The sequence below is a fragment of the Podarcis gaigeae genome, assembly GCF_964106915.1.
Source record: "Podarcis gaigeae genome assembly, chromosome: 5".
Classification (NCBI taxonomy): Eukaryota; Metazoa; Chordata; class Lepidosauria; order Squamata; family Lacertidae; genus Podarcis; species Podarcis gaigeae.
Window position 1 is genome coordinate 3,191,095 of NC_139681.1, and position 71,572 is coordinate 3,262,666.

Consider the following 71,572-nt stretch of genomic DNA (forward strand, 5'->3'; position numbering starts at 1 on the left):
GGCCTAGGAGCTAGCGGCATTCATACAACACAGAGGCGGGGGGGGGGGGCGGACGCTTTCCCTGTGAAAACCTGTTCTTACGACGTGCCAGACCACGAGGTCGGGGCGTGTGGAGAAGCCCCTTGGGTCGGGGTGTGGCGAGTGCAGAGGGAAGAGTCAAGGACCCTCAGTATACTATTCTGGGCATGATCCAGGTTCTCACGTAGCTGCATTGCTTTATACTTTCCGGATATCTCATGATCATCTTAAAAAGTGCGGTGTTCTATTTTACAAATCAAGCAGGAACAGGACGGGTTTCTTTTTGTTCTCTAAGGTATCTCTTGTCGATAAAAGGAAAAATCGCACGAGCCAAGGGGGGAGGGAGCTGGGGGGCCAGGCCGGGGCCCCCCCGCCTCCTCGGGGCGCCATGACTTCAGCCGCTCGACCCCCCCCCCCCGCCGCCTCGTGGGCGCGCCCATTGGCTGCCAGCCCCGGCGGCGGCGTCTCCTCCTCCTCCTCCTCCTCCTCCTGGCCGCGTGTTGCAGGAAGTGCTGGTCGGGCGCCGCAGCCTCTCAGCTGATCGGGGAGCGGAAGCGCCTCCCCGCTTGGACGGCGCCGGACTTCATCCTGGGAACATCTGGCTGCTTTGGGGCCATGGAAGAGGAGCCGAGCAGAGGCGCGCCGCTGTCCTTCCGGCGGGGTCCCCGGCTCAGCCCTTAGCCGGAGACTCGCCCTCTCCTCTTCTCCGCGCAAGGCAGGAAAAAGACAGATATAGATATTTTAACGAAGATTCCTCGCCGACCTCGAAAGAGAGGAGGAAGGAAGGAAGGAAGGGGGAAGTCCTGCCGCGGCTCCCCCTCCCCGGCAGACTGCGATGAGCGCATCTTGGGGGGCGTCGGCATGGCATCCTTCAAGCCCTTCGGCCAGGCTGGGCCGAGAGAAGACGAGGAGGACGGAGGCGACTTGGACCGATCTCTCCAGCAGATGCTTCGCGCGATAGTGGAGGAGAGGAACCGCGTCAACATCCGCCAGGAGATCAGCGGGCTGGGTGAGTGAGTGAGTGAGTGAGTGAGTGAGTGGCCGGGGGCTTCCCTGCGAGGAAGAGGAGGGCCGACACCCCCGCCAGGGCAGCTCTCTGCCCCGATGCGCCTCCCTAGCGCTGCGTGTTGCTGCTGCTGCTGCTGAAACAGAATAGACGCAGCAGCGCGTAGCTTTGGCTGCTGGCCTTTGCCACCTTTTCAGATTGGAAGGGACAGACCAACAGGCCAAAGGCAACCTGGTAGCCACAGAAACCTGGCAGCAGACCCCTCTTCGTGCCATGGAGATAAGGGAGGAGGGGGAGTTCATATGCTGCGTTTCTCTGAGCGGGCGAGGCTGCTGTCAAAGGCACAGAACCAAGACATCGCTCTCTCTTTCTTGTTATAAAAGTGGCAGCCCAGTTTTTGGCTACTTTATAGATCCATATCTTTTAGGGTGTGAACCAGATGCAAAGGAGGCCTACTTAATTTCTAAGAAGAAGACATGCCAGTTCCCAGGTCTGTTTGGAAACAGGCGAATCCTTCCGCCAGATTCCTGATAAGATTGAGCCCTTTGTCGATATTTAGTGGGGAAGGAAATGTACTCTGCACTTGCTCAAGGACGCATTGGTTCCTGTCCCTCCTTGATGGGTTTCAAGGGTTAAAATATGCCAGAGGTGGGCCCAGGAGCATATAAACCCCATAAGAGAATACAAGACTCCTTGTACTTCCCCCCCCAAAAAAGATTTTTATTTACCTAAACAAGAAAAAGGTAATTTTAGGAGATAGTTTCATGACAAACTGCCCCTCCCCTCATGTTCACTTCAGGGATTCCTGCTCAGCTGATAAGCAGATGCTGAAAGCAGGGTGGGAATTTCTGTCTGCTGGTGATCGGTGAATATAACAGTGGGAAGCATGTATTATTCTGTTAGCTAACCCACATCACATGCTCTTATGTAGGCAATCTTGAGGTATGAGAAACAGCATGCTAAGCAGTTCTTAGAAGGACTCTTGCCTGTCAAAATATGGTTACTAGGCCCCAAAATCCACATGTTTGCGGTTTCTGTATATTGCTTCAATGTATAGTTGATGCCTGTTGCTCCCTTAACAATGTCGAAAACCCACAATGGAGCAGTACATGACTGTCTTGAGGTTGCTTGTCTAGATTTGACAAAGTTTGTCTTATCTTCCGGTTGTTAAATTGATCAGGAGACCCTTGTAAGTGGCCACTAGTCCAACTGCTTGTGGCAAAAGGGAACTGTTTCACCACAGAGAGGCCTTTGCAAGCGGTAAGAGAGTCTGGGTTCTGTTTTCCCTTCAGTCTGTGTTTGCCTCAGGCTAGCAGAGATATGCCTGTCTGAGCTATTAAACGTTTTTGTTGGGCTATTTACTAGTCTGAGATAGATGGTGGGAGAAGACAGCTAGATAGCAGGAAAGGGATGGAGAGTGTGCATTTCTGGTGGCTCACTGGAAAGGACTGCAGCAGCATTATAGCTTAATTGAAATCCACATGGCTTGGTTTTCCCTCTTTCCCCACCTCTTTTACTTACACACTTGCTCAGATAGCCAGCATAGAGCCTTTTCTTCATTGTCTCTCTTATCTCTGACTCATGGCTGTAATTTATGGTGCATGGATCCTATTGTCAGAGCAGGAGCCACAGGAGCATTTGGCATGTGCAGACTCTGCCGAACAGCTGAGATCTCACATCACATGGAAACAATCCATAGCCATCTGTGAGGGAATTTGATAAAGCAGCATTGATTTTATTTCTCTGGGAGAAAACAAACTGTGAAACAAAACTGAAGCTTTATGCTGAGAGAATAAAGCTGGCTGTGTACTCCTGTATCTAGAAAGCCATGCAAACAAGAGTACCTTTTTCTCTCCCCACATCCCATCCCCCAAAAAGAAATTGGACCTTGACTGCTTCCTGTGTTGATCCAACACCTGCTGTGTGTTCTGAGGTCTATGTCTGGATAGGATCTGGCCTAATCTCTGTGTAAATAGGTTAAGAGCTTTAAAAGTAATCTGTTTTCTGTTGCTTCTAATATCCTTTGAAGATGTTGGTCAAAACTTCTAACAGGTTTGCCTTGCTGACTCTCCTAGGAATACATTACTGTAGAACAGCTGAGTTATTTTGTCCTCCCTCCCCCACCTCAAATCATAAAATTTATTTGGAGGCACAACAGAGTTTCCTTTTCCCAGTGGAAACATCAGTGATGGCACACAACATTCCCTGAGCCTGTGGACCACTGCAGGTAGCCTGCTTGCCTATGTGCAGTCACAAGTTGCTTGGGTTCTATGGGGCTCTCAGGGTTCACAGAAGGTCAAGATGAGGTCCAACAGCCCCACGTGAAAGAAGTGGACACTCTAGGGCACTTTCTAAAATCCTCCATAGCGTTCAAGGGCTCTGGGGCACAGGCATGTGGGTTCCTCAGTAGAATAGTTGGTGTGGAAAGTGTTCTCTGAAGGTTGAAAGTGTGGAAAAGCAATTTGTGGTGGATGTTTCTGCAATGAACTTTTATTTGAATCAAGTGAGTGACTTTTCTGTAACGTTGCCTTTTGGTTGTACTGCCATTGTAGCTGCTTTATTGCAACAAATTAGGCATTCAGAGTGGCCAGCCCCTAGCCAAGTTTAAGTGACTGGGAGTAGCTGCCGAGACCACATAACACCGGTCCTGAAAGACCTACATTGGCTCCCAGTACGTTTCCGAGCCCAATACAAAGTGTTGGTGCTGACCTTTAAAGCCCTAAACAGCCTTGGCCTAGTATACTTGAAGGAGCGAGGTCCAGCTCCGAGGGTCTTCTGATGGTTCCCTCCCTGCGAGAAGTGAGGTTACAGGGAACCAGGCAGAGGGCCTTCTCTGTAGTGGCTCCTGCCCTGTGGAACGTCCTCCCACCAGATGTCAAGGAAATAAACAACCACCCGACTTTTAGAAGGCATCTGAAGGCAGCCCTGTTTAGAGAAGTTTTTAATGCTTGATTCTATTTTTAATATTCTGTTGGGAGCTGCCCAGAGTAGCTGGGGTATAAATAAATTATTATTATTATTATTATTATTATTCTTGTTGTTGTTGTTGAAGTTGCATTCTGTCCTTTCTGTTTCTCTTTTGTGTGCTGCCACTACCTTGTGTCTGATGTGCCACCGTAGTGCCAAGATGTCTTGGACTGACCAGCAGTTCTTACACAGCACCTGAATTCTGTCCCAGTGTTTGATAATGTAGCAGTTCTCTGGTTATTGTCAGACTGAGTCATATATTGTTGTTGGGTGTGTGTGAAATCACAAGCTTATTAGATGGTTTGATGCTCTTTTGTTCAGCTTTTATTCCCACCTCCACCTCCATCTGAATCAGACCCTCCCTGCTCTGAGTGACTTCATAGTGTCTGTCAGGGTCTAAGTGAGCTACCTTTGGGCCTGTGCAAATACAGTAGAGGCTAAAGATTCTCTATGCTTGTTGTTCATACTAGGCACTTCTTTAGAAAATAGTAAGCTTGAGAAAATCTATACAGCCCAATCCATCTCTTTAGAAGCCTATTGTGAAATAACTGCCAAGAAAGGCAATGTGGGTAGCTTGGGATTCTGAATATAATACTGTTCTCTGTCAAAGTGACTTAGGTTATGTATTCATTTTTGCTCTTGCAGTTTTTCCAGTGCAAAAATGTATGAACTTGCATGTGACCACATCTGTAAAATGTTTGCAGTCACAAGGTAAAATAATGAAGCTGTATCTAAGTATAGGCCAGTCATCAGTTTTGACCAGTCCCTTTAACTTCAGGAATGTTGCCTGCTATTTACATCTTTGTTCCATGTACCATATATCTATTTTTCTATATGTTCAATCTTATGTTTTTAATGTAGTACTGTAAATAAATCTAGCCAAGTTTTCATTTTCTCTTTATGTTAACACATAAAGAGTCATGTTGTATCTCCATTTCCAGCTATTTCAGCAATAAACTGCATGCTCCTGCCTACTGGAGCTGTTTATTTTAATTACATCAGGAGATCTGATCCTCAGTCTGTGACATCACATATAAGTGGGGTCATTGTAACAGTGAAAAAGTCTGTTAAAATATCAGATGTCCGTATAGCATCATCTCACATAAGCAGGGCAATTTGTGTTCTGCTTTTAAAACAGAAAGGGAGAAATCCTGCACAGAGATTAATCATATTTGCATAGGGCTAATTACTTTGCCTAATTTGTGGCCAAACTGCATGTCAGAGTTCAAAAACAAACATACATACACGGTTACTTTTATTTTTTAGGAAAAGCGGCTGGGGGGGGGGGGCTGAAAGTGCCATTAGCAGGGGCCCAATCTAGATTGGGAATATGGTGCTGGTTCAGTGACTCACCAGGCTCCGTTCCCTTCAGAATAAAAGTAGTGTGACCCTATTCTTTTTTTGCTGGTTATGAAAAGGGCAAAAAACCATGCACCTAAAAATGGGGCTTGCTGTGCATCTTTGTAATTTCCATGGATGACCCTTGACAATGTGGGATGCAGTGAGGTACAATACTGGCTTCCCTCTTCTATCCAGACACCAAAGAGCAGGGGATCCTGAGGCAGAGGCAGCAGATACCCTGATCTGCTATCCCTAATAGAAAAACCACGCAGAGTGCCTGCCTTGTCCTCTTCCTTTAATCTGTTTTGCCTGCTGCAAGAGTGGTTGATGTTTTTGGCAAATGTGCCAGATTTAGACAAAAGTGTGAGTCAGTGCCAGTCCAGTACCTATTGCAGTATACATGCCAAGCCCTGTGCTTTGGTGCGTGTGTCAGAAAAGTCTTGCTGGATCAGACCAGGGATCAATTGGGTGACCCCCACTCACGCTGGCCAGCTACGGTTCTTTGTCTCCAGTCTGTTGTTGGGTTGCCCTCCCCCCATGCCCAAGTGTGGATCGTGCCAACTTTGGCTGACAGAATCTGGCAACATCTGGATGGCCTCAGGTTCCCTGTCTCTAGTTTAGAGGGATATTTATGGCTGCCTCTGAACATGCAGCTTTTGTTTCACTATTATTATTGAATGGCGCACAAGACAACACATTTATGCTATATAAGTTGCACCAATGTTGTGTTACATGGGTCCCAAGAAACATATGAAAAGCACATTTCAATTAATATATCTAAGAATCTCAAAGAATAGAATGAAGTTAAATTATGTAGTTTTTTTCTTTTCATTTGTTGGGGGGGGGGGGCATGTGTTTTTGTAACTAATGTAACACACTAAACCATCATACATTTTAGTGTCCTAAGCTCATCTAATTTTGTTCCTAACGGAAAATTTATTGTCATTTCTCCAAATGAGAAACCAAAACTATCAATACAATAAAGGGCAATTAACCTAGACTCTGTTTTTTTTTGAGAGATTTTTAAAATGTACTTGGGGGGGGGGGGATTAGAGAAATTCTGAGTAATGCTTTGCTTATCATGCTTCTGGTTGTTTTATTCATGTGTAGAATACCATTTTGAGAAACTTTTGCCAGATACTGAACTTTGGAAATTTCACTATATGTGAAAATGAAAAATGGGACAGTAGATTGACATGTTCATGGAATTCCCCTATTATCTTACAACAAATTACAAATGTGTTTTGGATAATGTTGGATTAAAATCCCAGCAATGGAAATAGAGAAAGTGTACAGTAGAGACTCTCTCTCTCTCTCTCTCTCTCTCTCTCTCTCTCTCTCTCCCCCCCCCTCACACCTCAAGTTCTAGGGTGGGGAGGGCATCCTTGTGCTGGCCTTTGAACCCAGCAGGTGTAGCCATCAAGAAGGATGAGAAGGTGTCTCTGCTGACCTGGTGACTAACTTTGATGACTCCTGACTCAGGATGGCAAGGGTGGAAAAGAAGCAGCAGCAAAGCAGCATGCTACTGTGCATTAGAGTTTGAGGTGCAGTTTCCATGCACTCACCCGCCTGGAAATATTGCTTCTGAAGGCCCAGGGAAAGGGCCTGGTCTTAGAGAGTTCTCTAGCATGCATCAGAACACAGTGCCTCTTAAGAAGCACCCTTGTGCCTCTCCAAATGGCAATAGAGGATGGGGTTTTACAAGAGACAGCGAAGAATAGGGACTGTCTTTGGAAAAGAGAGCGAGAATACGTTGGTTTTCCTTGGTGAGTGGCTGTCAAGCCCAAGTCAGCTTTAAGGCTAAAAAAGCTCAAGGAGGGAGAGCAGGAGAAGCCCAGAAGTTCTCCACCAGCAGTTGGCACCTGGGCAGCAGGCTGAGCAGGTGTGCAAGTCTCCCTGGGCACAGTCTTCACCACTATTTGCGGATGGAGTGCCCTTCTGTTTGAATTGTTGCAATCCTTTCTTTCTTTCTTTCTTTCTTTCTTTCTTTCTTTCTTTCTTTCTGTCTATCTATATCTATCTATCTATCTATCTATCTATCTCTATCTATCTATCTATCTATCTATCTATCATCTATCTATCTATAAGCATGTGCAAATGTGTGCCCTCTTTTATCCTCTTGGCCATCTAAAATTGGCCACCCACCTATTTCTTTGTCATCTGTGTCACACCTAGCATAGTAATCTGTGATTATCTCCATTAGATACTTCTCCAGTAGAAATGGTAATACATAATTCCTTCATGCTTTGCATAATTCATGCCAGATTTGTAAAGGATTTATCCTTTTGCGTGAGACACTGTTACTTAACCTTAACTTCATCAAGAAAGTTGTGGGCTGTTTTTTGTGTGAGAGTTTGTGCAGAACACTCTGGGCGGGCGGCTTGCTTTCACTCAGAACACAATTTCCTTGCTAGGGCTGAGCCCTAGAATAAGTTGAGGTGGTGTCTGTCAGTATTGACTGGTCATTGTAGCCAGAATTCATGCCTGTGGGCCAATGGAGAGGATTTCCAAGGGTTGTAGTTGGTAAACAGGCTTGAACCTTGCAAGGTTCAGTTGCAGAAAAATGAGAAGCACTGGCTCTTTAAGGAATAACAATCTATCTGAGTAATAATGTTTTGTGTCTGGAATTGACATATACTTCCTTGTTTGCCACATCATCCTTCCACATGAGGTTGGGTCATTGTGAGTGGCAGCTTATTTTGGGCACACATACAACCTCAGTCCTGCCTAATTCAGATAATTGTTTTCCTTAGAAAGGCCTCCCTCCCTCAGTGAGGGTCAATTCCATTCTTTCCTTCTCAACAAGTGGGCCCTTCAACAAAATGTTGCAGTATCGATGACATGTAGGGCTGTTTTGAGCCCTAGGCAAGGTTAACAACTTGCACCTGCAACCCCCCCCATTGCTAAATTCAGTTTTCAAAAACAGATGTATTGTAGAAAAAAAATGAAAACTACAAAACTTGAAATTGCTAAATTTATTTTAAATTGCAAGAATATATAATACAACAACCTTTAATTATCTTTCTGAAATGCAAAAGAAGACCCATATCTCACGTTCCATTCCTTTTCCTTTGCAAATTTCCCATCCAATTATTTCAAGTTGAGCTCTGATGCTTGGGCATGTTCAATGGATATAGCTGCCAAGCCAACAACTAGTTTCTTCTGCAACATTGTTGAGCGTATGTAAGTTTTTATAAGTTTGAGCTTTGAGAAATTGCGTTCGCCACTTGCCACTGACATGGGAAGAAGTTTGAGAACAATCCTTAGAGCAACAGAAACATTAGGCACATTATCCAGGAGTTTTTATTGTAGTATGAAGAGAAGTTCTCCTTGTAGCTGCATAGACTTTGGAAGTCTTTGAACAATTGTTATAAGTTCACAGCACAGATCTTCAGCATCAATATTTTTGCAGTAGTGGTTTTTCCAAATTCTCACAGGCATTAAGTACATCTTCAGTAGATTATTTTGTTGTTGTTGTTGATACTGTATATATCATACAGGTAGCCAAATAGGAAATTATAATGTTGTAACTTTTGGAATCTCTCTTCAACATAACCACTAATCTGCTCTATGGACTATCTATTTCAATTATACGTAAACAACAATTCTAATGTATGAATTACTTCAAAACAGATAAAAGTAAAAGATTATCAGAAATTTATACGATATAACCAAAACTAATCTGTATAAAACACCCTTTCCCTCAATGGAGAGTGCTGCTCCTCTCTTGAGTTCTGTACCCTCAGCATCTGCCTAGTTGGCCCTGCTGAGCCTGTGGCAAAAGGATGTAGGTAACACAAATGTTAGCTCCAAAGGCAGGAATCCCTAATTCCAAGTGTTTGTCATCTGGAATATTTTAATAGTTCAGCTTGCAGCCGAGCCAATGGATTTAGCTGAGGGGAGGCGAGAGGAAACAAACTAAGTCATCCTACTTCTGGTGTGCAATTAACAGTGGATTTTGAGCATAGCCCCCCTGCCACTTGCAATAGAGGTATAATGATCAACTACGTTGCAGGCTTGTTGTGCATCATTTTCTCAGACCAACCTGCAATCTGAAGATAAAAACAATGGATAGCTGTAGCCCATCTCTCAACCTGTGATGGGGTCCAGTATCTCTGGACAACACTGGAAGCTTGTTTTTTGGAGCCTGACCAGCGTATGAGCTACACAGCAGGGCTTTCATAAGACACTCTTTCCTAACCTTCAGTTTGGGGGATAATGGACTGTATTTGCTGTGAAAATTTGCACTGGCACTTACATTTTAAAACTTCTGCTAAAGAAGAACTGAATTAGAGTAGAAGCTCTTGTCTTTGATGCTGCCTTTTGGGCTTTGGGAGGGTGGATTTGCTGTTGCTCAGTTGTGCCTTTATTAAAATACAGGATTTCTTGAATCATTTTCTGTTCCAGCGGACATATAAAAATTGCTTTAAACTGTAAATCAGGAAGTGACCTTTCCTGACATTGGTGCTTTCTTCATAATGTGTCTCTGCCCCCCTATTTCAATTGGCACCCCCCCATCTGAGCCACTGAACATTCTGTACTTTTAAGTTACTTATGGGGCAGTTCCACCCCCCAGATTTTTTTCTGCAGTTTGTGGTATTCTGCACACCTCCTGCTGACCCCTTTGTCTGCTGATGCCTCCCTCATGTATGAATGGTGTCCTTTGAGTTACGTAAGTGTGAGCCTGGTATACTCTTGGTATATGGAATTGATGTGGGAACTCTTCAATGTAGTCTGTTCCTATGTCAAACTTGTAATGGCTGAATTCAGAAAACACGTGGGACAAATGGATGGTGATATTTAAGTCTCTTTTATTACTGTAATGAGGAATAAAAAAATAAAATGTTAAAGCTGGCAGTTCTTTCTTTTTTATATGATATTTATTAAAGTTTCAAAAAAGATTACAAAAATAAGAAAAAGAAAGAAAAAGGAAACAAAAGATACAAAATACAGAAAAATAAAAAACAATTAAAAACAAATCAATTTTTCCATGTCTTATCTTTCATTTGCTTGTTTCCCTGACTACCTCCTCACCTCCCTTTTTTGTATTCCAGTTCAGTTAGTTAATTCAGCAAATCCTTTCCTTCTTTGTTTTTATCTTAAACCTTTATCTTAATATATTATAACTTTGCATTCTCACCTGTTAACAATCCATTTTTTACATACTCCTTGTAACATTACTGCTAAAGCCACATCCACAATCAGACTTTGGTAACATGCGCATTTATGTAAATATAATAGGCTTTAATTGATGAAAAAGCAGGTCACTAAAATTCTCTATTTGATTGTTGGACCTATTAATTTGTGTGTCAAATATATTTTTGATAACTGTTGAAAAACAACACTACTGTTGCATTTACTGAAGCAGTGTTTGGATTTCTGAAACTGTATAAAGGGGAAGGAGGGGTGATCTAGGTTAATTGGTGGCTGGCAGCCTGGAAAGAGGATTGTCTTGTCTGCTTTGTTTCTTAGTCTTGCAGCTTGCTGAAAAAGAAAAAGGAATGTGAGCAGGAAGTTAATAAAGGTTTCTGCTTGCTTGTCAATTCCCTTGGTGGCAGAATTGTGGCATAAAGGCATCCTATGCCTTGTTCCAGAGTTCTGACAGGAGGACATGATTTTAACTCACTCCCCTTGCTCAGCAGACTGGATGATGTCACCCCAGGTCTTGGCTGCACATTGAGGTGTTGCCCTTAACATGCGCATCCTGCTCTTGCTCAGAGCTCTAACTGGCTGTATCTTAGTATCGGTTCTTTCTCTGTTGTATTTTTCCTCGATAGCATCAGCCAGTAGTGTCAGGCTCTGCATTCTTGTCTTTGGGGGAGGAGGAGTTTGGATTTGATATCCCGCCTTTCACTCCCTTTAAGGAGTCTGAAAGCAGCTAACATTCTCCTTTCCCACAACAAACACTCTGTGAGGTGAGTGGGGCTGAGAGACTTCAAAGAAGTGTGACTGGCCCAAGGTCACCCAGCAGCTTTGATTTAAAGCGTAGCTTAGAAATATGCACAATTAGTCTCCCTCCCTCTCTCTCTCTCTCTCTCTCTCTCTCTCTCTCTCTCTCTCTCACACACACACACATATCCTCTGGCACCTATAGAAAAGGACCCTTCCTACCATAAGATTTGAGTGATATCCAATGTTAGTCATGCAGTATGACTTAGTTGGATATCAGACCCCTTGCTTTCAGTATGATAAGCCTTTAGGACACTACCTTCAGATCCCCACCCCCTACATAATCTGCACTTAGAGGAAGCAAACTCTGCACGCTGAGCTTAACAACAACAACATACCTCTTTAAATTCCTTATGGATGAATATTCAGCTGCCATTCACTTGGAAGTGTAGCTCTTGTTTTTCAGATTGGTGTGCGTGTGTTTTACTGTCAGTTGTATACAGGAAGTCACAGAAGGGTGAGCAATCTGTTCTTAGTATTTAACGCCCATTTTATTAGTAAGGAGAACTTGTGGCTTGCTTCTTCTGCTTGTGTTAATTCCCCTTAAGGAAAACAAGAGCTAAAATTTGGGGTGAACTATTCAGAAGGCCAACACATCTCAGTGAGACGTAACCCTATAGCTCTTCATATGTTGTTTTCAGAGTTTACAATTGTTTCAATAGCGAACAGGCTTTTTTTTTTTAAAAAAAAAATGAAACTACCTTACACAGCCAGACCTTTGATCTGCCCCATTGCCTGTGGTAGTCCAAAGTCTCAGTCAGAGCCTGCCCCCCCTCCCCCCGCTCTTCCATCATATCCTTTAACTGAGGATGCCAGGGGTTCTGAGCATGCGCTCTGCGCCTGTTTTGTCGTGCTGCTTTAATGAAGGCATTCATGACGGTGCCATTTTTTGTGTGGGGACTTAGATCTCTTCCTGGCAGTAGAATGTGTTTTCTCTTCTATTAATGCAAGATGCCAGAGGTCCAAAGAAAAGCCCACATATAACTTTGGCTGCAGTTCAGTACTTTTTTAAAAAATGCAGTCAGTTCTGTGGTAGAACTCCCTGGGCTGCATTTGGAAGAACTCCAGAATTTAAATGATCATTATTTAGATCTCACTTCTATTATTAGTGATGGAAAAGTGCTGAGTGGGGCTTCCAGGGATACCTTGTTTCAGAATTAGTAAGCCTCCATTGGGCTGCTGCCAAACCCCAGCAGGCAGGTCCGCTTGAGAGGAATTGATTTAAGGGGACTGCAGAGCATTTGCAAATCCAGTTGAAGGGCATGACAGCTTTGGGTGCTCAACAGCTCTGAAGATCAATAACGGAGCCAGCAACTGAAATGTGCAAGATCGGTCATAAACATGTTCTTCTAGATGCTTTGTAAGAATATGTTTCAACACAGCAGCAGTATTCAGATGGAATATGAAACCATGGGTTAGTCCTGTTAAGAACTACGCTAGCAGTCCCTGGACTCCCCTGCTCCCCATTCACCAGTTCCCCTCCAGCAATAGCCGTGAAGCTGGGGTGGAAAGCACCTGCTTCTATTACGATGTGCTGTGGTTTAGTGTGGCACCTGAACTCTGAATTGTGGTTAATCTAAACTATGGTTTGTAGAAATGAGCCACCTTCATTAGCTGCAGTTGGAAGTTGGCTTGCTTTCACTACCCATACTTAAGATTAACCACTTTTGTGGTGTCTTAAGGTTATGTGAAGCACAAATTCATGGAGCTGGTAGACTATGGTGTGAGTTTTCCACAAAAAAATCATTGACCTAAATTGACCACCTTGATATATCCTATAAAAGTGCAGTTTATAAATATTTCCAGTGCATTTTTTTCTGGGGATACTCAAGGATATGCAGGACTGGCACCTCCCCCCCCCAAAGAAAAGCACTGATTATTTCAATAAATAAACACATACAGTACATAAATAATAAAGTTGGTGAAGTGAACCATGTTAATTTTATGTGCTGTGTAAATATCTTGAAATGTTTTCCCAATAGTGAAAGGTTTTTGAACTGTAATGCTTAATTGGGGGCTGTATCAGTAAAATACGCTTCATGTAGCTTAAATGTCACAAAATATTGAAACCAATTCAAAGCTTTGCCTGGAATTTTTTTTGCTGAAATACTTTTATGCTCTTGAAAATTTCAAACAGTGTAAGCAATGTCTTAAATGTCTTAAGATATTGAAGGTATTTAACACACTAATTTTATATTTCCTCAGTATTTATGCTTTTGCACCTATTATATATACAGCCAAAATGCATCTTAAAAACTTGACTGGTATGCCCAATCTGTGGGCAAGAGGGTATCTGGGTCACTCTGGTTCTTTTCTGTTGCCACTTACCTTTTGCAACAGGGTTCTGCTGGCCTTTGAGCAATGAATGTCTAGTGCCACCATCCTTGCCTCTTTAACTAGCAAGTATTCCCAAGGCAGGGATGCGGGTGGCGCTGTGGGTAAAACCTCAGTGCCTAGGACTTGCTGATCGTAAGGTCGGCGGTTCGAATCCCCGCAGCGGGGTGAGCTCCCGTCTTTCGGTCCCAGCTCCTGCCCACCTAGCAGTTCGAAAGCACGTCAAAGTACAAGTAGATAAATAGGTACCGCTGTATAGCGGGAAGGTAAATGGCGTTTCCGTGTGCGGCACTGGTGCTGGCTCGCCAGCTGCAGCTTCGTCACGCTGGCCACGTGATCCGGAAGTGTCTTCGGATGGCGCCGGCTCATGGCCTCTAGAGTGAGATGAGCGCACAACCCTAGAGTCGGACACGACTGGCCCATACGGGCAGGGGTACCTTTACCTTTATTCCCAAGGCACTTGCCGTGTCAGGGCATGGCATGGCAGAGATAATAATGGTTTTCGTGATTTGACAGAGAAAAGTGATCTAGAGTGGCTGCAATTTTGTCAAGGTGATTGCTTCAGCTCTGTACATATCCATAACGCTCTATGCCGCAATGCTTTGTCTACCAGCTGGCTTTTAGATGCTTTCATCTTCCTAAACCCGGTTTGCTGGTCTGCTTCTGAGCCACCATCGGAGATGGTTCCCCTTCCCCTTTCAATGCGCATGCAGTTTGTTAAAACAGGAAGTGAGTATTAAAACGCATTGCTAAGAAAAGTCTAAAATTAATTTTCCCGATTAGAAACTAGACATTTTCCCATCAGAACAATAGAAACTCAACCATCTTGGTATGACATATCCTCTTTTTGTGCAAAAGTGTCACTGACAGAGACCACTGTGCCGGGGGGGGGGGCATTCTGTGTCATGCTTTCTACTCTGCCACACTTTTGCCAGAGGGGACCATTGCCAATGGAATCCAAGCAGGAGCCCTAACACATTCTCTGGACCTGACAAAAATTAACTTGGCGTTTGGAAAACATGGTGTTTACAAAGCAAAACAACAGCCCCTTTTGCTCAGGAGTTCCCAGTCTAGATTTTAGATTGGGAAGGGCATAAGTCAAGGAAGGAGAGAAGTGGCAGTTGTACATACAGCTAATCCATTTTTTGTTGTTCTGGAATAAGATTCTGTGTGATCAAGAAGTATCTGGGCAGTGAGTTACTATGACTTTATTCAATTGTATTAATTGTTTTGATAAGTTTGTTGTTGCTGTTTGCTTTGTATTTTTTTAAAAAATACTATTATGATTACTCTGAGCCTCTCTGAGCTCAACATTTGTCACTTGAAAAGCAGAATGCAATATTAAATTAACTCAACATACATAAGGTTAGTTTCAGTTGAAGATGTATAAATCCTTTTGATTTTACTATTGGCCTATTATGAGGTAGAAGGTGAAGCCTATTTCTGGTGTGTCTGTAACTGATTGCTCTGCAAGATCTTGTGAATATGTTTTTAGATTACTCCTATCCTCTCTTGTTCAACTAACAATTAGGTAAAGGTAAAGGGACCCCTGACCATTAGGTCCAGTCGTGGCCGACTCTGGGGTTGCGGTGCTCATCTCGCTTTGTTGGCCAAGGGAGCGGGCGTACAGCTTCCGGGTCATGTGGCCAGCATGACTAAGCCGCTTCTGGCGAACCAGAGCAGTGAAGGAAATGCTGTTTACCTTCCTGCCGGAGTGGTACCTATTTATCTACTTGCACTTTGAGGTGCTTTCAAACTGCTAGTTTGGCAGGAGCAGGGACTGAGCAACGGGAGCTCACCCCGCCACGGGGATTCGAACCGCCGACATTCTGATCAGCAAGTCCTAGGCTCTGTGGTTTAACCCACAGCGCCAATGTCATCTATTAGATTCTAGCAATTCACTTTGACAGTTGAGCCTCTTGATAATCTAGTGAGATTTGAGTGTAAAGTGCTCATTTGTGAGATTTGAGTGTAAAGTGCTCATTTGAGAATGGAGCAGATGCTGGAAGGTGTTGAAATAATAGGGATTTACACCCACCCACCCAGCCCTGGGAGTCCTCATAAGGGAGCTGTGCCTGGAGGAAGAACTGTGAGGGAAGAGACTTCATCAGGCAAGGCCTCCTTCCACCTGCCTCTCCCCACCCTCCAGTCTCTGCTTCTCAATTTGTAATGTATTATTTTATGCACTGTGGCTTGCCGTTGTTTTATTGATTGTAGTTTAGAAATTATTTAGAGTGGGTTTCTGTTTTAATTTTTATATGCTGATATTTAATACTATTCTAATGATTGTTGAATGTTATTTTATTTGATGTAGGTTGCTTATTTTAAAGTTATGTTTTATTAACACATTTTTGTATTGCATTAGATTGTTATAAGGTGTACATTCTTTGTTTCTTCAGCTTCTATTCTTGGGTATTGTAAGATAGAAAGACGGTATACAAATTAAAAGTGATGATGATGATGACAGTGGCAATTAAAGAGAAGTGGAAACAGTTTGAAGAAGGTACAGAGTTCTGATCACTGCACCTCAAAACAGATAGTGTAGACCTATGACTAGGATTCTATGACACAGAGGCTTTTCTTCCTCAGAACACTGGAATTCATGGTCATCTGATTAACCAGCTTGGCAGGAAGTTCAGGGCAGACAAAAGGAATCGCCTCAGTTTATGAACTTCTATGTCTCAACCTGTGGGTCCCCAGATGTTGTTGGACTACAACTCCCATCATCCCTGAGCTCTGGCCTTGTTAGCTAGGGGTGATGGGAGTTGTAGTTCAGCAACATCTGGAGACCCACAGGTTGAGAAACACTGCTTAGAAGATGACTAGGTTTGATGGCTTTAAAGGGAAATTCATTGGACAAGTCTGTCATTGACTATTAGCTGTGTTTGATGGTGGCTGTATGCAGCTTCCAGGGATGATATGCCACTCAATTTCACTTGCCAGGGGGAAGAGCAACAGGCCCTGCTTCTGCCCTTCCCAGAGGCATTTGGTGGGTCACTGTGGGAGAGGGGGATCCTGAGCTAGAGGGAGCCAGCAGGGCTCTTTTTATATTTTTATTGTATGTATTGAAATGGCTATCATGCCCCATCTGGCAAACAACTGTCTAAAACTAAAAGATGTGAGATATAACTGGAGAAAAATAGTTTTGGAGGGTTGACGTGACCTCTGCTGCAAGTGGGTAGAATTTTAGATCATGGAAGAAGGGATTACTGCCACCTTTCCCACTTTCAGTTCTGGCCTAGTTTCCCCTTGTGTCTGGGTTGTATTGCCTCAGGCCAAGGCAGTGTAGAATGGTTTTTAAAGTCATTTTTGTAAAATAATTATGATCAGACTAGATATTGTCTGTTCTAACTGGAATGACAATCTTTCTCCCCACCCCAGTCAAGCAGTTTAGGATCCAAACTACAGCTTGTAGATCCAGTGGTTCCCTCTTTCTTTCTTTCTTTCTTTCTTTCTTTCTTTCTTTCTTTCTTTCTTTCTTTCTTTCTTATGTTTACATCCAAACCCTACATGAATATATTAAAAGCCAAAACCACAATATAAAACCTAAAGCAAAACAAACAATACCTTATATTTTTTATCATGGATAGAGTCCAAATGGCAGCAGGAACAGGTTAAGTGCATAGACCTCCCGCCTCCTGCCCAAAGTCTGGCTGTTCAGATGATGATATTGGTGAAAAGCACTAGCTTCAGCTAGTGAGACAAATCAGAACTGGCCATGATAATTCTCGCACTAGATCCGTTCACATTGGATTACTGTGGGTTTTCTACAGGTGTGCTAAGAGGGAGAAGCAGTTTCTAGTAAATGGAAATTATTTCCCCATCCTTGAACAAGGCAGTCTCCTCTTCCTCATCAGCCAAGGGATAGTTGGGAGTGGACCCCCTTGCGAAGAAGAAATCGGAGACCACTATATGCCCCCAACAGTTCCTGTGAAGGCCTGGCCTGCCCTGCCACACACCTGATGTCATATATGATGTTGTGTATGAAGTCAGGTGTATGGCAGGTGGGTGTGACTTCCCCCAACAACCTCTTGGGCCAAGGTTTGATCAAGAACCAGAGGTTCCTTGCCCTTGCAGTTGCCTTTTAAAGATGCTTTGGAAATTGCTGCTGTTGCAAAATGTCTCTGAGTGGAGCTTGAGATCAAAGAATATTCAGTAGTTCATCTGATGCTACCTCAAACTTGTTGGCTGTCCTTTTCCAGGCTCAGTTTAAAGTGCTTTCAAAGTTATGCTAACCTTTAAAAATCCCTGAATGATCCACAGCTAGGACAACTCCTCTTTCCACACATGAAGCCGACTGATTTCTAAGCTTCGTTTCAGAGGCCCTGCTCTTTGGCACCCCAGAGAGACCACAGGCAGCTACAGAGCCTTTGGGCAGCGGCCCCAGCATTCTGCAATTCCTTCCCCGAGAAGATGTGTTGGACTCCTGCTCTTCTTGCTTCCAGCTGAGCTTTAAAAACTCTCCCAATTAAAGCAAACTTTTAATCTTTAGCCATTTTGTGTTAGTCTGCTGCTGCTTTTTATTTCTTTTTCCTTTGGAATTGCATGTACTAAATTTAGTGATTATTTTAACATTATTTGGGTCTTGTAAGATGCTGTGCATATAATTGTTTATAGAAAAGTGGGATACGAATTGTATAAATAAAATAGGCAAGGGCAATGATTTTCCTTTTTCGTTCATCAGATGGTTTCTAAGCTGTTTTTAAAGCTCCCTGCAATGCAGGATCTGCCTTAGGCATCCCTTTAAATGATTCTCTTTGTATCTCAGCATTTTAATCTTATAACCAAAGATTTTGAGCAAACCTGTAATTAAGAATACAAAGGCTTCTGGTTGAGAAAGAGATTCAGCATGCTGGATGCCCTTTAATTGGAAATATTCTTAATTGCTTTGAGAGGGAAAGCAAGGAAATAAGGGGTGTTCTGGTGTACTAAGCTAAGCAAGATTTAGCTGAGCAACTTCTCTGAACCAGGAATCAAGGTTAAGCTCTCTCTCTGCTCACTAACCACAGGCTATTGCCAAGATCAGCTTATGGTTAGTGAGAAGAGAGAGCTTGACCCAGAGCCCTAGATATAGGGGAGGAGGGGCTAGCCAGGATTTTTGCCCCAGGTGAAGCCTCCAGAGGCACATCATTGAGGGTCCCAGCCTGTGTGTGTGTACGCAAATGCACGTGGGTGTGCCAAACTAGGTCTTTCACCTATGAGAAATAAAGCCTAGTTTTGCCCCTGGCTTGACCACATTGGACAGCATCACTGAACCAAGCCTTGGCTTCGCTCAGTGCATTGCAGCAGGGAAAGGTACCAGGGAGGGGCACTGTGTCTGGGAGCTCACACAGTCTCATTAGGTCAGGTTTTGGCTTAGTGCGCCTTGCAAACCAGACCAGTACGGTATTTTAGATTACATTTGGAACAAATAAATAGTTCAACTTTACTTTAGCTTGCTTATGGAGCAGGTTCAGTGGATTGTGGACATTTTAAGGCTGGCATTTTAAAGAGTGTCGTATAGCATTTAATTGGTGGGTGAAATTAAACTGTTTCCAGGAAGCTTGTAGAAAGTAAAGGAAAGATGCCTAGATAAGTGACTTCCTATCGTTCCCCTTTTTCTTTCACCACTTACCTTAGATGGGAGGTTGAAAGGGGAAAAGTTCTAAATGTATTTGGGGTGAGAGCAGCTCCTGAAACTTAATCCCCCCCATGGGTGCCAACTTGAATAAAATATGGGGGGCAGGTAAGCCCCACCCTGCATAATCAGTCCCAAGATGTAGTGCATACACACCATCTGAATGGTAATGTCTCTCAACTTTGAGGGACCCAGCCCCCTCAAATATTTTATTGGGGAGCTAAAGAGACCCTGGCCCCTAAGAGTTGGCTCCTATTCACCACCCTTAGATCTGTGGATTATAAATTATCTGCTGAAGAACCTCTGCATGTTGCAAAGGATTCTGGGCAGTGCTCTAGGTTGCAGGCAGCTCATGCTGGGCTTCATTGCTGCAGTGTATAAACAGAGCGTAAACATGGCCATTGCTCCTGTGCTGCACTGCAGAGGCAGATCGGTGGTAGTGGTTTACCTGTTGCTGCACCACTTCTGACCTTCAGATAAAGCAACCACGGCTAATACTGTGAAGGCTTTCTCAGTCTGAGAACCACAAGTTGAGACACAGTTCTATAGATGTGAAGTGGACACCAACTGCAATGGCCAAAAGCAACTTTGAAGGTGTACAATGAGGCTGGGGCAGCCGATATTGTTGTGCAGTAGCTCCCATCGTTGGTCACCATTGGTCATGGTGGTGTTCCTCCTGCTGTAGAAATCACACAGCAGACATGTCTTAGACCAGATTCCTGAAAGCTAAGATGCCCAAAGCTAATATATTATCATGGTGTTTTGCATATGGTTGCCTCGTATGCCTGACGAAAGAGTGTGCACCTCTATTTCAGGAGAGCCTGTGCTGCTTAAAATGCTGACTAGGTTTCTTGGCCCGTTCTTGAAATGTGAATTCTGTGCTGTGGATTTCTTGCACATCTCTCACTATGCCCTAAGGCTGCCCTGGATTTTCTTATTTTAAGCCTTGTCAGTTAGTATCTTGAGACACTAAAGGAGAGGCTGGAGGGGAGTTGCCTCAGCATCTCTCTTCATAGAGGGCAAGGGAGGCTTCTAGGAGCCAGGTCCCTGTGGTCTATATTGGAGGGTGGGCCGGACTTGGACAGGCCAGGCCTGGTTTCAAATATCTGCTCAGCCGTGAAGGACACTTGAGTGAGGTTTGTTCTCTCTCTTCCCCCACCAACCTAGTTGGGGAGAGGGTTCACCCTATATGCACAGCCCATAATTCCTTGGAGAAAGGGCAGGATACAGTTGTGATTACTTGTAACCTGATCCACCTGCCTATCATGTTATAAATTTGAACTACTTGCAGTTTCCATCACTCCCTTTGAAAAAGGAGGTGCAGCTGGAAAACATGCACAAAAAGGGAACTGAAGCACATTCTCTCTTGAAGAAAGAGTAGAACATCTAGGGCTTTTTAGTTTAGGAAAAAAGGAGCACTGGAGGACAAGATAGAGGCATATAAAATGATGTGTGTTGTGGAGAAAGTAGACAGAAGTTTCTCTTCCTCTCTCAGAAAACCAGGGTGATCCAGTGAAAGTGGCTGCCAAGTACACCCATAGGACAGAAATGGTTTCCTCGCAGCTGCATATTTGCAGCCCATTGGGGGAAGGCACATAAAGTGGTCTCCCTGTTGTTGCAGCTGCTTCAGAGAGCACAGACCTGGGAATAGCTGCTTAGATCAGCGGTCAGCAAACTCACTGCGCCTTGGGCCAGTGTCTCCAACGCCAATCGCGCAACGGGCCAGAGGGCGGGGGAGCGCGTGCCCATACGTGTGCGCACACGCTATTTCCGGCGCACTAGCTTGTGCACATGTGCACGGGCCTCCTCTGACCCGATGTGCACTGGAAATAATGCTTGCGCATGCACAAATAATGCTTGCTCATATGCACAAGCTATTTCCAGTGCTCCTCTGACCTGGAAGTGGGCAGCCGCGCAGAGCAGTGCCGGTAGGAGCGGGTGGCGGGGGTTGCCACGGGCCGGATAAATGAGTTCCTTGGGCCGTATCCGGCCCACAGGTCTTAGTTTGGGGACCCCTGGCTTAGATCATGAGTAGGCAAACTAAGGCCCGAGTAGCCTGAGATCTACCATCCAATATTAAAAACTGGCAGTGATCTACCACTCTCTCCCATTGTCTTTCTTCAAGCTTATTATATTTGGCGGAGCTTATGATAAAAATAATAACAAATGATAGTCGCTTCCATAAAACCTGTAAAGTTCACCATAAATCAATATATTAAAAAAAAAAAATACCTTGTATACTTGTAATAACATAAGAAAATAGCATTGAGGACAGGGTCCTACACAATCAGAACATGATGCATGGATTGTTGTTCACAAAAGCTCATGCCATAAAAATGTGTTAAGTCTTTAAAGTACCCCAGGACTCTTGCTGTTTTTCAAATGAGTCAGGGGCACATGTCAACCACAGCGGCTTCCCCCATAGTTCGAAACAGAAACTGGGTAGACCCAACTGCAGAGTTGACAGCCTTCGAGCACCACCTTAAGAACTGGATGAAACCTGTAGAAGCCCTTTCCGCTGAATACAACCCACCCCTTCCTTTCGAGTTAACCTAAACCAGCCCTTTCTCTCTCTGAGGAGCCAGCGCACAGGGCTGCACACCCACACCCCTCCCCGCATGGGCAGGATGGCAGCAGCCAGGAAGGATCCCCTCTCCCTTGCGTGTGTTTACTCCGGAGTAAGCCTCACCGGGCTCAGTGAAAGAGCTCCTTGGTTTACAGTGGGGGGGCAAGGCAGTCCTCTCCTCAAGGGCTGGATTCTGGAATGTCCAGCACTCTCTCTCTCTCTCTGGACCCAAACCAGCCCTTTCTCTCGAGGAGCCAGCATGCAGGCCCAGCCTCTCCGTCTGCGTACGCCTCCGTCCGCTTGCTTCTTCTCCTTCAGAGAGAAAGAGGGGGAGAGAGAAGCCCTGCGTGCTGCCTCCTCAGAGAAAGGGCTGTTTGGGGAGAGAGATCAATCAACAGAAATTGACGAGAAGCAATCACATGATCTACAAGTCGATCCCGATTGACCTGTTGGACAATGCTGGTCTAGGCAATGCAGGGCTGGGTTGGCCTGTGTGGCATGAACCATTAACGTTTTCTGCCCTCTGCGTGTGTTTCCATAGGGGCGTTTAAAAACACAAGAGCTAATGCTGTTGCTTCTAACCCATGGTATGTTGCCAGGTTTTTACTTCCTGTAAATAAATGCTACAATTACAACAACAACGGGCTCATTGCTAACTTTGTGGAGCAAACACAGGGATATTGGTCTAAGGTTACCAGACTTTTTTCAATGAATCCGGGGACACTTTTCAACTTCAGTAGGAATGATAGGATTTTGTCAGGGGACTGATTTGTAAATCCGGGGACTGTCCCTGGGAAAGGAGGACGTCTGGCAACCTTATATTGGTCTGTGCCGCAGAGCAAGCAACCTATTTGTAGTAAGTACCTGTCTGTAGCATGGAGCTGTCCCAGTCAAGATTCTGAGAGCGGTTATTGCTTGTTCCTAAACTTCGTTCTTTCCAAGAACATACATATAGTATGTGAGTTCGCATGTCTGTGTATATAGACACAATAGCAGATCTAGGTATGTGTGTGTGTGTGTGATAAATGTATACATGGCTTTGGTTTTAATTCTTTGTTTGGCATTTTGCTGTTATTATTTCTGCTGAGCATGAATCTGAGCTAGGCACTCAGAGAAGCATAGATGACTTCAGCCCATGTGTAGCGGTCAAAAACTTAGATTTGGATTCCTCCTCTGCAGCAGTTGGATCCACAGTCTTTGACTCCATTGTCCCACTTTTCTGCCTGACAGCTTCTTCGTTTGTATGAGTAACGAGTTTGGCGTGAGGTGTAGGAGTGTGTTTGCCAGTGACTCATACACTGCAGACGGGCAAAAATTGGGTTGGCATGTGAAGCAGTGAAGAAATAGAGCAGGTCAGTCCATTTAAAGGGCATTGGGATGAGGATCTGGCAGCCGAGTGAAAACATGCAGTGTGGGAGCCTCTTCCGAACTGAAAGACAGTCACAGGCCTATTTGTGTTCTTAAGGGCTGCTGTTTAATGAGATAATGAGGCATTTCTTGAATTACTGTTCTCCTACGAACGCACGTGTGCATTTTAAACTCACATTTACAAATTTGTCTCAGATTTATTTAATGTGTTACTTTGAGCAGCATCTTTGGGCTGGGTAGAATATCCTGGTTTGATTTTCAGGCTGGAAATGGTTCTCTCTCTGACCTGGGGGAGAGGGAGGGAGGAGGCTAAAGCAACTCTTCCCCATAACATTTAATTATGAGAATATTCAACTTTTTCCCAAAAGGTTTGCTGCTGTTTTCCTGGTGTTGCTTCATTGACACTCCCACTTCTTCTTGCTGGTTTTCTTTCTTTCTGGATCACTAACAGATACACTTGGCCAACTGGGGATCATGTAGCAAATGGTGTCTACATAGCCAATGATGATGTTACTGTGGCAAAGGAAATTTGGAGAAAAACAGACAATGTGAAATCATAGAGCCATAGAATTGTAGTGTTGGATGGGACCCCGATGGTCATTTAGTCCAACCCCCTGCACTGCAGGAATCTCAAGGTGACAGGTGGCCATCCAGCCTCTGTTTGGAAACCTCCAGTGGAGAGTCCACAACCTTCTGAGGCAGCCTGTTCCCCTGTTGAACATTAGCGGGGCAATGCGACTTGTTTGTGATATTTCCTTTTTTAAAAAATAATAGTATTTATTAACAGTTTAAAGATTACAAAAAAGAGAAGAAAAAGAATTCAACAAAACAATACAATACAGAAACATAAAACACTACAAAAACACTAACCTTAACTAAACAAAACAAAGACAATTAAAAAAAACACATCCAATAATTTCAATATCTTATCTTTCATTAACTTGTTTCAGCGACCTCCTCGCACCTCCCTTTTTTGTATTCCACTTCAGTTAACTGTTTCAGCAAATCCTTTCCATCTTCCTCAATTTTCTGTCCTATAATTTATCTTAACATATTTTAACCTTATTTTCCCTTTAATCCATTAACAATCTATTTGCACTTAGTTCTTTATAACATTTCTGCTAAAGCCATATTACTTCATTCCAACATTTTTCTAACATTCATTGATTTTACAGTATTTCTGTAAATAATCTTTAAATTTTTTCCAATCTTCTTCCACCGACTCTTCTCCCTGGTCTCGGATTCTGCCAGTCATTTCCTCCAGTTCCATGTAGTCCATCAACTTCATCTGCCATTCTTCCCGGGTGGGTAAATCTTGTGTCTTCTTGTTTGTGATATTTCCTAAGATCAGTGAGTTTTTTCAGCTCACCCTGTGTGAATAAGAGGATCAAGAATAAACTCGGTAGTAGTGGATTGCTTAATCTACTATTTTCATTATAATCTTTTATGCTTTTTTCCTGTAAATGCTAAAGAGTTTAGCAATTTGAGGTTTATAAGTTCATTCCAAAGCCCTAAGCCTACAAACACTTTTGATATGTTTAGCTGAATAAGGATAATACCAAAGTGCTGCATGCATACAGCTTCTGGTAAGCGTAGGCTTCACCTAGTGCTGTGCCAAGGTTTTCTCGCTGGAGTTCTCAAACCCCCCCCCCAAAAAAAAACCCCCGTTTGTTTGTGAGTAACTAACTGTTTGGGAGGAAAGGAAAGTCAGGTGGGAGGGAAACAGAATGGAATGGCTAAAACACTGAACAGGCTAGACCAGGGATAGGCAACCTAAGGCCCAGGGGCTGGATGCGGCCCAATCGCCTTCTCAATCTGGCCCGCGGACAGTCCGGGAATCAGTGTGTTTTTACATGAGTAGAATGTGTCCTTTTATTTAAAATGCATCTCTGGGTTATTTGTGGGGCATAGGAATTCGTTCATCCCCCCCCCCCCATATAGTTCAGTCCACCACGTGGTCTGAGGGACAGTGGACCGGCCCATGGCTGAAAAAGTTTGCTAGACCCTCTGGTCTCAGTGTCTCCAGGAAGTTTTCAATGCAGGCAGCTAAAATTAGGAGGAGGAGCTTGGAAGCTAGAGGAGGATACCGAGTGAACAAGCTATTTTTACCTCACAAGAATATTTGCTATTGACACGCTCCACCCTCAAGGTGCTGTGTGGTTTGTGTGTCCCAGTCACCCCCTGCCAGGCTCCGTCTTCTCACTCGGTATCCTCCTCTAGCTTCCAAGCTCCTCCTCCTACATCTTAGAACTGTTTTACAGTGCCCGACTCATTCCTTTTCAAGCACCATTGAAGTAAATGGGGAAGAGGCAAGTCTGAAGCCCTGTCACTTTGAAAGGAAACCTCATGGAATGAACTTGCAGTCGGATACTTGCAAGTAAGCGTGCCTAGGGCTGGCATGCACCTTTCCCATATAAACAGTTGCTGGACTGATACAGCTCTTACCTGTGGCTTCTAGAAGCTATCAGCATGTGACTGGCCAGCTAAACCAGGTGAGCCTTGGTAGATTTCCCCTGCGTGCAAAGACAGGCTCCAGCGGATTTAGTGGACATGACCAGTAATGAGTCCAGTGGTCAAGAAGGCGGTTACTGAACATGCTGTAGAGCGCAGTGAGGGGCTGGTGGGGCTCATCTACCTGAGAAGGTAGCCCATCTAGGAGAAGGAAAACTTTGGTCCTAAACCTCCAGTGCCTTGAGGGATATCTTTGGGAGAAGAAAAGGCTAAGGAGTAAACCCGACACAAATTCAGAGTGTAGTACCTAAGATGGTTGGATGGTGTCTTGTACAGCTTCCTCCGGCAACTCCTGCAGCCAAGCTGGTGCCTAGCATATTGCTCTGCTTTCCTTTGGACCACATCATTGAGGCCGAGAGGGGGATATTGGTGGCTGGGCAGCCCAGGACCTCCAGACACACGGCCCAGGCTGGTGCACCATGGATGTTGCTAATGTAGCAGTTTGATCTCACCCTTAGAGACACACTCCATTGTCTCATGAGGCAGACAGATGCCAACAACATGAAGGGCTTGGTACATAGTGCCCATGTGCATAGAGTGTCTCGTAGATTCTGTACAATGAATGTTCATAGCATAGAGCAGGCAGGGAAGGGAATTCCACAATTTGTAAATGTTCAGGGGAATATGTGTGTTCAGATTGGTGTGAGAAAATGAATACCACAATTACACAAGAGTATCTCTGTTTTCAAGTGTGAAATTTTGGAGGATTTTATATGAGATGAGTGGCGTTTAACTGCCTTGCCTAACCTACATATCTGTTGGTCTGCTCTCTTACGCTACAGTTCACTTAACTGGTCTATTACATCCTTGAAGCTAATGTGAATGTACAAATAATTGCTTGCCATGGTTCATGGAGTATCACAGCAATGCCCTGAAGAGGTTAAACTGGGAGTTCAACAGAGATACTAAAGCCCAAGTAAAAATTGCTACTGAGTTCTTCCATGCCTGCATCTGCCCAATTTTTAACACATCTCCTGCCTCCTTTATCCTGGACCATCTGCATAAACAAAGCTGCTATCCTGAAGCATCTCTCTCTGAAACATTCTTTTAAGGGAGGAGAGTCCCCACCTTCCGAGGAAAACATGTAAACTGGCCACAGAAGCTCTATGGCTGTATTAAACTTGTTTTATATACACTGGCTCAGGATGCTTGAGATGGGTAAGAAACTACTAATTAGGTATTAGTTAAGTAGAATAGTATTAATAAAGTATACACAGGCTGCAAACTTCAAAGCCTCTGCAGCCACTGGCCACAACAACTCTGTCTTCAGCTGACGCAAGCCATTCATAATCCACTGGCTCAGACACCAAGATGTTCTAGAAGGTTTATGGGCCTTTCCAGCTGTTAGTATCCAAGACACAGGGCCCTGTGGTCTGCATGCTACAGATGGAAAGGAGTTTGGCCAGCACAGATTGTACTGGGCCAGCTGTTTGGACATTGTGTTTGTATAAGATCGATACGTGGATAGCACAATGTGAGTGTAGAGAGAATAAATTAATGGAAATGAATGCAAAAGCTGTTGCACATAAGACACCACAACCAACACATTTACAAACTCTTGTTCTGATCAGCTCTTCAGACAACATAAGCAAAACATTCCAAATGTATGAAATGTGTGTTGTTAAGTATTGTGCTGTTAACGAAGCCGTATTCTAGAGAGCCAACACATTTTCTTCCCTTCGCGTTTCTCTGGAGAACTTGTACTGGTCACCCTACAACATGCATGTCACATCCAGTCAATTCTGTAGGTAACAGTGAGTAGAATAAAGAGCAGCTTGTAGCAATGCCCAAAATAACTTCCCACACTGACTTCTGTTGCCAGTGCTAGGAAACCAATGAGATTTTTCAAAAGGTTGTTTGGGGCTCAATGCTCATTACTTTACAAGTTATCAGAATTCTTTAACGTAACACTCTGTGGAGTGTTAATAACTTCGAAAGAGACTGGAAACACTTTAAATTGTATTGGAATAATGGAATAGAATGTTGGCAATTTCCATTGTGTACAAGCAGAAAAGTACTGTTTCCCCTCTTACTGTGCTTCTGTTTCTTGTTCATAGTGATTGATGTTTAGTGTAATATTTGTCTTAAAATATATAGAGCTGCTTGAGACCCTGGCTGGGAAGGGGAGATTCTTTTGTGGTATATGAGAGAGAGCTGAAGCAGTGTTGAAGTTTAAAGACAGTGTTACAAATCAAGAATGAGTTCAAATCTCACCTCTGCCCTGAACTCTCCAGGAAGACTTTGGAGAGCCTCGGCTCAGCTAGAGAGGGAAGAATGTGTTGCCTTTGGTTTTTCCCAGTTTCTCATTTTTGCAGTGTTGAGTGCACTTCACTCTCATTTCTGCATAAAGTGTATGCACATTTCTCCTAAAAGACACATTTTAAAAACATAATTGGCTAATACAGTACAGTATTTTTACAAGCCACTGTCTCTAGTATACAGTGGTACTTCTGGTTACGTACTTAATTCGTTCCGGAGGTCTGTACTTAACCTGAAACTTGTTGTGACGTGGGGTTTGTGATTTCAGCTCTCTTGACATAATATGCTGGAGGCAGTTCTCTAGTAACACTTCTTTATTAAATCAAACAAGACTGAGACCTGAGGAGGGGAGAGCTACATTTATAGGGACAGGGAACTAGCTAGAAAGGATACATTTTGGAGGGAACCAATAAGACAGAGGATCCAAATACAGCAGCTTAAATGAACCAATAGTAGCTGTACCCTCTGGAACCAAAAGGCAGTTACTTTACCCTAATGCAAATACAGACAATAATAATACAGATATAAAATCCTTTGACTCAATACACAACAAAACTGTTCTTAACCTGAAGCACCACTTTAGCTAATGGGGCCTCCTGCTGCCGCCGCACTGCTGCTGTGTGATTTCTGTTCTCATCCTGAAGCAAAGTTCTTAACCCGAGGTAATATTTCTGGGTTAGCAGAGTCTGTAACCTGAAGTGTATGTAACCTGAAGTGTCTGTAACCCAAGGTACCACTGTAATGGGTTTTTGCACAGTAACTGCACTTACATACACATCTTTGTACACACTTTTGTTGGCATTACAAAATACAGAGAAGTGCAAATTGCAAAGGACAGCTATGCTTCAGTCACAGATGCGTTCAGGAAATGTAAATTGGGTGGGTTCACATTAAAACCTGAAGCAAAATTAATTTCTCCTCTAGATTTATCCCCAGTACATGCAGAGACACACAAATAATGTAGGGATAACCAATACTGAACTGTGGGGTTGTTGTAAAGATTACAACAAGATAATACATGTGGAGAGGAAATAACTGGATAATAAACCTTTTAATTTTTATTTATTTATTTTGTTTATTAAATTTGAGTAGCGCCCTATACCTGCAGGTCTCAGGGTGGTTACAACATAAAATCACAATATAAAAACACAAAATACATAATAAAAACAAAAACAACTACAATCCAATACGACACCCCCCAAACCCCACATTTTAAAAGGGCACTGGATGTTGCTTAGCCGAAAGCCTGGTTAAAGAAGAACGCTTTTGCCTGGTGCCTAAAGGCGTATAATGAGGGGGACAGCATTTCACAAACAGGGAACAACCTCACAGTGTAAGAATTTGTACAAAGTAAGGATGGATAAGTCAGTGCTTGTAGCAAACTCCTTTATCCGTGTGGTGGCTGCATTTACTAGGATACACTTTTCTGATGTATTGTGACATTATGAACATTAGCCAAGTAGCACGTGGAAGTTAAATCCACAACCTTTTCATCATATTAAACGAGGCCAGAAACCTCCGTCACCCTGAACTGATAAATGCCACTGGATAAGAAGAATTGTCAGAAGCCATGTCCTCAGGCCTTCAGATCTCTAGGGAGAAGTATCATACAGTACACAGACACTGATAACATTGCACAGTACCTCAGCCAAGCCACTCATTAGCACAGAATACAATAACAGCAGTGTTTATCTAGAGGTGATTATATGGAAATAAATATCTGTTTCTATACACAGAAGACAGTTGTGAGTAGGTGGCTTGCTCCTTCATGTACCTTCTGTCTCTAAAACACTCCACAGAATTTGCCAAACTCTCAATCATAGCAAAGTTTATCTGACACTGGCTGAGACACAATACTACGTCACAGTTCAGCATTATTAGAACTATCAGTGGTGAGTCTCAGGAGAGTTTTTCATCCGAAATCATGATTTAATCCTCATTTGTCTGAACCAGACACAGTTGGAGTAAGCTACAATTTCTCTAAATGACAGTATTTTTCCGTGTATAAGATGGTGCTTTTTGCTAAAAAAAAAAAAGGCAAAAAATGTTTGTCGTCTTGTACACGGATGGTGAATGCAGAGGGGGGAACGTGTGATTAATGGCAGCAGCAAGCAGGAGATTGGCAGCGGTGATTGGGCAGGCGATTGGCGGTTGCGGCAAGTAGGTGGGTGGGCTGTTGGTGGTGGCAAGTGGGCAGGCGATTGGCGGCTGTGGTGAGGTGTGCAATTGGCAGTGGCTGTGGCAAGCGATCGGCAGTGGCGGGCAGGCAGATGAGCAATTGGCGGAAGTGACCTCCCTCACCCCCCCAAAAAGAGCTAAACAACTTAATTTCTTAATTTTGGGTTAAAAAACATGGGGGTTGTCTTATACATGGAGGCATATTATGCACGGAAAAGTACTGCAGGCTGTGATGGGCAGCAGAGCCAGGTTCACTACAGGCTTAATTGGGGGCAGTGAGTGATGGGATCCACTACACATGCCCGCCGTGTCTTTGACTCATCCTCATCAGTTTGGGGCAGTTGGTGTGCTTCAGGGAATGGTGTGTCTGAATGTAGAAATAAATGTATGTGACGCAAATTCTGATGTCATGAAGAAACTGCAAAATCAAAAATCAGAATTGAGGTGACCCAGGGATGCAGTCTTACTACCCAAAATGCCGTCACAAGAAAGTAAGCTGTATTGAACTCTGTGTGGCTTACAGCCTTATTATCCTTTGCATCCTTTGTCAGAATCACTTGTGCTTCCAGTACAATACTATCTAGTAGCATTTAGAGGGGGGGGGGTTGGGAAGGGGGAGGGGAGACCAGCAGAGCAATCAGTGTTGTGGGGCAATATATTGCCCCCTCATAATACTAGAACTTTGGGATCACCCAGTACAGTGGTACCTCGGGTTAAGTACTTAATTCATTCTGGAGGTCTGTTCTTAACCTGAAACTGTTCTTAACCTGAAGCACCTCTTTAGCTAATGGGGCCTCCTGCTGCCGCTGCGCCGCTGGAGCACGATTTCTGTTCTCATCCTGAAGCAAAGTTCTTAACCTGAAGCACTATTTCTGGGTTAGCGGAGTCTGTAACCTGAAGCATATGTAACCTGAAGCGTATGTAACCTGAGGTACCACTGTACTCAAAGTGATTAGTAATAGATGCAGAAAAAATACATTTTCATCGAATGCGTAGTTAGATTATTTACTGCTAAGACATCTCACTAGTTCAGATGGCTTTCCAGGTGGGTAAGGAATATGCTCAGAAGATATGTCTTAAGGTCTGTCAGCTATGATTAACTGCCTGTTCAGAGGAACAGAAAGCTGCCTTGTACTGAATGAGGCCACTGATCCATGTGGCTCAGAAGTTACTCCCTGGGTTTTCAGGCAAGAATTTCTCCCAGTCCTACCTGGAGATGCCAGGAATTGAAGCTGGGACCTTCTGCATGCAAAGCAGATACTCTCCCATTGAGCACAGAGCCCATAGAGTCAGCATATCTGAGTGTCAAATGCAAGGGACGCAAGGCAGGAGAGGTGGCTGTTTCCATGCCTTGTTCTGATCTTCCCAGAAGCTTCTGGGTGGTGCTGTTGCAAGCAGTTTGGAATGCATGAACCTTCGTATCTGGAGGGCACTCTCTCTGCTTTGGAGAAGGATGTCAGGAGGAAAGGAAGGAAGCTGCCTTATACTGTAGTGTGTTATACATCTAGGTAAGTATTGTCTACCTGGACTAGCAACAGCTCTGCCAAGGACACAGATAAATGTATTTCATATTACACTAACAGAGTCTCATGAGTTCAATATCATGCACAAAATGATTCTGCTGTTTGCAAGTGAAGGAGTGAAGACCAGAAGTCCCCACCTTGGTAATACTAGAGAGCCAGACTGAGGCCATTTTATAGAGAGCAAGCTAATCCAAAAACGCCATTTTATAAGGAGCAAGGCTAAAAAGGCTAAAAGCTATCTCTCTTCTGTTTGCAAAAGCATTCTTTGCAAATGCAGCAAGTGTGGTCAGAGCACTTCGCACCTGTAGCTAGCTGCTGACCAAAATTCTGGTAAACACCGAGGAGAGAGCAAGAAGCAGGATGTCTAGCCCACCACAAAATTCTAAAAGCAGACTTAAGCCAAGCAACTGCTAAAACCACAGACACAGGTGGGGGTCAAGTGGTATTTACTGGAACTAGTAAATAGGTCAGATAGATTTTAAGCCATCAGTGCCACCTAATGGATAAAGCAGTTTGGAATCGAAAGGCCACCACCAATTTTTCTCATTGGTAGAGCTTTAATGAATATGCATAGAAGGGATTGCTAAGGGGGTTGAACCATTGTTTTGCCTGAGGGGATAAAAACTGTATGCCCCTGGTGCTCGTGGGCATTCTCTCATTTCTCCCTGAATGCACCCCTTTTTGCTTTTGTCTGACAAAATCAAACTGAATAAAAATCTTTTCTTAAAGAAATATTGCTGCCTGGAGTTTTTCCATTTCTGGTCTGTATTCTGAAGTCCCTAACACAAGGGCTCAAGAAGAAGATGACCAGAAATGGGTTATATGTGCTACAAGATTGATCATGAGTAAGTAAAACAGAAGTACAGGTTGGCCCAAAGGCTGCTGCCTTGTAATTTATTTTTGTTGTAAATTTGCTACGCTTAATGAAGGGTGCCTTTACTAACCTGTGTGTGCTTTCTCTACTGTGGGAAGGATACACTGCTTGTGATATTGCAGTACGATGGCAATGAGCCATCTCAGAACTAGTGAGCAGTTGGGTTTGGAATTAATGAAGGAGAAGGTAAAATAAAAGGCTTATAAATCAGTTGATGGAAAAGCTCTGTGGCAAGCTTGGGGGTGAGGCAAGGCAGATGCACAGCAAAATGCAGTCTGAGCAACAGCAACAGCAGAGTCCCTTATTCCTTTGCCCAGCAAACAAGCCAAATCTGGACACCTACAGAAGTTGGGGCCATGTTGGCTGATGCATTCTGACCTATCGCTGATGGTGTGGCTTTAGTTCCTGCTGTTGACTGTAATCGGTTTTATGCTACACAGACTGAATTCGTCCTTGATTTTTCTCAGGTACCATGTTGAGGATTTGCTGCAGACTTGAGTCCTGACATTAGCACCACAAACCTTTAAGAATATTACAGAAATGGAGAATAGATTGCAAAACATACTTATATTTAGGTTACCAGAAGAATCGTAGAATTCTTGAGTTGAAAGGGACCTTGATGGTCATCTAGTCTAACCCCCTGCAGTACAGAAATCTCAGCACCTGAACACTTTTTTAAAAACCTGCAACCTACTGGATTTTTTCAACCAAGTTTTACACAGAAATTAATGAGCATGACTTAAGTTAGGTCCCTTGATTTCAGTAGGTCATCTGAGTAAAACTTAGATGAATACCACTCACTAAGTGGTATTCACTAAGTGGGCCAAAACAAACAAGATGAATTTTAACAGGGAGAAATGTAAAGTATTGCACTTGGGCAAAAAAATGAGAGGCACAAATACAAGATGGGTGACACCTGGCTTGAGAGCAGTACAGTACATGTGAAAAGGATCTAGGAGTCTTGGTTGACCACAAACTTGACATGAGCCAACAGTGTGACATGGCAGCTAAGAAAGCCAATGCAATTCTGGGCTGCATCAGTAGGAGTATAGCATCTAGATCAAGGGAAGTAATAGTGCCACTGTATTCTGCTCTGGTCAGACCTCACCTGGAGTACTGTGTCCAGTTCTGGGCACCACAGTTCAAGAAGGACACTGACAAACTGGAGCGTATCCAGAGGAGGGCAACCAAAATGGTCAAAGGCCTGGAAACGATGCCTTATGAGGAACGGCTAAGGGAGCTGGGCATGTTTAGCCTGGAGAAGAGGAGGTTAAGGGGTGATATGATAGCCATGTTCAAATATATAAAAGGATGTCACATAGAGGAGGGAGAAAGGTTGTTTTCTGCTGATCCAGAAAAGCGGACACGGAGCAATGGATCCAAACTACAAGAAAGAAGATTGCACCTAAACATTAGGAAGAACTTCCTGACAGTAAGAGCTGTTCGACAGTGGAATTTGCTGCCAAGGAGTGTGGTGGAGTCTCCTTCTTTGGAGGTCTTGAAGCAGAGGCTTGACAACCATATGTCAGGAGTGCTCTGATGGTGTTTCCTGCTTGGCAGGGGGTTGGACTCAATGGCCCTTGTGGTCTCTTCCAACTCTATGATTCTATGATTCTATGATTCTAAGTCTAGATCAGCTGAACAAAGCCATTTTATTCAGTCCTAATAAAAATGTATCAGGGAGAGATGCTTCAGAATAGATGCTTTGTTTATACAGATTGTTTCTCCAGTTTAAAGGAGGAAAGAAATATGTTAAAAGTGGGCAGGTGCTGGCATGGAAAGAATCAGTAGCAATTATTACTTGGGCTTTAGCATCTCAGTTGAAGTCTCAGTTTAACCACTTCAGGGCATGCTCTGATTCTCCATGAACCATGGCACAGCACTGGATGAATGTGATCCCGCAGCAAGGACCCTACTCTTCTGTGATGTCATCTGACTTGGCTTGCCATCTGTGGGTCCTTGCTGTGGGATCACATTCATCCAGTGCTTTACCAACTGCACTGGCTCCCGTTGGAGTACAGGGTCAGGTTTAAGGTGCTGGTTTTGACCTTTAAAGCCCTATGCGGCCTAGAACCCACGTACCTACGGGACCACCTCTCCTGGTATGCCCCACGGAGGACCTTAAGCTCCACAAATGACAACATTTTGGAGGTCCCAGGTCGCAAGGTGGTTAGATTGGTCTCAAGTGGCCTTTTCAATACTGGCCCCGACTTGGTGGAACGCTCTGTCACAGGAGACTAGGGCCCTGTGGGACTTGACATCTTTCCGCAGGGCCTGCAAGACAGAGCTGTTCCGCCTGGCCTTTGTTTTGGATTCAGTCTGACTCTTATATTTCCCTCCCCTTATGGTCTTGATCTATCGTCTACTTTTAAAATGAGGCTGCATTTTAAATTGCATTTTAACCTATATTTTAAATTGGTTTTCCCCCTCCCTTCTTCCCCCCCCATTATGTTTTTACTGTGATTTTATTGGTGTTAGCCGCCCTGAGCTTGGCTCTGGCCGGGGAGGGCATGGTATAAATGAAATTTTATTTATTTATTTATTTATCTATCTATCTATCTATCTATCTATCTATCTATCTATCTATCTATTTATTTATTTTTGATAATGGTGACTTAACATTGCAGGGGTGTGGAAAACATTCTTTAAAAGATGTACAGGAAGTACTTTGAGCACTCAGAAGCAGCCCTATATAAAATTGCATTATAAATGCTGAATCTTTTAAATTTTTGGATAATTAAAGATTGCTTAATTAAAGTGGTCCTCCCTTAAAGAAAAGACCCTGCATAAGGGGACTGGTATGTAGGTTTTCACATCCCCCGCTAGGAAACAGCTTTCAGATATTCAGCCTGAAGGAAGAGCTTTGTCACTTGAGTTTTGTGGCTGTGCCTTTGCCCAGGAGTAGAGGCAAAGTGACTCCTGCTCTTTCAAAATCGGTGAGTTGTTTTTGCTCACGAGATTGCCCTCATTCACCCTACAAATGATCTTGTTTTTATTTCTGCTAGAAGTGCTTCAGTCGGCAGCAGGGACTGGGTGTGCAGCTTCCCTTTCCTCTCCCCCATGCCGTTTTGGGTCCCTGTAGGGTAATTAAGAGGGGACCTTTTCAAGATAGTAGCATATTTCATGCAGGCTAATGCAGGAGTGGTAATTAAATGATTTGCTTTTTATGTGGGGTCTTGCCAAGACTCTCTTGGCAGTGAGCTGCAAGCCTCCGTCACCAGCTGACAAGTCCCAGCAATAACCTGTAGTAAATAGTGATAAACGCTGTGCTTCACATGATCTGCAAAAGGTGCCTTCCTAATGACGTTTGACTTTTCTGTTCTCTCCCCCTTATGATATCTGAGCAAACAGAAATACTGCACATTTTTTCAGGATGAAGTCTTCCTTCTGGTAGTGCTGGAGCTGTGTGATGGTCACTGTTGCAAACACAACGGGATCTCAATAAGCCAACAGTCTGAAAACACCCTGTCCTGGGGGAAACATCTCCCGTCATCTCAGTGTGAGGAAGCAGCTGTGCTTCTCCTTTCCACTTCCCCTCCTCTGAAATCAGCATGCTTATGGCAGCTGAAGCTGAGGGCGGGCAAAGCAAGGAAGCTGCCTTGCTCAAGTTACCTTTAAGCTGAAAACAATTGCCTCGTATTAATGACAACGACTAATAATGGTTGATCATGAATCTAAATTATTGCTGGGGCAATCAGGGACACTGCTGTAAAAATGGGTTCCTAAATGTCATTGCTGTTCCTTTTTGCCCCTGAGATTGCCTCCTCCAAAGGCCCAGCGCAAAGTGCAGTTCAATACTTTGTCCTCTTGGCCAGTTTTCTCTCTGTCTCTCACTCCCTGGGGTTGGGGAGAGCCAACTGGAGCTGCAGCTCACCTGGGGCAGGTTGGCAATGGAGACATTTGCTTCAAACCTCCATTCTCAAAGGAAGTTGCGTTATATATGAGGTTTGCGTGGCTGCCACATAATAAAAGATGGGATTTAACCAGGTAGGATCCTGCTAGGAAACAAATGGAAAAAATTGGCCAGCATTACAAGTTCAGGCATTTGGTGTTTTAAAAACGGCTGCAATGTGGGTTCGGAGGTTCTTAATTGGCATCTTGATTATGATTGTAAGCTGTTGGTTTTTAATACAGTAATGCTTCAACTTAGGCTGCGCTTACATTCCAGGGATCGTACCTAAAGCCCAAATTGTTTCTAGTCAAAACCCATTGGGTTCAGTGGCGGTTGGGATTGCCAAAGTCATTTTTCCTGGAAACCCACCTCCTTTCCACTTCTTTTTGTTTTTTATTTACCACATATGTAAAGCTGAAGGCACACAAGTTAAATGAATGTAAGTTGCGGGCCTACTGTCTTGTGTTTTAATGTTGTAACCTGCCCTGGGACCTGAGGGTGAAGGGCAGACAAGGAATAAATCAAACCAACCAACCAATATGGATCTCTTTTCTAAAAGGTTGTTTCAAAGATGACCGCATTGTATTCTGGACTTGGATGTTTTCCACTTACTTTATGGAGAAATGGGCCCCCCGGCAAGATGACATGCTCTTCTATGTCCGAAGGAAACTGTCATACGTTGGTGGAGACAATGCAGATGGGAAGAAGGTAAGTTGGGCAATGGAATCTTACACCCAAGAGGCACCTTTTCCTTCAGGTTAAGTGCAATTTGTGTTTTGGCATTGCTGTGTGTCGAGAGATGCCTTAAAGCTTGGATAGACTCTTGGGAGGTGTGTGATTTGCTGGCTTATAAAAAATAAAGGTATTTTTACATTAAATATTTGGCCATCATGATCTTAGGCAATGAAATGGGAAAGAATACTACAATTATGTGTTCTGGGGTGCTTTGCCACGTCATAGCACTTAGAACCCGGAGGCCATTTGCATGACAGTCGGTGCTTGCGATCATGTGGTAGGTATTAGCTCATGTTATAAAATTCCAGAGGAAATGAAACATACCCACTTAAGAACCGCTCACCACATTTCCCTGAATATAAAGTTTGTGAAGCTGGCCACAAGTACCCTTAAATCGACCTGATTTGGAGCTACTTTGTGATGAACAAAAAATCCACTTGGAAGTCAGAAGACAAATGCATTTTGTTTCTAGATTGGACATTATGAAATGTAAAGATTGTAACCTGATGTTGTTGTTGTTTTTAAAAAGTGATTGTATGATATAGCTCATGGGTAGCAAACATTTCTCAGCCAGAGACTTGCGTTCCCTCACAGGCAGTCTTCTGGGGGATGGATGGCAGTGTTGGACAGGGGCAGAAGTGGGTCAGGCTATGGGCAACAGATGCAACAGGGCACATTCAACTGTGAATAGTCCAATGTTTCTACTCTCTCTCTCACTCTTCTCCATCCAGGCAAACAAGAACCATTCTTGCAGTTCAGGGATACATTCCAGCCAGGCAAAAACAGAGCAAGTCGAGAGGGGCCTGGTCTTGGGAGAGTCTCAAGGGCTAACTAGAGAGACTGGGAGGACCACAGTCCATCCCTGGGCTTCATATTTCCCAGCCCTAGACTGAAGGGCTCCAATAGAGACTTCAGGGTTTTGCTCATGTTTATTCTCATAGAGAACACCGTTCCATTTGTGAGAGCGCAGCAAATCACACATATGCTGCATCAAAACACACTGACGCAACGTGAAGAACTGTCTCTGAGACAGGAATAGTTTCTGTGTATATGTACTTGTCTATAGTCATACCTTGGTTTTCGAACAGCTTAGTTCTTGAATGTTTTGGCTCCTGGATGCCACAAACCCGGAAGTGACTGTTCTGGTTTGCGAACTATTTTTGGAAGCCAAACATCTGACGGGGCTTCCGCAGCTTCTGATTGGCTGCAGGAGCTTCCAAGCTGCAATTTGGTTTCCAAATGTTTTGGAAGTTGAACGGACTTCTGGAACGGATTCCGTTCGACCTCCAAGGTACAACTATATTTGAAACTTCCTGGTACCTAAGAATTTGCTCAGAGTCAAGGCTATACCACAGTGGATTTCAAAATGTGTTCTGGAGAGCTCTTGGAGTTCCTCAGAAGCTTCTTGAGGTGAGGTGCATTCATGAGAAGCGTTCATGAGAAGCTTTTTCTCTGACAAAGAGCTTGCCCAGTCCTGGCACCTTTCCCCTGCCATATGCAGCTACCAGAAAATCCTGGTTGGGTCAGGGCACATGCTTGATTTATGTGGCACTAGACCCTGTGTGAGGTGCACAGGAATTCCTCAGCATGCACCTCTAAGCAACAGAGGGTAGAAAAAAATGTTTGAAGAACTATTGCACAGGGCTATACATTCCTCTCTTTCTAGGATATTTAATATCCTAAATCTGGACTACTCTGTTTATCTTAGAACTGCAGGAGAGGAAATAAAATGGCTCTTCTAGGCATCCGTCAGCATCTCCAACTCATCTGCCCAGGTGAAGGATTGAGTAGGTGGCAGCTGCTGTGGCAGCATCAATGTGCTGGGGGAAATAAGGCAAGCCAGGGAGTGGGAGAGATGGAGTGAAGAGCTATCGAGTGAAGCAGGAAATGGGGAAGGCTGGAAGAGAAGCGGGGAAATATACATGAGTCATTCCCTCCTTTACTTAGGTATCACTAACACCACTTCTAGCAGCGTATTCTTTCCTTCTGATAGGTTAAAAGCTTGATTTAGTGATAGATTACAGGTTGATGAAATGTCTCTTCCTTTTTATGAGTCTCGTTTAAGGCAAAGTGCAACCAGATGTTTATATGATAATGTATATTGATTTGACATAAAATGCGACCTGAAAGCTGGAAGCACTGTATAGAGTAAATCTTCTCACCAGTGCAGAGGTGGTTGTGTGAGGAGGAGGAGGAGGAGGAGGAGGAGGAGGAGGAGGATGTAAAATTTTCCATTTCCTGCAGAATGATTGCTTCCTGTCATGGCAGAAATGTGGATCTGTGCATGCTTGTGTTGGCTCATTGTGGCATAGGTAGCTGTGGCAATTTTGTTTTCAACGAGAGAGGAGAAAGTGGCAGCTTGATATGCCATCACTTTGTGGTCTTTAAGTTGGAGAAAATGAGAAATCACAGTGTTTGGAGGTGACAAGACAGTGGGGAGGAAGGAGAACCTCCTTTGCTCTCTTTGCTTCTCCTACCATGGCTGATCTTGGGTCTTCAACACAGTGGAACAGTCGGTGCCCTGAACCTGTGTGGTGAGAGCCCCCAGATATATTGACCAAGGATGGCCACCTTCTGTGTTCTTGAAGCCCCTCTTTTCCTGACTGCGGCCTGGTGTCAGGCTCTACAATAAGATGAGCAGTAAGAGCTCTGCTTGTGCTTATGGCGTGGACACTGCTGGGATGTTGCATTCAACCCCAAACAAAGATGTATTGTTAACATGGGAAGCATATTTCTTTCTCTTGGCAAGCGGCACCTTCTTTTGCCCCTCTCTCTGCTCAGCTCCCCTTCTCATACTCCACGCTGCGCCTGCAAAAAGCAAACTGTGCAAACATTCCTATTTTCGCATAAGTTGTCCACAAAATAATGTTATTGATTTAGAATAATTTTATAAACTACTTAATCAGACACAACCCTGAGTTGTGTTTATGTAAAATATAGTAAAATAATTATCAGTGCTATGTGAATAAAACCACATTGCCTTTTTGCATGCATTTTGCTTTTGTTTTTTAATTATTTCTCTGAACTGGGAACTGTGTTTTTGTCAAACTTTGAGAAGTGCAAAAACCAAAGAAGATTAGTCTGGGATGTGCAAATGAAGTCACTTCACTTGAGGTTGTGGCCTGGACAAACCCTTGAGCATCCCCAAGTGCTGCTGTGCCCTTATGGAGAAAGTGGTCATCCTCCGTCGTCGGTTCCCTTGATCCTTTCAATTACTTTTCCTTGCTGAAACATGGCCTTCCTCCCTATGACACAGCCCACCAATGCTGCTTCCTCCTTCTCCCCTGCTCCTCACCCCCCACATCTCTATCCTGCTGCTTTTTTACCCTCTTCTGTCCTTTGCATCCCCATGTTGCTGTTCTCTGTCAGACACCCTCCTGATGTCTGGCTAGTCACCCTCCTCGGCAACAGTGCCCATTCTCTGCAGTGAGGTGAAATTTCAACCTTCATGTGTCCCTCTGACCTAGCTGCCTCCCTGTCTCCTCTCCCTTTCCTCTTCCTTCAGTCTTTGCCTCTGAACTGACTCTCAGCACACACTGCCTGGGGCACTCTCTGGATCTTGGCTTCACTAAGGGCTGCTTTGTGCCTGACCTCTCTGGTGTGGAAATCTTGTGTCTCTTTGAAAGTCACATGCTGTCTGTCCTCCTCATGTGGTCCTTCTATGGTCCACTCATCCAGCAGCCTTCTCAGAAGCATTATCCTGTCTTCTCCTGTTGTCCTCCTCCCAGTGTGAAATCTGGAAGCCCCTAGTCATGAACCAGCATATGGGCGGTGGATACAGATACAGTCGTTCTGACTCAAGGAATGAGGCAGTTGAGCAGCTCGGCAGCTGTATCCATGCCTGAGCAGTCCTATTTAGGATCCACTCTGCTCACCCTGAATAGGGGCAAGGGCTAGAAAAGGCGTCCGAATCATAGTCTGCCTCCCCTTTTCCCTGACTGGATAACTGCGCCCAATGGGGTCACCACTCAGCGATCACAAAAGACAATTGAAATTTGGAACATGGAATATACGGACTTTGTTGGATAACACAGACAATGAGCGCTGCACTGCCATCATCACAAGAGACATTCTAACATTAATATTGCAGCGCTTCAAGAAACTCGAAGAGCAGAAGAGGGACAACTGAAGGAAGAAAAAGGAGGCTACAGATTCTTTTGGAAAGGTCTACATGAACAAGAACATTGAATACATGAAGTGGGCTTTGCTATCAAAAATGATCTTGTGAAGCTCTCGTCAGAAGTCCCTACTAGCATCAATGAGTGACTTTCAACCCTTTGAATAAAACTCGCCCAAAACCAACAGGCTACTATCTAAGCGCTTATGCACCAAAACTGGATGCCGATGAAGACATTAAAGAAAATGTTTATTCTCAGCTGGATGCCACCCTGATTTTCATGCAAGAGTTGGGCAAGATTTCGATCTGTGGGCCTGGGACGATTGGGAAAGAAGAAATTGGCAACAGCAACCAGAACAGAATCTTTTGGCTATAGGTGCAATTCTTCCTGAAATTGAAAAAAATAAGTGCTAACTCAACTATTGCACATGCAATTGATATAGGGGCCCAACTCCTCCCAGTCTGTTCAATAATCTCCATAGCCTCCTGTTGAGAAATATCTGGTGCTGCATTTTGGAATTGCAAAAACAGCTTATGTATTGCAATGCTTTGGGTTTACTGTGCATAAGCTGCGAAATGAGTGGAACTTCTAGGCAGCCTTGAGCTATAACACCTCTCATATTAAACTTTAAAAGGGGGGAGGAGAGAGTTTGGGAGCTGGTTGAGTTAAAGTCCAAAGGGAGAAGTATTTGGAGGTCATAATGGTTACTTTGAATTAGAGTAGTGGTGGCACCACTGCTCTTTATCACTGTTCCTCTCAGTCACAGAAAAGAATTGCAAAAGACTTGTGATAATCTGAGGTTCAAACCCAATTTTTGGAAGTTACAACCTTGAATGACCACTGCTTTGAATAATCTCCCTGCCCTTCTCCTTTGCTTATGTTTCTTGACTGTGAGCCTGTGGGCAGGGGCTACCTTTGCTTTTAATAAATTTGTAGCCACTCAAACATGAGTTTTCCCATTACTTAAAGAGACCTTTTGGTTTTCCCCCCTCAGCAGGTTGAAGTGGAAGTGTACCGCAGGGATTCTAAAAAGCTGCCTGGCCTGGGAGATCCAGATATCGACTGGGAGGAAAGTGTCTGCTTGAACCTTATCCTTCAAAAGGTAGCCTAACCTTTCTGTTTCCCCAGGCTTTGATTTATTAATATAAGAAGCCCCTTCCCTTTATGGAACACAGATATTTTGTCTGTGTGTGGTTGTGATGGAGAGGCCGTTTCATTGGCTCTGTACCCTTTGCTTCATACGGATATAGGATTTTCATCTGTCCAAAATTGCCTGCGTTTTGACAGCCGGGCAGCCTGGTCAAGGGCAAAGGCTGTAGAACATTTCCTTTGCATGCAAAAGGCTCAGTTCCTGGCATCTCCAGATAGGGGTGGGAATGTCTCCAGTCTGAGACACTGGAGAGCCACTGCCAGTCAGTGTTGACAATATTGAGCTAAATAGTATAAGGCTGCATCCATGGTGGTCATCCATATATGAGCTCTTCATGGAGTGCTGGGGCTTATGTGTCGCCTGTGACTTGATGGTGACCTGTGTTGCTTGTTGCTCCAAGCTGGAGGAAGGCATCTAAGGAATCAGTCAAAGGCCAAGGGTGCCTACCATTTCCAGGTGCAGCTTTGTTTCCTAGCTGGCTGCAAGGCAAGACCAGTATTTTGGGGATTATTTTGAAGAAGCATCGTCCTTCTCCTTAGTGCAAATAGGATAATGTAATGGAAGCTGTCCAGTAGGCACAACAAGGGAAAAGAGAGAACTTCTTAAAGTGCCTTCTTGGGGTGATAATACAATTACAGTAGTACCTCGCAAGACGAATGCCTCGCAAGACGAAAAACGCGCAAGACGAAAGTTTTCCGTTTTTTGAGTCGTTCCGCAAGACGAATTTCCCTATGGGCTTGCTTCGCAAGATGAAACATCTTGCGAGTTCTTGCGAGTTTGTTTCCTTTTTCTTAAATCCGCTAATAGCCGCTAAGCTGCTAAGCCGTTAATAGCCGCTAAGCCGCTAATAGCCGTGCTTCGCAAGACGAAAAAACCGCAAGATGAAGAGACTCGGGGAACGGATTAATTTCGGCTTGCGAGGCACCACTGTATTGAATAGTAGGGTTGGAAAGAACAGTACCCTGAAGGTCATCTTGTCCAGGCCCCTGCAATACAGGAATGTTCCTTAAGTTTGGAAAGAAAATCAGCTCCGTCCCAGAATTTGCATTCAGAGGTGGCAACTTGATTTTCTCAGGGGAGGGGGTGGGGAGCACAAATTCAGTGCTTCTCAAATACTTAAGGGTAAAGGGAGAGGATCCAGAAGCTGACTGTGCCACTTACCTTCCATTATTCAGTAGCATGGCACAAGGTAGAGGCACAAGAACCAGTTTCTTGGATTTTGTGAAATAATCATTCCTCTGCCAGCCAGTTCATGTCTCTGGGCTCTGCTCTTCTCATATCCACAATCACTAACCCACACCCATTACATAAACCTCAGAGGTCCAGCTTTACTCCATTCTGTGTGTGCCCTTCTGTATGTAGCTTTTGCTAATGCCTTGTCGATTTTTTCTTAGCATTGTAAGTGTCTAGTAACTCTCCAAACCACCAAAAAGAAAGTGTTCAGGTATCCTCTTAAATCAGGGGTGGTGAACTTCTGGCTTTTCCAGTGCTGGACTTCATCCCTCATCATTCTCAGCCTTTATGACTGATTCTCAGGTTTGGTAGGAGTCCAGCAGCATCTGGGCAGTCACGGGTTCTCTACCCTGGTTCTAAATAATACATATGCTAGGAAGATGGAAACTACTTACTTGTGGGTTCATTCCATAGCAGTAATAAAGTGTATAAATGACTGCAATGGCATTGGCAGGCGTGATCACATGGGACTCTCTTCATCCTGGGATTGTCCAAACTGTGGGAAAGGTCCATGTGATCAGCCCTAGTCACTCTGGCTATGTTCCTATGTAATTCTAAGCCATCATTGGTCTTAAAACAAGGTTTGTTCAGCAAACCATGAGTTGTCTCACTGATGAGCCATGACTTTTGCCCCCATAGTTTGTTTTGTTTTCCATTTGTTCTTTGGTTGTGTCTTTATAGCTTGGTGTTTGGAGATACCACACAAACCTAAGCACGACTCTTGAAAACTGGTTTTTCCAAATCTTAACATTCTTGTTTAACCCTGGTTAATTGGGCCACCTTGGTCTCTTCTTTCCACGCTGGTTGTGTTCCTACATAATGCTAAGCCATTCTTGGTTTTAAACCTTGATTTAATATTTTCATTTCTGGAAGATCCTGACCTCAAACCACACAGATTCTGTTTTTAATGCATATCAATGCAAAATATTTGCATTGGGGACGCGGGTGGCGCTGTGGGTAAAAGCCTCAGCACCTAGGGCTTGCCGATCGAAAGGTCGGCGGTTCGAATCCCTGCTGCGGGGTGCGCTCCCGTTGCTCGGTCCCAGCGCCTGCCAACCTAGCAGTTCGAAAGCACCCCCGGGTGCAAGTAGATAAATAGGGACCGCTTACTAGCGGGAAGGTAAACGGCGTTTCCATGTGCAGCTCTGGCTTGCCAGAGCAGCGATGTCACGCTGGCCACGTGACCCGGAAGTGTCTCCGGACAGCGCTGGCCCCTGGCCTCTTAAGTGAGATGAGCGCACAACCCCAGAGTCTGTCAAGACTGGCCCATACGGGCAGGGGTACCTTTACCTTTACCTTTTAATGCAAAATATATGCCTGTGCAATTTACTGTAATCATACATTGGCTGTGCACCAGTGGACAACCATTCTGAATTATATCAGCTATAGATGAAAACAATCCTGGTGAGATTACTATGTTGGAATATACACGGTTCCAGGTTGAGCTGGCGCCTGTCATTTCTGATCTAGAAGACAATTGTCTCCTATTGTGTCAGGTTAGCAGCTCCTGCCTTAGCTGTTGCACAGTATGTTGGAGTACAGAGACGGATCTCTGTTTCCACTTAATTGACAGTCTAGACTTCTCTGCAGTTTTATTGCTCATTGAAGATGCTAGACATCATGTACAGCCTGGGAGTTTTCTTGCTAAAAATTTGGAATCTTGACTTTTTTAAAAAAGAGAGAGAGAGAAATGATTCAGTTTTTAAAGCTGGTATATTGTTGATTTACATTTAGTTTTAATCTGTGGTTTTAGCTGACTTGAGCTCTGTTTAAGGAAAGATTGGATTCAAATAGATGTTGGGTCATTCTAGAACGTTTGTCATGTGCTGTGTTCCCTTTTTTTTAGCCCAACAATATTTAATTGTTAGATCAGTCAACTAAAAAAGCAGGAACCCTTCTCTGGTGATCAATTTTCATTTGGGGGAGCTAAATGTTAATGGTTCACCTCCTTGCTATTGAGGCTGTTTTGATTCTGGTGTACTGCTACAATAGACAATTAAAAAGAAGATATGAAAAACGACATAAGTAAAAAAAGCTATTTTACCCTTCTGTATATTGAGTGTGTGACAGAATTCAAACGTATCATCAAAAAGCAGGTAACTTCTCAACTACAGTGGTACCTCGGGTTACATGCACTTCAGGTTACATACACTTCAGGTTACAGACTCCTCTAACCCAGAAATAGTACCTCGGGTTAAGAACTTTGCTTCAGGATGAGAACAGAAATTGTGTAGCAGCAGCAGGAGGCCCCATTAGCTAAAGTGGTACCTCAGGTTAAGAACAGTTTCAGGTTAAGAACGGACCTCCAGAACGAATTAAGTACTTAACCCGAGGTACCACTGTACAAAATTTTGAAGATGGTGTCTGCACTTTAAAAAAATAAAATCCCTCTGGCCCCCCTCCCCCCAGGTTTCAGATGTGTGGATGTAGCTTTCTGTTCCCCTTTCAGGCTGGTTTTGCCCTTGGAGAAGTCCTCCTCTTTCTGTTGACCTTTGTTCTCTGGCTTGCTATATTTATCGTCACAGAGTAGGGATATTAAAGTTGTGATGGTGAAACCTCTGCAGGTAGAAGTGTCTCTGGCTGCCACTGGCCAGAGGTGCCAACTCCCTGGGGCCTGAGCACCCACAAAATTCTTCATGAAGGGACTGAGCGCCCACAAATTTAAGTGCCAGGGCCCTGCATGCTGCATTGCACCCACGATCCTGGGCGCCCATGATTGGGGGCCAGGCTGGCACTCCTGCCCTTGGCTGACCTGCTCTGATCTTAGGAAGGGTCAAGGTAAGCAGAAAGATCTGGCAAAGGAGGAGTGGAGGAAAGAGGAAACAGGTAGCTCAGAACAAGAGCAGACAGTGGTTGGGAAAGGCTGCAGATCAAGGAATGTTGGGGAAAGGGGGTTGTAAGAAGGGACTGAATGAGGGAACGTCAGCGAGAAGAAGAGGAAGACTTGGGGAAACAAGGGGCAAAGTAGAAATTGTGCACCTGGTGAGGAGCTGCAGAGGTGAGGAATTGTATGTTGATTTGAAATCTCTGGTTGCATGATCCTCGTTTTATAAAAGTGCTGTTTTTGAACTAGGCTGTGTGTGTCCTGGGAGGAGGGTATCTGCAGAGCAGTTAGACATAGACTGGGGAAGGAACTTGCCTTTAAAAAGCAGACCAGAGTATTTATGAATCAGAGAGGAAATGGAAACTGGAAGGTCACATTTTCTTCTGTAGTTGCTGATGCCGGGGAGGAAAGCTTAATGAAAAAGCTGTTAAGGCTGTCATTCTGCTTTGGTTGTGTACAACCATTAATGCTTCTTTTCCAACGTCTTGGTGTTGTTTCAGCTGGATTACATAGTGACTTGTGCGGTGTGTACTCGTTCAGATGGAGGGGATATCCACATTCATAAAAAGAAATCCCAGGTGAGAAGTGCAGTTCATCGTGAGAAACTTGAAGGGACAAGCCTTGATCTCAGCCCCTTTCCCTTCATGTACATGCCAATATCCGTGCAGCAAGCTAATAACATCTTCCAAATGGTTTCTTCCAGCAAGTCTTTGCATCTCCCAGTAAGCACCCTATGGATAGCAAAGGGGAGGAATCGAAGATCAGCTATCCAAACATATTTTTTATGATTGACAACTTTGAAGAGGTAGGTCACTCACAAGAACAGATGCCATTTCTTGTGCTTGTCTTTAATTTCAAATAGTTGTGGTAGCTCCAGCCAACAGTGTTGTGTTTACATAACGTAACTGCACTGCATGGGAACATCTGGATACATCTGAGTTTGTTTCCGCTACTTGTATTCCTTTTCCTTAGAAAGCTTGGAGCAGATTATGTGGGGCTCCTGATGGTCTCCCCTCTGAGCCTAGGCCAGCTCTTGGCTTCTCTGTTGGTACAGAGGACCTGTAAACATAGAGGAACCTTACCTACATGTGTTAATCACTTGCAGACAGACATACCGTATTTTTCGCACCATAGGGCGCACCGGACCATAGGGCGCACCCAGTTTTTGGGGGGGGAAATAAAGGGGGGAAAAATTTCCCCAGGTGCGGGGCTGGGACGGGGGAAGCTCGAGCTTCCCCCGACCCCAGCCCCAAAACAGGCAAGTCTCCGCAAGCCGTGGGAGCGCTCCCGCTGCTTTCGGAGAGGTCCGCGAAGCCTGGACGCGCTGAGCTCAGCGCGCGCAGGCTTCAGCATGCAGGCAACTCTCCGCAAGCAGCGGGAGCCCAGCGCTGTCCCCCGGTTTGCGGGGCTGGCGACGGGGAGGAGCAGGCTTCTCCCCCTGCCAGCCTTCTAGCCAAGTCGGGGGACAGCGGGAAGGGCACACTGCGCCTCTCCCGCTGTCCCCCGAGTTTGCGGGGCTGGCGACAGGGAGGAGCAGGCTTCTCCCCCCGCCAGCCTTCTAGCCAAGTTGGGGGACAGCGGGATGGCGGCGTTCCGCCTCCCCGCTGTCCCCCGAGCTTGTGGGGCTGGCGGTGGGGCTCTCCTGAAGCCTGGAGCGCAAGAGGGGTCGGTGCACACCGACCCCTCTTGCTCTCCAGGCTTCAGCGAAAGCCTGCATTCGCACCATAGGACGCACACACATTTCCCCTTCATTTTTGGAGGGGAAAAAGTGCGTCCTATGGTGCGAAAAATACGGTATGCAAAATACTGTAAAGCAAGTTCAAAGCCCAAATGAAAGACTTGGAAAAGCTCAGTAACTGTTTAACCTGGTTAAATAAACTGCATGTCAAAATTTTGCAGTATTTTATCAAATAAACCACAGAGCCTAGGGCTTGCCAATCAGAAGGTTGGCGGTTCGAATCCTTGCAACGAGATGAGCTCCCGTTGTTCTGCCCCAGTTCCTGCCCACCTAGCAGTTCGAAAGCACGTCAAAATGCAAGTAGATAAATAGGTACTGCTCCGACGGGAAGGTAAACGGCATTTCTGTACGCTGCTCTGGTTCGCCAGAAGCGGCTTAGTCCTTCTGGCCACATGACCTGGAAGCTGTACGCTGGCTCCCTCAGCCAAGAAAGCAAGATGAGCACTGCAACCCCAGAGTTGGTCACCACTGGACCTAAAGGTCAGGGTCCCTTTAACTTTATCAGATATTGCAAAAGGCTTAGAGATTGTCCTTTTCCTTAGACACTGAAGGTTGGCCTAGGGCAAAACTGGAGGTTGTTAATCCACCATATCCAGCCCCCCAACCTGCTCTTGCTGGCAGAGCAGAAGCACCTTTGTACTCTTATGCCCTTCTTCTTCTTCCTCCTCCTCCTCCTCCTCCTCCTCCTCCTCCTTCTTCTTCGCTATTTCTCTCCCATTAGAAATGAAAGGGAGATTCAAGTCAGCTCTTAAATTTCCCCTGGACTTGGGGGTCTTTGGGGGTAATAAGAAGGCCCCCATATACCACCTTTTGGCTCAGCTGATGACAAGTTGGTGATGGGAGACCTGGTGTGTGGTCTCTCTCTCTCTCTCCCTGTACCTTCCCAGGGGTTCAGAGAGAGGACTGCAGCCTCACCATGATTGTGTTGTGTTCCTCAGTGGACAGTAGACCGTATGTCAGCAGAATTGGGAGGGAAGCACTTTCTGATGATTGCCCCCACCCCATGCCCCATTTAGGAAGAGCAGAGGTGTCTTCAGTGGGGAAGGGGAGATAAATGAAAATTGGTTCCCTTTCTGTTCAGTCACACAACCCTCAATTTCTCTCTCCGCCCCCCCCCCCCCAGCATTATATTGTATTAAGTTATGTTTTGTGAGCATTTTGGGCAATTTCATGTTTAATGCTCTTCCCCCTACTGCCCTTCTTGCTCAAAAAAATAAAATAGGATACATTTTAACTGCTACAGGTTTTAGTGCTTCCAAGCCAATCATTTGGAATTTGCTTTTCTGAAACAAAGTCCTGCATCATGTGCCTTGAAAAGGACATTTGTATTTTGCAATCTATGTAAAATAGGCGGCAGCAAATGAAGTTTTAGCTATCTAGAGCTACTGATTTTTCCTCCTCCTACTAAGTGCAAGTTTTTTGGATGTTCATTTAGGTGTTCAGCGATATGACTGTAGGAGAAGGTGAGATGGTCTGTGTGGAGCTGGTGGCCAGTGACAAGAGCAACACCTTCCAAGGAGTCATCTTCCAGGGATCGATCCGCTACGAAGCCCTCAAGAAGGTCTATGACAATAGGGTGAGAGCCCTGCAGAAATATGGAAAACTATAGGAAAATAAAATAATGGAGATTGATTTGGACTGATAATGAAAAGTGTGACACATGATTAAAGCATTTAGGATCCACGATGGGGTGATGGGAAGTCATTATAGAAATTGTGTATAAGGAAAGAAACTAAGCATGTGGGAATATGTATTTTTCTTTTTCTGAATGTGTGCTTTTTTGAATTCAAAAAAGCATTTAAAAAAAGACAATGGGGTGAGAGCCCTTTTGGTGATGGTCACCTGCCTAGCTAGGTTGATAGCTCACAGGTGACTGCACTAGGTATTCCTGCATTTGCTCATTTATGCCTAAAGTGACTATTGGGAAGTGGGGTGCCTGTTTTCTACAACAACATGAGGGATAAGTCTACCCTGGTCCCTTCCTCACTTTACCTTGTCGTGCTGCATTGCTACAACCCACTGGGAGAAAAGTGCTTATGTGGTCAGGGAGCAGGGAGGGTTCACTCCCAGTTTACTCCTAAACCTCTGACTCTTTGAAGGTAAAGCCAGAATTTCTTAAGGAGCTATAAACTGTTACTAGGAGAAGCAAAATACACTTGAGTTCTCTGGAAATGTGAAAGGTGTTTGGGTGTAGAAAACTCTCAGTCCAAATGCAGACTGTTGTACCAGCTTCATGCAAAAATGTTCTGTGCATTTCAAGAACTTTCTAGTTTATCTTCTGTTTTTAGCCATGTGCCTAAATGGTTGTGTATAAACAAACCAGACTGCCTGGAGAATTCCCTAGGCTGCCACAGATAAAGACCTCACACCAGTTGTCACCCACCTAATATCTGAAGGTGGAAGCTCTTGGAGCAAGATCACCAAAGACGACCTTTAATAAACAAACAGCTTTGTATGAAAGAAGGAAGTCCTTTTGATACAGTGCTGCCCCTTTTTCCCCCCTTGTTAATAGTTTGGTAGCTAAAATCAGCACTTCAGTTTGTATCCAAGACATACTGTATTTTTCGCCCTATAGGACGCACTTTTTCCCCTCCAAAAATGAAGGGGAAATCTGTGTGCATCCTATGGGGCGAATGCAGGCTTTCGCTGAAGCCTGGAGAGTGAGAGGGGTCGGTGCGCACCGACCCCTCTCGCACTCCAGGCTTCAGGAAGCTATCCGCAAGTCTTGGGAGCCTGGCGGGAGTTCCCGTGGGTTTGCAAGGCTTGCAGGCAGCAGCCTGCAGCCCAGAGCACGGAGCGCCCTCCGGAGGACGCCCCGTGCTTTTCGCAGGTGTCCGCAAGCCTTGCGCCCCCGGCGGGAGTTACCACCGGGCTCGCAAGGCTTGCGGATAGCAGCCTGTTCTGGGGGCTGGGGTCAGGGGAAGCTCGGGCTTCCCCCGCCCCAGCCCCGCGGTTGGGGGAAAATAAATTTTTTTTATTCATCCCCCCCCCCAAAAAAAACCCGAGGTGCATCCGATGGGCTAGTGTGTCCTATAGGGCGAAAAATACGGTAAGTGGAAGCCAGTTAAAATTTTCTAGTGCAGACAAAATATGCTCAGATACGCAAGTTCTGGTCTACAACCTGGTTGCTGCATTCTGAGCCAGCTGAAGTTTCCAAATGTTTTCAAGGGTTCGCCCACATTCAGTTACAGTTATTGAAACTGAACATGGCCAGAGCATGGATAAGACTGAAAAGGGCGTCTCTGCCCATAGAAGGCTGCAGTAGTGGAAAGGGCTTCACAAATATAAAACAATAGTAAATGCAGACTTTAGAAACAGCAGACACAATAAAATGATCAAAATATAGATAAAAAAATTTTTAGGCAAATGTAGATAATAAAAATACTTGTTTAGGTAAACAGAACTCTCTTTAGCAGGTGTCAGTAAGAGTATGATTGTCCTTGCCAAATATTAATAGGCAGGAAGTTCCAGAGAAGAGGAGCTGCCACACTAAAAGGTGAAGTTCTTAAAAGCACGGAATGGACATTAAAGGACAGTTTTAGAAGTGCCAGTTCCACAGAAACAAATCTGGCTTTTCCACAGATCTAAATTATTATTAACCCCTGAGATAACAGAATGCCTCAATCTGGCACCTGAATGACAGCAAGGCAGGCATCAAGCTTCCCTGGGCTGGGAGTCCCATAACCAGTCTTACATTTTTACTGTTCATTCTAGGTAAGCGTTGCAGCAAAAATGGCACAAAGGATGTCCTTTGGCTTTTACAAATACAATAATATGGAATTTGTGCGAATGAAAGGGCCACAAGGAAAAGGACACGCAGAAATGGCCGTGAGTCGCGTTTCAACTGGTGACACGTCTCCCTATGGGACAGAGGAAGATTCAAACCCAGGTTCACCTCTACATGAGAGAGTGAGTTAAGTTCTCCAATCTTGGACTCTGAAGAACTCCGTTTGTTGAGGAGCCAGAAGTGTATCTTTGCTGTTCAAATCTACCTCTGTTGGGCAGGATGTCTGCGTCAAATAAAAACCAAAACAGTAGAAAGAATTCATCTTGCATCTTTGGAAACCAGTTTGACTCTAAAGTGAAACTGTCAGAAAACCTTTAAATATCTCCTTCTCTGTTAAAGTTAGAGGATCTAAGTAAAATTGCCTTTGAAGTCCAGGTATGTCTTCTATATTGCCAGTTGGCAATCACTGTATTAAAATACTGGATATTTTGCATTAAAAGGTCAGCTGCCCCTAAATGGTCACTGTACATAAATGGTGGTTTGTTCAGTAGCCAGAAGAATGCATTTTCAAAACAGTGTTCAGGAAGCAGTTTTTATTCCACCAGACTGCAATTCAGTCTGATGAATTCAGAGCAGAGCAGATAACCATTGAATGAGGTTCAAAATAAAATACAATGTCAATCAAAACATAGAGCAGTCAATATTATCTCATAACCTTCCTTCCCAATTTACTTCTGATTTTCTTCTTTCAGGTCACTTCATTCAGCACACCTCCAACTCCGGAACGTAACAACCGCCCTTCTTTCTTCTCCCCATCCCTCAAAAGGAAAGTGCCGCGGAATCGAATTGCTGAAATGAAGAAATCCCATTCTGCCAATGACAGCGAAGAGTTCTTTAGGGATGATGATAGTGGAGGTGAGAGAAGAGTGATCTGGAGGCATGGCTGGGCTCAAGGGATGGCTGCTGCTGGTGTTCGCTGAGGTCACTAAATCAGGCTTGGATTGGGACACACAAAAATGAGAAAAGATGATCCCAGTGAGAACTAGAGTTCATGCCTTTGCAAACTAAACTTAGATGTATTTGCTTATTATCATCACTTTGACCCATGGAACCTCCTAGTGGACCCGATTGTTGTATTCACAACTGTGGAAAACACTACATTGTGGTGGGAGGTTATCTTGTGAGATTAGCAGGACTGGACAATAAATCTGCCTGAGGTTGCAGATCACATGCAGGATAATGAGGTGACATTACCGTTTCATATTGAAGGCGGTGGAAATTGCGTTTTTGAATGTTCCCTTACTTAAAAAGCTCTTTGCAAGTGGAAAACTAGCCCAGTGGGGGAGGGCAAGACTAGAACCTTTTCTGCCAGGTGTTGCTCGTTTTCTACTTGCAGGGAGCTTTTTAAGTGAGGGAACCTTCAGAAATGGCTTCCCACCTCCAAAATGCAAAATGTGTTGGTACAACTTACCATTGCATAATTCTATCAACTCATTTTCTGTTGTGTTTGTAGGTCAGGTCTAAGGTGATGCAGAACAAGCTATTCTGTGTAGTGGGAAGGACTTTTAACTGGCTTAGGATCTTGAGGAAGATGGACTTGCTTAGAAAGATATTTGCCATCCTTCATTCCTGATGATGGCATTGTAAATAAATCAGTGATAAAGGACATGCATTTAATTCAGAAAAGGTTCCACATTCTGCTCATGATGTCCCCAGCAACCGAATCACAGGGAACCGAGCAGGTAACTTCAAGAGTTTCTAAGTCAGAGAAGGTAGTATTGAGTTGAATAATGGGCTGATTTGTATATAAAACACACACAGCTCTTAGCTCTCACTGCTGACTGGAACCTCTCCTGTTCAGAGGGCAGGATGCCTGTGATTGCTGAGTGCATGGCTGTGATATTCACCCCTTGCCTTGTGAGTCTTGGCTCATGGGGTGCTGCCCTTGAAGGGCCTTGGAGTCTGTTTGCTGGACAATGGTCTTGGGGTCAGTAATGTTTTGCTTACTTCCTGCAGCCTTGTTGTGTCTTGGCAGATCTGCACAACGCAACAAACCTACGCTCGCGGTCTTTGTCTGGAACGGGAAGATCTCTGGTGGGCTCATGGCTGAAGCTAAACAGAACAGATGAAAACTTCCTTCTCTATGCACATCTAACCTATGTCACATTGCCATTGCATCGGATCTTAACAGGTGAGAAAAGCCTCATCCACGTTTCAGAACGAGACAACCCTGACGTTCACCAGCAGCTTCTCCTGCACGTGCCTTGCTGAAATGAGTGGCAGGTATGGAGGAACGTCTCCCATTCTGCATATGGGCGCTTGTGCAGGAGACATTCCCAGTGGAGTGTGCCCCTTCTGTCCAAGTGACAGTTATCTCAAAAGCATGAATTAACTCTAAAAGGGAGCACAGCTGGGTAAGTTTTCAATAATGTACCGATGTGAAGACACCCCAAACAATTGGAGCTGCTGATCTGTCTGGCAAGTGGTGAAGAGAATTCAATCATTATCTATTAAGTTCTGAAGTGAGCTTCTTCTTCTGTTCCTTCCGGCACCTCCAGGAGAGTTTGAGCAGCCCTGGGACCACATAGGAGAGCCTGTGCTACAGCTTGTCACAGCAGTATTAACCCACATTCATGGAATTAGGGACATTGGCATTGGATCCGTACTGAGCTAGTTGCACTTCAATCCTGTAGAAATCAGTGTGAAAATTTAGTTATAATTCAAATTCCATTGCCCTTCAGTGCAATTAATTTAGGGTTGCATCCAATGCAGTAGAGTTCCACTCTTGCAATAGAGGTTCCTTTTCCTCTCTCTCCTGCACAAACCTCAAAACCTGCTTCGGTCTTTGGAGGATCATCCAACCCTTCCGAGCAGAATCTGAAGTTGTGCAGGGGAGAGAAGTCTCATTGTGCAAGCAGCACAGCAGGGCTGGATACAGCCCACAGCCAGCATCCAACTCACAATGTCTCTTGTTTTGATAGTTCAAAGCAATGCCCCATTTTCAACCTCTGCCAACAGCCATTGTGCTTTGGATGATTGTGTCTACAAGGTTTTAGCTGCAGCAGCAGCAGACCTTCATTTCAAGAAAGAAAGGTACATTTCCCCCATTAGACTCACCACCCTTGATAGTCAGGGTGTCTTTGAATGTTTGTGTGTGCGTTTCAAATTTCAGCTTTTGTGACAGTGTGGAAGCACTAACCATTTTGGGGTATGTTTTGTCTACCCCCCAATTTCAGCCAAAAGGAAATAATGTTCCCCTCCTAGTTGTTTTTTTTAAACACTAAGCCAATGTTGAGTACATGTGGTCTAAAATGTGAGGGTTCTAGCTTACCGTATTTTTCGCTCCATAAGACACACCTGACCATAAAACGCAACTAGTTTTTAGAGGAGGAAAACAAGAAAAGAAATATATTCTGAACGAAACAGTGGATGTATGATTTTTGTGGTTCATGCTGTGGTCTGTGATCTGATGGTGAATTTGGGGTGACCCAATGCAAAAATCCTGAGGATCCATGGGCTTTTACCTCCCCCCTCCCAGGCAGCCTCCTTTATCACTAGCGTCCCTTATCTATCTCCCGACCCCACCAAACAGCTGCTTCCTTTCAACACTCCCTTCCCTCTTGTTTGCCTTATTGTCTTTTTCTTAGCTGGAGTAGTTTTTTGCTCCTCCTTTTCTTCTACTTTCTCTCTTTATTGCTTTAGTCTTCCTGTTTCCCTGCTTTGCAAGTTTGCTGTCTTTACCTCCCCTCACCCAGGCAGCCTCCTTTATCTCTAGCGTCCCTTATATCTCTCCCCGATTGGCAAACAACCAGTGGCTTTGTTTCAACACCCACTTCCCTCTTTCAAAAAAAAGAAGCAGCATGATCTGCTTTTTGCCCCTGGGCAATTCGGCTCCAGGGACCACGCACATACTCCATAAGACGCACAGACATTTCCCCTTACTTTTTAGGAAGAAAAAAGTGTGTCTTATGGAGCGAAAAATACGGTATGTGGAAGCACCCCAACGATTTCAAGATCTCTGCAAATGAGGCCCAAGCATCTTCACTCATTGAGATATTATAGCCAAAGAACTGTGGCCCGGAATCCTCACCACGATCCTGTCATCTTTCTTGTTTGCTTAGATATTCTGGAGGTGCGGCAGAAACCGATTCTGATGACATAGCAGAGAGCTGGGCACTGCCTTGGGAGCCATGCAGCCAAGTGCCTAAAAACAACAACTACAGTGCTCTTCTGTCACAGCAGCACCACCTAGCGTCAGAAACTTAACATAACACTGAAAAAAGGGATGTTTTGGGAATTACCAGCCAGCCATTCAAAAAGTGCCTCTTCCTCCCTCCCTCTGCTATACATAATATATACTCCCTTAAAAAAAAACAACGAAAAAAGACTACATCTCTTTATAGTTATGACTGGCAGAAATAACTTGACCAATAAAGAAGACAAAGGGGGAAATAAAGAACAAAAAGAATCCCCAACAACACAAAAGTTGGGGCTGTGTTTAAAACTATGCTTTATGAACCATTTGTTACAGTGTTTACTTCATAACTGAAAACCAACCAACCTGTACAGAATGTATTAACCTTTATATATTTCGAGAGAAATGTCCATAGGATTTCATACTGATGTACCAATGAACTTCAATGAACTTCTGAGAGATGGTTGAGAACACTCCTTTGTTGCATCATAAAACAACTTTGTGTATGTGTTTTAAAGTTGATAGGGTAGCAGAATAGTATAAGAGCAAAGGGAAGTTAGGGACTTAGATGGAGCAGACCAAATGGAACTTGAAGTCTTGGTCTTTACCCTTCCCATGAGTGATATAGTTTTAAGGCTCACGTAGCAAAAACTGATTCCGCAATGACATCTTCACCTACCAAAGATCAGCGAAAAGTACAGCCAAAAAGGCTTGAAAGAGTGAGCTCAACACTTTGAAGAAATGTGCTAAATGTGATTTGGTTTCATTATGGCTATTACTTCTAGGAGTAAACCTGTCTCTAGTAGCATAGAATGTCTGCATATGAGAAGCAGGAGACACAAAGTTAAAGACACTAGTACCAAAAAACGCAGCAGACCTCAGCCAGTTACCACACCATTGGAAATTAAAACTAATTGAAGTGGGCTACTAGAAATCTTTTATACATCAAACTTTTCATTAGTACTATATAATGAAACTCGTTTTCCTGGATCTTGCTTCTGCTAATTCTGTGATTCGCTGTGCTTTGGTATACAGAAGCCTAATTATTTAAAATTCTCTAGAACACTACTGTGACATTTTGTAAAAAAGAAAGAAAAGGGAAATCCTGGCAAGGGCAGAGAGTTGGTATTTGTGGGGTGCTAATTGCAGAACCAAGTAGGTTGCAGTTGTAGCAGAGGATGCATAAGACGCTTACCTATTTGCTTATAGCAAAAGTTTCGCTGCTCTACAAACATAGGTACTGTTCTGAGGTGAGTTCTTTAAAAAGGTTCTTAAACTTGAATTCAGAAGATCTGCCCATGAAGACCATCTGTTGGTTGGTGCTTGTCTTGTCATAAATATCCTCTCTCCCACCCACCCCCATTTCTCAATCCCCAAATAAGTTTTGCATTTGAAGTGTTTGTGGAGCAGCATGACCACGCCCATGTCTGCTAATTTCTTTCTTTTCTTTTTTAAAATGATGGACAGCCTGAATAACTCACATGGGGAAGGATGAGCAGTGTGCCATTTCCTGCTATGTGTGATCATCATCCCAGTTGTGGTGCTGGGAAGGAGCCTGGCTCTCCCCCATAAATGAAAAATCATCTGAAAGTGTTCTTTGGAATAACAGTATGGCTGCCTTCATCCTGAAATTCAGCTTGCTCAAACTCCAGTTCTTGAAACGGCTCCTTTAATTGTAAATCTCATTAACTGTCCTTCGTCACGGCCCTACCTTTTAAAATAATGCATTATAGCTAAAACATGGATTAACAAGTCTGATTGGCAGCTATAAAGGGTGGGAAGAAAAAATGTGTGTGTGTTGTGCAGGGATGGGTGTGTTTCTATTTATTTAAAAAAATTAGTTCCATTTCCATTCTAAAGCAAATGCAACAAATATAGAGTATTCCTCTGGCAGAGAGCAGTCAGGAATGTAAACAAGGAAGTGCCACTCAGATTCGTGGGATTTTGCTCTCTGTACGGAGATTAATACCATGGAACACAAACCTTGGACTACTATTTTTCTTCCTTCCACAACTACTTTTTGTCGTGAACTTTACCTATGGCATTAAGTAGTTCAGCCTATCAAATGCAACTATCTCTTTATATCATGGATTGTTCCCCTTGCAGTTGTAATTGAATATTTGTTGTGGAATCCCTCTTCCTGCTGAAGCCTTTGCTTCCCTCACTCTCATTCCTGCACTGAGTCACTTCGCCTGCAGCCTTGCATGCTGCTCCTGGTCATGGACTGAGTTACTGCAGGTGAAACAAGGGCTGTTGGGATGTTCTGACGTGTTAAGGGGAACAGGAATGACCAAAGCCTTTCCTGCACACACAAAAAGTCAATGTGTCGGGGGCAGAAGTTAGCCGCCTTCTGAACTACTCTGTACGTGGCAGGGTTTTATTGGAAACATTAAGACACGAAGTTCTCTGCCGACTGTCTGAAGTGGTATAGTCAAGAAACAAATTGTGTGGGGCTGCTGATTGTATATCTTAGCTCTTAAAACTGGTGCTTCCTTAAAACAGCAGTTGCAAACAAGTGACAAAAATTGCTCTAAAAGAAGCTTACAACCACTGTGGATTTTTTTAAAAAACACACAAAAACCTGGAACGTCCACCATGCTGGAACAAAGTACACTTGCACGTTACAGCAAACAAGGTGCTGCTGCCAAAAATGGCCTCTGTCACTTTTCGTACTACTTTTCCTGCTGCGACTCAAGTTCTGAATTTCCCCGCCCCTCATCCTAGGTCATCAGTCAGTGAAACAATGTTATGTGGAAGAGGTGAGAATATGAAATGGGAATACCTTAAAACCCCTGCCAAATCAAGAATGCAGTTAATGAGGGTAAAAGAATAGGCCCACATTCATTTCCAAACTGACAGTGCATTGAGCCTCCCCCCCCCCCCCCCCCGTGCTCAGCAGGGCAGGGCTTAATCCTAGGTTAGTGTGCATCAGATTGTAGCCTTAAGATAATGTAATTCAGAGGCGGCCTGGTGACTGTAATGCAAGTCCCACTGAACACATCAAAAGGGGGGAGGGATTCTTTGGACTGAGCATTCTTGGGGGAAAATGCAACTGAAGTCTTAATTGTTCATTTATTTTTTACTGTTCCTCATTAAACTGATCAGAGATGGATATGATCCGTATCTCTTTCAGGCTGGCATTGTACATGTAATTCTTCAGCAAAGTGGCTACCTACAGTTCTTATTATATGCACCTTTGAAATTCAAATCGCCCAAAGATTAAAAGGGGAAGAGATCATCTCACTCTTAGAGGCATGTTTAAATTTTCCAAGTTTTGCAGGTTAATGTCAGTTTTTGCTTAGAGCGGGGTTACTCCTCTGCCAGCTATTGTCACGCTATACCTCAGAAAGTAAAGGCTAGACCACATTGTGCTGGGCGAGGCGTGTTCCAGTCCCCCTAAAGTGGCATAAAGCGCTGAATACATAGAAACGTAAAGATGCTCCCATGCCCACATATTTCTACTGAAACGTCTGGGGCTGAGGCGGAGGCCTTTCTGTATGTCAGGTTCATGCAGCAGTGGGGCTACTATGCAACCACCTCTTGCAGGGGTTGTGTTTAGGTGTAAATGTTGGGCTGTGGTTGGGCTGTTGCCAGCCTATTCTGTGCCTTTTAAAATACAGCTCTATATGTAAAATCTAAATTTCAAATAGCTCTGTGATTATATGTGAACATAATGTGCAGCTGTACATAGCTGGGTTTGAAGGACTTTAACGACACAAAGAATCCCCTCCACCCTAAATTTATGCTGCACTCTCTTGAGAAGTGTTTTGTGGGCTGAGCCACTTAATGCTCATGTTTGGAGAAGTGTTGAGGCAGCTTCACCAAGTCACTGCTCTACCCCTGTTCCTTTATAGGCACAGGTCGTGGGCTGGAGGCTACACCTGTTTCCTTGTACTGGCTTACATCATCTTTAGAGCAGGGACAGGCAGAACGTCCGTCAGGGTCTCCTCGTACTTCATTCACACTACGTAAGGTTTTCGGATTCAAAAGGAAGTAAAAAAAAAATCTGTCATGACTGGTTGTATGCTAATCAATTATTTATTGCATTTGTCACTTTATAGAACAAGATCTCAAAGCAACTTAGCAGCTGCATAAAATACCTAACAGCAAAACCACACCAGGCCAGTGACCCATTTAGATCAGCATCCTGACAATGGCCAGTCCTATACTGGAGCAGGACTGGAGCACAAGAGCATCTCTCCTGCTGATTCCAGCAACTGGTCTTCAGAAACATTTTGCTTCCTACCCTGGAGGCAGAATATCACCTTTGTGGCTAATAGCCATTAACAGTCATCATCTCCACTAATTTTTTTCTAATCCCCTTTTCAAGCCATCCAAAGGGGGGTTGGTGGAGCCTTCCTGGATGCTTTTGACCAGATCTTTGCACAGCCCTGCCCAATGTAGAGTTTTAAGAACCTCAGAACTGCGGGGACTCTGCTCAAGATTTGCACTGTTACTTGCTGATTACCTGAGTGTTTTTACGTCAACAGATGCAGCTGAAAACTGATTGCTTCAGTTTGTCAGGCTACAGAAGCGCCTTGAAGGGAACAGGTTCCAGGTTCCCTGCCCCTGCTGTATATACTGGCACAAACCACATTTGTACCAGAGGCAAGTCTGTCTAGTTAGACATAGCCTTAATTTTTATTTACTACCAAACATCAGCCAAACCACTTCATAATTTACATCTCAATGTTTCAGCTCCCGCCCACACACACACACTGCTGCCTTCAGACGGTGTGGTCTGCTTTTTCTAAGTGCTAGATCAATTTTTATGGTTAATGTTAAATACCTTAAATGAACTATTCGGTTACCACAGGGCCTTATTCACCCAGGCGTGTTCAGTACTTTGTACACTGGAACACCAAATGGTTTTCCTGTCCGTCCACCCGAACGGCAACTTTAGTATACCCTCCAATGAGTAAGAGTAGGGCAGTCTCTTTAGAGCAACGATGTAAATTTAAGCACTCCAGATAAGCTCACTTTCAGCAGCTAGTGCGTAGGCAGAAGAAACTCTTGCACTCAGCTTTCTCAGTAAGAGACATGAATTCAGGTCATGATGAGATGCCAGAAATGCGTATGAGCAAAATATCCAATAGATAGGAATAGTGTCTGTGGATTCTGTGGATTTGTTGATTATAAAGGCACACTAGAGTCATTTCAACAGAGACCAGTGAGCGGTGAGAGCTAGGCTGCAGAGTGTTAGGCAGTAGAAGATGGGTATTGCCCTCCGTTGACTCAGTTCCCCCAGCACAAGGGCTTCGCTTTCTACCACTGAGGTGTTTGTGAAAGCCATTTAGGAAAAGTGGTAAAATTTGGCCTAAGGGGGCTTCCTGGTGACTCTAACAATGCAGAACTAAGCCTACTCTTACCTTTATAGCCCACTTGTGGGATCTGTTTCTTGATCACATTGGGGTTAAAAGGTAAAGGTAAAGGTACCCCTGCCCGTACGGGCCAGTCTTGACAGACTCTGGGGTTGTGCGCCCATCTCACTCAAGAGGCCAGGGGCCAGCGCTGTCCGGAGACACTTCCGGGTCACGTGGCCAGCGTGACAAAGCTGCATCTGGCGAGCCAGAGCTGCACACGGAAACGCCGTTTACCTTCCCGCTGGTAAGCGGTCCCTATTTATCTACTTGCACCCGGAGGTGCTTTCGAACTGCTAGGTTGGCAGGCGCTGGGACCGAGCAGCGGGAGCGCACCCCGCCGCAGGGATTCGAACCGCCAACCTTTCAATCGGCAAGTCCTAGGCGCTGAGGCTTTAACCCACAGCGCCACCCACATTGGGGTTGGAGCTTTTTAAATGTTAATTCTTTCCACTTTATTAGAATATCCTGTATTGGACTCAATGGTAGGTAATTTAATTCATATAGCATGGCCTCCTAGCATCAAAGAGGTACTTCACTGCACAGACACTGAGAATGCTCTTAATAATCCGTAGGGTGATAACTGAGGAACAAGCATTCTTGATTGCTATCACATGGGAAGCACACAGTAGCCTTCCCAATGGTTATTTTTTGAAAGCAGCCTTTGGCTATAAACCTAGTTTTGTGCATCTCTCTGACCTTTGTCTCATTGTGACTGCCTTAGGATCCCTGCTCCATGAGGCCAGCCTTCCCTCCCATCAGGGGTGATGGACAGGATTTATCTTAACTACAAACAGTGCATTCCTTTCCTTTCTTAAATAGGAACAGATGACCTTCATTTATACACCTGAAGCAGGGCAAATGTTGATTCTAGCATCTAACAGAATGCTAAGAACTGTTCTTTTATACAAAGATATATTCAAGCTGCTAGTCAACATGGAAATACCTTTCAGTACACTGAACTTGAACATCATTTGCCAATTTCTTGCTTATTTTTTAAAACCTAAATTTCTATGGAGAAATTGACTCCCAGAACAGTTCACAATAATTCAAATCCCAAGCAAAATGCAATTCAAATAGCTACAATAAACATCAATATGAAAACCATGACAGCACAAAACCAATACCTCCTGCAGTCAGTTCCAGAAACCACAATTTAACCTTCTAAATACCACTAGTCTAGGTAGAGAGATCTTAAGAACTGTCTTAGGATGTTAATCTGTTGCTGTTGAATCCTGCTTTTTCTTTCAGGCTGCAGCTCTATACACACACGCACTACAAAGCACCATGGCGCATCGTGGGACTTACTCCTCTATAGACATGCATTAGATTGCACCATCCAATTACATTTCTGGAATGAGTGTTGATTTTGGACACTGCCTCAGAGAGGGCCATGAGGCCCAGTGACTCAGTAGAGCAAAGGTGGGAACAATTGTGCCAAAGAGGTTGTTGGACTCGTCAGCCCCAGCCAGCATTACCAGTGGTCAAAGATGATGGGAGCTTGAGACCCTGTTTGTGACTTTTAAATGAGTCCACACAGAATCAGATGGGAACCAAGCCTTGACCTGTTTTATCAATGGAATGCCATCTAGAATGGGTATTAGGAATGTTTGTCTCATCATATCACCATCAAAGTCATAGGAACCAGTTTCTCTCTAGTACTGCCCACACAATTATATGTAGATCAAACAATTATAGTGCTTTCTTGGGCCCAAAAGTGCACATTATCCCATTGAGATGAAATACGATGTAACTTTTTTGATCACAGTGGTTTAGAATCTGCCCAAGAAATTAGCTGCCCGTAGTCAGTGCTCATTCACCATTGAATTTATTACACTTAAGGCAACAGCAACTGAAAGTGTACAGTGGAATAAACAGCCTATACTCATACTCTTTAAATAGTATTTTGTACACTAATTGTAATTACAATGAGAGGCCAAGATAAAGAGACTGAAATGACCACTGTGGTCCTCCTGCTTCACATACTTTATGTATGATCAGATATACATATTGCATGGTTTCTGCCTCAGTCGGCTTTGTGCTATAATTTTTTTTCAGCTATGTAGCTGAGCCCACTAAGCAAGGAAAATGCAACCGGAACACTTTTGTAGATGAGGAAAAAACAAATATTACATACGCCTATGATGAACAGTGACTGCCAATAAATTATTCTTAAAAACATTATGCTAAGTGTGTCTGTATGCTGATTTGTGAGAAATTATTCAGAAGTCCATGCCTACAATATGGGCCATGGATTCTATGTTGTTCTGTGATGGATTCTACCATGCTGCTGACTGTGATCATAAAAACTGAACTGTGGACATTCAACATCTTGATCATGCTGGAATAGCAAGCAGTAAATTTTACTACGACATCCAAAGTAGCAAAAAACCTGGAGCCAAAAAACTGCACAACTAGCTCTGCATCTGCAAGTTTTGGCCTCTGCATTTCTTGGGCAGCTGCATCAACCTGGCAAATCTATCAAAATTGGAAGGTGGTTTTTTTTTATTAAAAAAAAGCATGAGTATTTGGCATTGAAAAGAATCAAGTAACGGACTTCCTGGCATGGTGCGCTCAGCGTCGGGTCAGGGAAAGCGCTCTGCTGCACTAAGAGCGCTCCCAATCACGGCTGCAGGATAAAAAGACGGGGAAGCGAGGGCGACGCAAACCCTGAAGAGGTCTGAGAGGAGGTTCCAGACTGAAGAAAACAGATCCAAGCAGCGCATAAAGGGGTTTTCTGCCGTCCCAGCACAAAAAGTGGAGGGAGGTGGAAGAACTTCAGCGCAGAAAAGATCGCACACCCGACCGTGAGACGCCCCTGAGACCCGAATGAGAAAGCACCAGGCTGCTCCAAACTAAAACTGTAAAATCAAGAGTACTACTCCTGAAGGAACAAGGTAATAATTCTGGCTTAAATTAAAATAAAAGGAGTACGGACTAACTTAATACAGTGGTGCCCCGCAAGACGAAGGCCTCGCAAGACGAAAAACCCTCTAGACGAAAGGGTTTTCCGTTTTGGAGGCGCTTCGCAAAACGAATTTCCCTATGGGCTTGCTTCGCAAGAGGCCAGCATTTTAAAATCGCCCCGGGAGCGGAGAAGTCTCCGCTGTCTGGGGTGATCTTAAAATGCTGGCGGGCGGCAGCGCTGCTGCCCGCGAAGCCTTCGCTGCCGCCCACCAGCATTTTAAAAACCCCAGGACAGCGGAGGACTTCTCCGCTGTCTGGGGTGATCTTAAAATGCTGGCGGGCGGCAGCGCTGCTGCCCGCCAGCATTTTAAAATCGCCCCGGGAAGTCTCCGCTGTCCCAGGAAGGCAGGCGGGGGGGGGGAGCAAAGACTTTCGCCCCCCCACGGCCTTCAGAAGAGGTCGGGGGACAGACTGTCCCCGGACCTGGTCTGAAGGCGGTTTCCATAGGAACGCATTAATTGATTTTTAATGCATTCCTATGGGAAACCGTGCTTCGCAAGACGAAAAACTCGCAAGACGAAAAGACTTGCGGAACGAATTAATTTCGTCTTGCGAGGCACCACTGTATTATAAAGGACAGTAAAGCTAATGGAGAGAGGAGCTTCAGCGTTCTGAGACTTATCAAGTTGTGGAAAATAAGCCTTGTAAAGAGGCAGAAAATAAAAAGTGAGACATACTGAGTACCTGCCTCTACAGGGGGATGCTCTGTTGAGAGAGACAAGGAGCTGAAATAGCAAGCAGCAGCAGCAGCAGCGGTGACAACAAAGCAGCGGCCATTAAGAAGGAGATCAGCGTAAAACAAAGGGATGAGTGAAAAAGGAAAAGGAGGGGGAGAAACGTGGAGGACACAGTGGAAAAAGAGAAGGAATAGAAAAGATTTGAAGACCAGGCAGCGGTGGGAAGATAAAGATTAAGATAAAGAAGTGAAAGGGAAGAGGAAGAGATATACAAAGGGAGAGAAAGAAGGAGGAAAAGACTGGAATAGGGAAGAAAGCAGCTGGCGAAAATGGAGCTAGGAGGGGAAGAGTGAGTCATCGCCCTCAGAAGGGAAAAAGCCGGAAGAAGAATAGTGGCGGAAACAGTCACTGCAACAAAGAGAGGCTAGAGAAACAAAACAAGAAGGACCACCTCAAAAGTAAATTGGAAAATTGTGCCACCTAGTGGTGGAAAATAAAATTACACCCATAATTTAAAAAACGCTGCTAAGACACAGGCTTGAAGTACAACCATAAAGAAAACTAGCTATACATGAAAGGACATTTGAAATACCAAGTTCAGCTTCTAGAAAATAAGTTCTTAAGACGGATGTTAAGTACTGCGAAGGATTTTTTCTCTGATCATTGCCAAAGTAATTAAAAATTGCCAAAGTAATTAAAAAGACTTAACTAATTTTTTATTAAAACTTTGACTTTTTTAAAGTTTTTTTTTTTTAAAAAAAAATTAAATATTTGAGATGAACTGATAACAACATAGGGTAAAACCACCGGAATCTTAACTGACTTTCAATCCCATCAGGTAAAAGGACCAAATTATAGACTATAAACAGAGCATTTTCAAAGTTTAGGAATATATATATTCTTGGTTTGAAATAAAGATATCTAGATCAGAACCAAAAGGAAGAATGACAAATATGGGTTCTAAAAAATACCAAACTACACTGACATCTGGGTCAGGTCTACAAGTGAGAAGACAATCAACAGCTGAAACAGACCCCAATGCTGACATAAGACATAATGACATAATGGGGATGGAAAAGAGCCTAAATGATAAGTTGGACATACTAACTGGCAACATCCAACAAAACTCAAAGCTAATAATAGACCTAACAACACAAATAAGTGACCTCTCACTTAAAAACAAAGAACTGAATAAATCTGTACAAGAACTTAAGAGTAAATCTACCAAACAAGAGGAAATGACAAAGAAATTGCAAATGGAAAATAAGGACATTAAAAAATCACAAGACTCAACGAAGGAAGAAATAAACGACCTAAAGAGAGCCCATGAAGAGCTGCTAGATGATATATCATTGATGGAGATGCGTCAGAAGGAGATGGTCCTTCACTTCCGAGGCGTCCCACAAACTCATAATGAACAAATTCAAGAGAAACTATCACAGGAGATTGCAAACTGGTTGGGAGTAGAGGTAAAAGAGATGCTATTGGATATTGATAAAATTTTCAGGATCAAATCAGAAAGATTGGACACTTATAAAGGGCCAGGAGATTGCTAAAATTTTTTCAACTCAAGACTTTTAAAGGACAAAATATTACATCAAAAAGGACAAGTGAAGTTAGTAATAGATAGGCCTATCAAAATATTTAAGGAAATTCCAAAAAGAATTCTGAAGAAAAGGCAGAATTATAAGACAGTAACAGAAGCACTCAAGAAGAATTCGATTAGATTCCGGTGGGAATTTCCCGAGGGTATCACCTTCACATATAAGGACAGAAGAAAAACTTTTAGATCAGTAGATGAGCTGGGAAAATTCTGGAGGAAGTACAAAAAAGAACTAACTGGAGAGCCAACATTGGAGCGAGAGGAAACAATGCAGACACCACAAGAAGCATAGAGAGACAAGCGTGTATCAAGGGGGGGGGGGAGATTGGAAGAAGCAGATTATCAAAATACTAAAATTTCTGAGTTTTTCCCCTTTTTTTCTTTTCTTTTTTTTACTTACTCAACAAAACTACTGTAGATAATAAATAAAAATTAATGAATCTAAAAATTATATCTTGGAATGTTAACGGTCTAAATGATAAGAGGAAGAGAAATAAAATAGAACATGTATTGAGGAAAGAACAATGGGATATTATATGCTTGCAGGAGACCCATGTGACTAGAAACCATAGAAGGGTTTTAGAAAATAAGAGATTGGGTCAAGAATTTATATCCTCAGATGTAAAAAAGAAAAGGGGAATTGTGATCTATGTGAACCCTAAACTAGACGCAGAAAAAATCTTCAAGGATGATGAGGGTAGACTACTAGGGGTAAAAATAACAAAAGGTAAAGAACATTAAATTATAGTAGGAGTTTATGCACTGAATGGCAACAAAACAGAATTTTTCAGAAAAGTAGAAGCTAATTTACTGGAATTTATAGAAGAGGAAATTATTTTGATGGGAGACCTAAATGGTGTCACATCAATAGAATTAGATAGGACACAGAGAGAAAAAATCCAAAAAAGGCAGACTCCCAGATACCTTCTTTCAGATGGTAGAAAACTTAAATTTGATTGCTACATGGAGATATAAAAACCCAGGAGAAAGACAGTATACACATTTCTCGGAAGTTAAAAAATCAGCCGGCAGAATTGACAGCATATGGGTATCAAATAACTTAATAACTAAAATTAAAAAAGCAGAAATACAGACCAAAATTATTACAGATCACAACCCAGTCACATTAGAATTAAAGGAACACAAGAAAACTAATAAAAGATGGAGACTTAATGAAAGATTATTAAATGACGAAAAGATTGTGAAAAAAGTGCAAGATTGAAAGAATTTTTTGAATTAAATAAAGAACAGGATACAGACTTCAGGACAATATGGGATGCAAGTAAATCTTTAATAAGAGGCTTTTACATACAACAAAGTGCAATAAGGAAAAGAAACAGAGAGCAAAAACTGGAACAAATAAGGAAGGAAATAGGAATAAATGAAAATTAGCAAAACAACCAAACAATGAATTAATAAACCAAAAACTAAAAATATTACAAACTCAGGCTTCAGCAATATTAAATAGTGAAATTGAGGACAATATTAAATGGATGAAACAAAGGTCGTTCGAATTTGCAAATAAACCCGGAAAGATGCTAGCCTGGCAACTGAAAAAGAGACAAAAGGAAAAACTGATTGATAAAATAGTGGAAGAGGGGAGAACTTTAGATAACCCTGAGGAAATTAAAAAGTGTTTTACAAAATATTATAATAAGCTATATAAAGCAGGAAATGAGACAGAGGTTGAAATAAAAGAGTATTTATGTGGAAAGGATATACCTAAAATTAAGAAAGAAAAGATTCAAGAGCTAAACTCCCCAATAACCACGACAGAGCTTCATCAAGCGATAATTAAGATGAAACTGGGAAAATCCCCAGGCCCAGATGGTCTTACCGCAATACATTACAAAAAATTAGAGGAACCATTATTATCACCTATGAAGACACTCTTAAATAAAATATTAGAAGACGGGAAGATTCCCAACACCTGGAAACAGGCGCACATAGTAGTAATCCCAAAACAAGGACGAAATAAAGAGTTTATAACCAATTATAGACCAATATCATTACTAAATAATGATTACAAGATCTATGCACAAATATTGGCAACAAGATTAAAGACAGTTTTGCAGGATTGTATAAATAAAGAGCAGGCAGGGTTCTTGCCGGGCAGGTAAATGAGTGACAATATAAGAACAGTGATTGATATGATCGAGTATTTAGACATGAAACCAAGTAAGAAGGTAGCCTTTGTTTTTGTGGACGCGGAAAAGGCGTTTGACAAAGTATCATGGAAATTTCTAAAAATATTATTAGACCAGATGGACATGGGAGACCAAATCACAAGAGGGTTAAAAGCAATTTATGAACAACAAGAAGCAAATATAATAATAATGACACGACTGATTATTTTAAAATACAGAAGGGCACCAGGCAAGCGTGCCCACTTTCAACTTTGTTATTCATTTTGGTTTTGGAAATATTAAATCAAGAAATCAGATTGGATCAAGAAATAAATGGAATATCCCTAGGAGAGAAAATATACAAAATAAGGGTATTTGCAGATGATTTAGTTTTAATGGTGGAAAATCCAAAGGAAAGCATAGCAAAGGCTCTAGAAAAAATGGAAAACTTTGGATGGGTATCAGGTTTTGCTTTGAATAAAGAAAAAACGAAACTAATGGTAAAAAACATGGGAGAAAAAGGAACTGGTAGAAAAATTTGGATTACAAATTGTAAAAAAAGTGGAATATTTAGGTATACAAATAACAATGTAAAATATAAATTTGTTTGAAGATAATTATAAATTTTTTTGGGAAGAAACAAAAAGAGAAATGGAAACTTGGACAAGATTGAAATTAACACTCTGGGGTACAATTTTGGCTATTAAAATGAATATCTTACCAAAACTTCTGTTCCTTTTTCAAATGATTCCCATAATAGGTAAAGATGATTGTTTTAAAAAATGGAAAATGGACCTAACAAAGTTTATATGGCAAGGCAAAAAGCCACGGATCAAACATAAATTATTAACTGACATAAAAGAGCGGGGAGGTTTTGGACTCCCAGACCTGAGACTATATTACGATGCAGCATGCTTTACTTGGATCAAGGATTGGATCAAATTGGATAACAGTGACATTTTGGATTTGTAGGCATGGAACAACAGATATGGTTGGCATGCCTATCTAATTTATAACAAAGTGGCAGTCCATAAAGAATTTCTAAGCCACGTAATTAGAAATGCATTATACAAGGTCTGGGTGAGACATAGAAGGTTGTTAGAACCAAAAACCCCATGGTGGGTCTCACCGCTAGAAGTAATATCGGTTAAAAAGAAAAATACTATAGGAAGAATGGCAACTTACCAGCAGCTCCTAAAGGAAGAACAGGGCCAATTAAAACTAAGACCATACGATGAGGTGACCCAATACTGTACCACATGGTTACAATATCACCAAATTGCACAAATATTCAACCAGGATAAAGTAATAGGATTTGAAAAAGAAGAATCAAAATTACAAAAAGTATTATTACAAAACTCAAAAAAATATATATCCAAAATGTATAATTTATTATTAGAATGGGAATTAAAGGATGAAGAAGTAAAAGAAGTTATGATCAAATGGGCATGTGATATAGGATATGTAATTCGGTTGGACCAATAGGAGAAATTATGGAAATATGACATTAAATTCACGGCATGTTATACAATAAGAGAAAATTTTATGAAAATGGTGTACCAATGGTACTTAACTCCAATAAAATTGGCTAAAATTTACAAATTAAAATCGAATACCTGTTGGAGATGTAAAAAAGAAATAGGAACAATGTTTCACATGTGGTGGGAATGCCGACCTATTAAACAATTCTGGAATGAAATCTATGAAGAACTCAAAAAGATGTTTAAAATATATTTTAGTAAAAAACCGGAGGCATTCCTTTTAGGTTTAATTACAAATGATATCCCCGAAAATCAAAGGAAAGTATTCCTTTATGCAACAACAGCTGCCAGGATGCTTATAGCTAAAAACTGGAAAGGCAGAAAAATTCCATCAGTGAAAGATTGGCAAATTAAATTTTGTGAATACATAAATCTGGCAAGACTCACAGCTTACATAAGGGGACAATCGGACCAGAAATTATTAAAAGAATGGGGTTGTGCTAAAGAGTATATGAAAAAACATTGTTCTGGAGTTAGTATATTGGTATGTAATGAATGATGCTTTACAGGGTTAAAGAATAAGAAAAATGGTGTAAAAAAGCACAAAGATGGAAGTAATCTAATTAGACACAACAATACAGTAAGAGTAAATTTTTTGAGGTCTTAGAACAAAGGAAGGAAGTCAATTTGTGTTTATGTACGTAATGATATGGTTTTGTTCTGTAGATGTGTGCTTTTTCGTTTTTGTTTAGTTTAGTTTTGTTTCCTTTGCCTTTTTTCCCCTTTTCCTTTTCTGTTTTTTTTAATATGTTCCGGGGATTTTTGTCTGTATAGTATTATTTTGGATTCAATGTTTGTAATTTTTGTTATGATTCTGCATTGAAAATTAAAAAAAAAATTTAAAAAGAAAAGAATCAAGTAACTAGTCACACCACGCCTTTTTGGTGTGCCAAGGTAGCGTTTAAGTCTCAACAAATGAGAAGAAAGTTAAAATGTCATATACAACAAGGGTAAAAAACAATTCAATTTACCGTAATTCAATACAGTGGTACCTCCAGATACGAACTTAATTCATTCCGGAGGTCCATTGTTAAGCCGAAACCATTCTTAACCTGAGGCGCGCTTTCGCTAATGGGGCCTTCCGCTGCTGCCATGCGGCCGGTGCACGACTTCCGCTTGCATCCCGGGGCAAAGTTCGCAACCCGAGGTACTACTTCCAGGTCAGCAGAGCTCAT

The 71,572-nt window shown here is 43.4% G+C and overlaps 1 protein-coding gene and 1 long non-coding RNA gene across 3 annotated transcripts; one reads left to right on the forward strand and one right to left on the reverse strand.

The window, feature by feature from the left end:
- Positions 1-445: 445 nt before the first annotated feature.
- KIAA0930 lies at positions 446-56,596 on the forward strand. 2 transcript variants are annotated; one of them, XM_083738858.1, is made up of 10 exons: positions 446-1,027; positions 36,963-37,111; positions 42,251-42,358; positions 46,964-47,041; positions 47,167-47,268; positions 49,637-49,777; positions 51,916-52,110; positions 52,681-52,843; positions 53,964-54,119; positions 56,050-56,596. In XM_083738858.1, the coding sequence occupies exons 1-10, from the start codon at positions 880-882 to the stop codon at positions 56,088-56,090; spliced, it is 1,281 nt and encodes a 426-aa protein (XP_083594984.1). In that variant the 5' UTR covers positions 446-879; the 3' UTR covers positions 56,091-56,596. The 2 variants fall into 2 exon arrangements, with proteins under 2 accessions (XP_083594984.1, XP_083594985.1); XM_083738859.1 differs by lacking the exon at positions 51,916-52,110 and having other exon boundaries at positions 569-1,027.
- Positions 56,597-58,197: 1,601 nt separating this feature from the next.
- LOC310844686 lies at positions 58,198-60,273 on the reverse strand. Its single transcript, XR_014564251.1, has 2 exons — positions 60,224-60,273; positions 58,198-60,129 (listed from the first exon to the last, which is right to left on the reverse strand). It is a non-coding gene; the product is annotated as an uncharacterized lncRNA (long non-coding RNA).
- Positions 60,274-71,572: the final 11,299 nt, after the last annotated feature.

Excerpts from the sequence above, each read along its gene's own strand:
- KIAA0930 (XM_083738858.1), top strand. The coding sequence starts at position 880 with ATGGCATCCTTCAAGCCCTTCGGCCAGGCTGGGCCGAGAGAAGACGAG. Across the intron at positions 47,042-47,166 it reads TTCATAAAAAGAAATCCCAG|CAAGTCTTTGCATCTCCCAG; the intron begins GTGAGAAGTGCA and ends GGTTTCTTCCAG. Across the intron at positions 54,120-56,049 it reads ATTGCATCGGATCTTAACAG|ATATTCTGGAGGTGCGGCAG; the intron begins GTGAGAAAAGCC and ends TTGTTTGCTTAG.